Raw genomic sequence first — 70858 nt, forward strand, 5'->3', positions numbered from 1 at the left:
GGGGCGGGGGGGGGGGGGGACACACCGCCTTCCAGCTGTCTGTGGGGACGGCCACCACACGCTCCCGGGCTCCCAGCCACGGCAGCTGCTAGTTCAGGCGACTGCTTTTCTGTGTGTGACTGTTACAGTCTTCCTCGTTTTGAGGTTAAAGTCAGTCCTTTCTTTCTCTGGTGTGAAAGTCAACCATGAGGCAGTCACAGCAAAGACCATATTTCCACCCAAAACCACGGTGAGCGCTCGAGACATTCTCCTTAGCTTCCTCTGGGTTCTTCGGCTCGACCTAAAGGAAATTCTTAGCTGGAAAATCTGAACAACATCGGAGGCACATCGTGTAGGTTGTGTGGGAGGGAAGGAATTATTTTCTAAACGAGGCTTAGAATTTCTGTTTCGTTTCAGACACAAGCATTTCAAACAGGCCAAGGAGGTTTTATAAAAAGCCCGTGTTCGCCATAGACACTCGACGTGACCGTTGCCAGCTAGGTGCCCGACTTACACCCCGGCACGTCGGTTGTAGCTGTTTGAGGGGTATTGGATGAAGGGACCACCAAAGGAGTGGCTGCATGACTGGGTCAGCAATTTGAAAGCAGCCGGAATGTTCTAGAACTTACCCTCATGCTGTCCCTCTAATGCGGATCCTGTGTTCTCACTCTGAACCGCTGTGCCCATCAGAGGAGATTCTTCTCGCGGCTGGAACACCTGCTGAATGGGGACCAAGACCAAGGGCCAGGCCGGGGCGAACTTTCTCGAGCCTGGAGGAAACAGCAAGATTTCGGCTCATGGGCTGTGCTGATGATGGCGAAGGCTCTGAGGGGGACGTGGTGTGTAGGGGAGGAACTCTATGTCCTGTGGACGAGAGGGTGTCATCTGGTTAGCAAGGGGACTCACATTTGTGGAGGACCACTCGTCTCCCCGCCCCTCCCAAGCATCTTAGCAAACCTTATTCCTATTGCTCAAAGAAACCAAGACTCCGTGATGTAAGCAGATCACCCAGGTCTGGGGGACAGACCAGAATTGGCCTGGAAGTTGGCCAGCGACAGGGGCAGTCTTGTTTGACAGTGGACATCCGTCTCCCTACCTCTGTCTTGCTCGCAGAGCCCTGATTCTGTTCTAGCATCTACTCCTTCCCCGTGTGACTCAAGGCGAGGGTCCCCTTTCTCAGACCCAGCTGTAATTCCTGACCACTCCTACGACAGCGATGTCACCCCCTGGACCTGACAGTGATGTCCGTGCCGGGCAGACACCATCCGCAGGGGAGCTTCTGGGAAAAGTCTCCTCGCTCCTTCTCGGCTGGAGCCGGGGAGGTGACCGAAACGGGCCTCCCTCTTGCTGCCAGTCTGTGGGTGATGCTGACGGCAGGTGGCAGGGGAGTGCCGGCCCCCCGCCAGCTCTAGGATTCCTGGTTTCTAGGGCAAACACCCCCTTGAGTCCGGCGTTTGCTCCTCGCAGCCCCCAGCGTCCCGATGCACAGACCTGGTCCCCTCTCCCCTCTCCCCCCCACACAAGCTAGAGAAGCCCCAGGCCTCTGCAGCCTCAGCCCTGCCACTTGCAGAAATGGCCTCCCCCTGCTCTCCGGCACTGCCCAGCTCCCGGTGTGGCCGGGGAGGAGTCATGTACTGCGTGCAAAGGCATGCACTGTCGGGCTGTCGCCCCGCCTTCCCGTGGTGCTACCTCTGCCCCTCCCGGGGGACAGGCACCCGTCCGCTGGCTTCCCTCATTCTTCCTCGACAGGTCTGGGCACTTTACACGCTGATGAGTTACAGTCGGTGGTGGTGACGCCAGGCCTTTCCAATCTGCCTGGGAGAGGGTGGCCGGGCCTCTGAGGATGGTGGTGCGGCCCCAATGGCTCCTGGCCCCGAGCTGGTGGAGGGCTGGGCCCCTTGGTGTGTCCTCGTGAGACACACAGTGCAGCCCTTGCTCATGGGACCGAGGCCGCAGTGTGAGCTGTGGACGAAGGCGCCCCTGCGCTTGAGCTAAGCCAGAGAGGAGCTTGCTGACAGGAAGCTGGGGGCTGGAGGAGGGGGCCAGAGGCCAGGAAGCCGCCCCTCGCTTCTTGGGGGCTTGTGTGGTTTCGAGGCCCACCCAGCTGCAAGGTCTGGAAAGCGAACATCCAGCATTTTCAGCTTCTGGCTCCGGGATGGGAGCGTCCCTCAGCAGCAGAGGGGCCTTGAAGGCAGGGTGGCCCAAACCAGGGATGGACACTCTCCAACGTCGCCAGCAGGTGTCCCATCCACACTGCCCAGGTAAGTAAGAGCAAACCATCCTCTACCTCCAAGACAGCTTTGTTGCAGGGTCTTGACCGGCAGTGTGGGGTCAGCAAGGACTTGAACCAGGGGTTTGCCGTGTTTTTCTCTGGGTGCCCTGCCTTTGAACCCTGGAATTTGTGACCCATCCCTGCCGATTAAAAGCCTCCTGATAACCGCGAATACACTGGTCAAGAGAGTGACCACTGCAGTGCAACCGTCCCCCCGAGCCCAGAAACGTCTCGAGCGCTCCTGCTGCCCCCAGTCCCGTCATGGTCGAGGGGAACGATGCCCTGGCCTTCCTGCCCTGTTGCCTGCGGCCGCCGTGGCAAGATTACGGCAAACGGAGCAGCTCAGGGCAACACAACGTATTCTCCTACAGTCTGGGGCCCAAGTCAGGATCCTCTCCCTATTTTAAGGTCAGCTGATTAGTAACCTTAATTCCGCCTGCAACCTTATTTGCCCTTTGCCACATAGGACAGCACACCCACAGGCTCTGGGGAGGGGGGCCGGCCTCATGATCCCGCCTACCACACCGGACAAGGCAACTCTCTCCCAAGTTCCAAGAAACGCACCTCCTTTCCTTCCCTCGCCTGTCCCGTAGCTAATGACACCACGCTCCTCTCCACAACACTCAACATTTTCTCTCGCAGATATTTGGTTATTTAACGATCCCACGGATGCTCACTGACCAGCCACGTGCCACGCCTGGGTCTACACCCACGAGTAAAACAGGCTTTGGTCCCGTGCAGCTCTTGGTCTCATGGACAGTTCGCATCTCTGGAGCGCTTCCTGAATCGCCTCCTCCGGCTGCACAACCACCTGGGGGATGATTGTCATTGTCATTCCTCTCTTACAGATGGGAAAACCGAGGCACAGCCGGCTCAAGGTCACACGGCCTGCTAATCAATGGCGCAGCTGCGGGAATGCAGGGGTGCCGCACTTAACCTTTAGTCTCCTTTGGTGCCCACTACGGAATGTACTGTGAGAGCAAAACATTACGTTCCGCACTGGAGAAACGTGGCGGCTGCCCGTGGGGGGCATACGGCTCAGCAGCCCAGGCCAGCCCCCACTCTCATGCGGATGTGGAGACTGGAGCTCAGGCGCCATTCTTCCCGAGCTAGAATCCGGTCTCCTGAACCTGGTGGCCTTGTCCTTCTGAGGCGTGGCATCCTACGGTTGGTAGGGACCTCAGAGCACCCAGCCCCACCTCCGTCCCCAGCGCAGGGCTCCGGACCGCAGCACCCTGACCGCTGATCCCTCCCAGTCTCCATGGGTCCATCCTACGTCAGGATGGACTGAGTGCCGAGTGGCTGTGCTGTCCCCTACGGCCGGCCCCCCGATGGCCGTCGGGAGGAGCAGGGCCGCGTACCCCCAGCCAAAGATCAATTCTGTGCCCCGTCCGGGCCAGAATCTGCTCTCAAGATGGGGCATGGGCATCTGAATAAAAACACCACCACCACCACTTTATTTTTAAGAGCCATCTTAGATTTACAGAGAAATTACAAAGATAGGGTAGGGGGTTCCCATTCACCCCCAGACCCCCCCTTTTACTAGCACCTGCCCTTAGTATGGGGATCTGGCACAATGAACAGACCAGAGTTGATCCATTACTATTAGCTAAGTCCGTGCCTCATTCGGATTTCCTTGGCTTTACCTGACGTCCTTTCTCCATCCCAGGATCCCATGCTGGGTTCGGCCGTCCGGTGTCCTGAGGCACCTCTGGGCTGTGACGGTTTCTCAGACTTGCCTCGACAGCTTTGGGGAGCACTGGCCAGGCATTTCATAGACTGCCCCTCAGTTTGGGTTTGTCTCGGTGAGACTGGAGTTACAGGTGGCAGGAAGACCCCAGAGCTGAAGGGCCCTTCTCAACCCATCCTGTCACCGGACTCCTCGCTGCAGATGCTGCCCTGGGTCACCTGGCTGAAGGAGCACCTGGCAGGCTTCCCTGATGGACGGTTTTCTGAACCCCTTTCCATGTTCTGGCAGAAACAAAAGGATGGGTTTCACCAGCAGAGCTCACTCTGGCCGGACGTTCCCCCCCCGACCCCTACCCTCGGAGGGCAGGGAAGAGCATATTTCAGTTGGGAGGAGATGAAATTTTTGAGTCAGCAAATTTGGGATTTGCCATCGTAGATCTGTCCGAGACTTATCAGTCTGGGTTTTCTCAAACCAGAGAGCGTGAAACTCAGGGCCTGACCCTGCCGCAGGTGTACCACAGGGCCTGTCCCCCAGCTGGTGTACTGTCCTCCAGGGCTGCCGAACAAATTGTCCCCGGGCTCAGTGGTGCACAACACCCACCACTTTATTTGACTGTAACTTTGCGGGTCAGGAGCTCCGGCAGGGCTCAGCCGGTTGGTTCTTGCGTTGGGGGCCCAGGTGGCTGATGAGCCGCTCCGGAGGGACCACAGCAGCTTCTCAGACGTGGGTGTGGGAGAGTGGGGCCCGCTGTCCCTGTGTGGCCCTGGGGCCTCTCCAGGAGGGCAGATGGACTTCCTGCTTGGTGGCTCAGGAACATCAGGGCGGGTGTCCTGGGGGACAGGAAGAGGGAGCTAGCTGCCACGCCCCCGCAGCTGAGGCCTGGACGGGGCCACAGGGTCATCTCTGCCTTTCCTACTGCTCGAGGCAGGCACAGGGCCCACTGGACTGAAGCAGAGGACCCAGGCCCCGACCCGCGTGGGAGGAAGGTCACTGTGTTCTGCCACCGTTGGCAATTCCTGGCTTGAATACTTGAAGCAGCGGGGAGCTCACTTCTTCATGCAGAACAGGTGGTTCCGTGGCAGGGGGACTCTGGAGCGAAGTTTGCCTTTTCTGTTGAGAGGATCCCCGCCTCCCTGCTGTTCCACACGTCTGTCTGGGCTTGTCCTCCTGAGCCCCACGGAAGCTGCTGCCCCTTCCCCGGCCAGCTCTTCAGAATCCCGCCTCACTGAGAACCACACTCTCTTCTCACACAGGGCCCTGCCCTCTCAGCATGGGCCTGCTCAGCTTGGTGGGAGCCCCCTGGATCAGCACTTCCATCCCTCAGTGATGGCGGGAGGTGGGGTGGGGACTCACCTCTAGGTGTGGGTCCACGTGAGTCCCAGATCTGAAGAGACGAGCATCTGGCTACATTTCCACTCAGGTCGGTTCTGTTGGTGGTCAAGTGAGGGACTTTTTATAATGACTGTCTGTTCAGTCACTCCTTCACCTGCCACCCAGCTACCCGTCCACCTGTCCACCATGCACCAATCCCCCATCCACCTGCCCTCCATCCATCCGTCCGTCCAACCATCCATCATCCACTCAACCACCCACCCATCCTCTATGCACTTAACCACCCACCTCACCTCCACCCACCACCTCTCCATCTTCAATCCATCACCCCTCCATCCATCACCCCTCCATCCATCCATCCACCCATCCTCTATGCACTTAACCACCCACCTCACCTCCATCCACCACCCCTCCATCTGTCCATCCTCAACCCACACCCACCCCATCAAGGTGGTGCTGGGCTCAGCCCACATGATCAAAGGAGTTGCCCTTGCCCTACTGGAGTCCACAGTGATTTAGTGACAGCACACAGTTCTAGGGGGCTCCCTTTCAGAGCTTCTGAGACTTTGGGACTTGGCTAGCTCTCTCCTGAGTCTCTCTGGCTGCCTGGGACTGGGTAAAGATGGTTCAAGGTTGGACCAGCATATTTGCATTTTTTGCCCTTTTGGTCTCAGTTTTGCAGAGGAAACTTTTCTGGAAGTCTTAAAAAAACTGAAGAAAAAACACGCACACAGGAAACTGTGTCTTGTGTTCTTTGTAGCGAGTCTTGTGCTAATTTTGAACCAGTTTTATTTTTCTTTATTTTTAAACCCTGAGTCTAAAGTGTGAAGAGAGAAGCTTCCTCTAGTAAGCAGCAACCTCTGGAGCCGCAGGGGGCGGTGGGGATGAGCGACCCCTTGGGGCGAAACGCTCACATGGAGGCTGGGGAGGGTCCGGCAGGGACCTGGCAGAGTCACCGTCCTGAGGCCGGCCCGACGCTGGGGTCACGGTCAGGGTGCGGCTGTGGGGCGCGAACATGCCGCAAGCCTGGCTCTGCCCCCACCAGGTGCGTGGCTGTGGGCAAGCGGCCCTGTCCGTGCTCCAGCTTCCTCGCCTGTGAACTGGGGGCGATAGAGGGGGCACCCCTCGCTCCTGGTTATCGTGGGGGTGACAGGCGTGAAGACACACGCACGTGCTGCTCCCAGGGGTGGGAGGTGCCTGGCCTTGCTGGCTGGGGCAGTGGAATGGAGGCAGGGGGCCGGAGAGAGCCACCAGGCGAGGAGATGCAGGGCGCTGTGGGGACTGCTCGGTGGGGGTCGGGGACAGTACCCCAGTTTAACACAAACTCCCTTGTCAGTGCTCAAAACTGGTCGGTTGTGCTGCTGGGTCAGCAGGTGCGAAGGTGTGACTTCGTTGGCCACCTGGGAAGGCCATGCTTTCCCAGGACTGCCTCTGCCACCGTGAAAAAGCAACCACCACAGGCCAGTGACTTCTAACCCCTGTCTCCAGGCTGGCTTGATAGATTCTGGAACAGTCTCAGGACTGCTCTATTTGACTTCTCCGCCAAGATGGGCCACAGGCAACCTCAGACTCAACATGTCTCGGTCCAGACTCCAGATCTCAACGGCGGCCCCTGCGCCCCCGAGGCTGGGCCCCTCCCTGCTCCTGGGGCTCAGTCGAGGACCGCCCAGAGACCAGGCGTCGAGTTGCCCTGGCCGCCTGGCTCCCTCCTGGCCAGCAAACCACTTTTGCCTGGACGCCGTGTGGCAGCTAACTTCTCCCTGCAAACACTGGCCACTCTCCCCATCTGCTGTCTCCATAGCAATAGAGCCATCACGTAGCCACACAAACTGGATGTCGCGACTCCCACGCCAGAAGCCAAAGTGGGGGCTTAGAGCCGCGCTGACGTGGTGGCTACTAGCCCCATGTGGCTATTGAAATTCAAAGTCACTAAGCCACCACAGCCTCCTGGCTGGTGTCCAGGGTGCCTGCTCTGCCCCATCACCCACAGAAGAGCCACGGAGAATGTTCTAGAACCTGACTTTTGGGGTCAGTACCCACCTACCCAACTCTGCCGCTCACACACCCGTCCAGCCTCCTCTCCCCTCCCTCCCAGGTCCCTGACGCTCAGCCCCGTGTTCCCGTCCCCACACGCCCCTGGGGCCGTCCCTCCCAATAATCTCCCTTCCCTTACTCCTCCCATGAGGCCCCAGGCTGACAGAGCACTTTGTCCTTGAGGGTGCTTGCATGTGGCCGAGGTCAAGGCCCAGGAGCTGGGATACCAGCATGGGGAGCCTGGTTCAGCAGCACCTGCACCACAGGGCTCTGTGCTCCTTTCCTGGCTGGGTCCTTTACTGCCTGGGGGTCCACTCTGGGCTCTTTATCTTGAAGAGGGACCCTAAGTCAGCAGCAACAGCCCCAAGCCTGGATCCACTGTGGACAGCCTCCTTGCCTGGATGACCTCAGCTTCCCCATCTTTAAAATAGGAATGATACCCACCCCCACGGGATCATGTACAGAAATGGGGTAGAGTGCCCAGGGTACGACAGGGGTGGAATATCTATGTGTGGGGTCATATTGTTTGATTGATGAACAGGAACTTAATAAGTCATAGTCATTATTAGAATGAAGAGTCCCAATGTATGGGCGAATGCACTTCCTTCTCTCTGACCTGGTGGGGTGGGTGTTCCTGTTGCCCCATTTTACAGACGGGAAAACTGAGGCTTAGGGAGGCCAAGTGATTTTGCATCAGGCAGCGGCCTGCTGGTGGAGCCGGGCCCGTGGGGCTCGGAAGTGGGGTCTGTTTCTGGGATTGTGCCGTTCCCCCGTGTGGACGCCGAGAGTGGGCTCTGCTAAAAGACAGCCCGGCTGGGGCGGGGGGGGGGGGGGGGACGGCAGTGGCTCCCGGAGCTGTGGGACCGGCTCCCGTACTGACTCTTCTCCTTTCTATTTCAGCTCTTCTCATTCTGAATTTCGTTTCGCCTCACGCTCCTACCTTGACACACACGCGGGAGCGGGCGAGGTTTCGGGGACCCTCAACACCAGGGTGGTTCCACGCCGACGAGGGGCCCAGCTCACGGGATTAGTCATGCACCTTTCTGATAAGAAAAGTGAAAACGTGAAGTTGAGGACGGAAGGCGCCCAGCTCCGCACGTCCTGCCCGAAGGAACGAGCGACTCCCAAAGAGGAATCGTTAGTGGAAGGCCCACGTTTCGCTGGTGGCTGAAGGGGAACTGGCGCGGGGGTCTGGTTTCAGGACCTCACCTCGCCCCCCTCCCCGCGGGAGGGTCTGGCGTCCACACCAGGCGGCCGGGCCCCGTCGGGGCACCTGGGCCAGCGCCCGAGGCCGGGTCTTCCTGAGCAGCTACCGGCCAGGCGTGTGGCGGGGCCGCACGGTTGCGACACGGCCCCTGAGGTTTCTGCGGAGCCTCCCGTCAGAAGGCAGGTGCTGTGGGCAACGCGTGTGGCGGAGACCGCATTAGAACCCTCAGAACAGACACCACCCCACCTGCCTCGAGGCAGGGCCCGGCTCGGGACCCGCACCCCAACGCCGACGCCTCGGCCGAGTTGGGCGCTCGGGTCCGGGCCACTGACGCTCTCGGTCGGAACCCCTGGGTCCGGGGCCGGCCGCCAGCAGCTACTCTTGGGAGGCCCCCTTCCCATCTGCATGATGGGCGCTGTGCGCCCGTGAACAGAAGCCCCTCCCAGGGAGGCTGCGAGGCCTGAGCGACCGGACGCACGGGGAGCGCTCACCTTGGCCGCGGGCACGGCGAGCACACACGCAAAGTCAATGTTCACGGAGCGAGGACGGGAGGGGGAGTTCTTGAACCTTGCTCATCCGGGACAGGGATCTGATCCAGCCACTTAAATGTGTTGGGAAATCATCGTTAGTGTATAGAGAACCTGGAAGAACAGCGCAAACGACACGCTCCTGCTTCTTCCCGGGACTCACGGATGCTTGCTGACGGCTTTAGCAGGGAGCACCTTAGCTCGCGAGGCTGAGGGGCACAACTTGGTGGCCTTCTGTATCGTCAGAGTCACGCAGCGTCTCCAGTTCTGGGATGCACCCATTATGCCCTCTGCCCCCAAATCCCGCGCCCCTTGGGGGTCACCCCCCACCGCTCACGTATACTTTACTTTCTACCGTGAATGCTTCCATGCATCCTTTGGACTGTGATTTCCAAAGTCTTGGGGACCCGCCTAAGTATCACGATACTCTGCAGGGGCCTCACCGTCCGGTCCTCGCGCCGCCCGCAGGTACTGAGCAGGCACCGTGGGCCGAGCCCAGCACTAGGAGGCCCTGCGGCAACAGGACTGCAAAACAGACACAGCCCTTTTCCGGGGCTGGAGACGGAGCTAATCGGGACCTGAGGAGTCTGTGTCCCTCACAGCATGGAAGGTGCTGGAAAACCAGCAAAAAGCCACTAGAGATGCTGCAGGGACCTTACCTCTCCTGGAGTGAGGGCAGGCTTCCCGGACGAGGGGGTGTCTGTGGGTCGAGTGGAGGGAAGGGGCACCGTGTTTGCAGCCGGAGGGCAGCGGAGGCGGTGAGGCGAAGAAGCCGGGGCCTCTGCGGCCTGTGGGCTGAGATCAGACCACGCAGGGCTCGTGGGGGCCACGCCTCGCGAGCGTCCATGATTATCAGGAGGTTCAGCTGTGCTGAACCCTCTGCCCTGCTTTAGCCAGCACGTGCCCTTAATTAGTCACGGCAGTTCTCGGCCTCGGATCAGTAGGCACACACACGTGTGCCAGAGCATCTGCAACGGGAGCTGCTGTGAGGGCTCCTGGCTCCCACGGAGTCCATGTCCCACCCGCTGGACACCATCGTGTCAGCTTCTCTTATTTCTGCTGTTAATAAACGCTCTCCCACAAGACACTGGCCACCTCCCAAAGCAAACAAAGAAACCCCAGACCTCTTGTTTGTAGTCAAAGTTTCAAAGTACCCTAGGTCTCGCCCTACATTTCAGATGCCCCAGAACATATTAAAGGCTCTGAGAAGTCCTGCAGCAGAAGCCCAGTGCTTCCCATACTCAACAGTGAAGGGTACCCTTATCTTCCATGACCCCCAGGAAACTCATGCAACTAATGTTACATAAAAAATCCTTTAGAAAACAAGGCTTATTTCTGCGAATGAACCAACTGAGGTGTGGGACCCAGAAGCGTCCACCACACCCAGCACAGAGGGGAAGGCCAGCATGAAGAGCAGGGATGGCAGTGGCTTTGGAAGGGTTCACTCAATCACTCTGGAGGAAGCAGAGGGGCCCTGACACCTGGGCACAGCCCTGGCTCCTGGCTGGGCCGTGCTGTCCTCCTGCTGGACACAAACCCCTTCACAGGACACCAGCCTCGGACAAGGTTGCCCCGAGACCATGGTGCAATGGGACGAAACAGGTCACTTGTCCCCCATGAGATAGCAAACACTCTCCCCTCTCGGCTCAAATGACGGATCACTGCCTCTTCACCCCACAGCTTCATCCTGGCGCTGCTCTCCTGCCCCGCAGGTGAAGGAGCGAGACCCCCAATCAGAAGATTGCCCCCATTTCCGAGCACCATTCGGGAGGGAACCCAGCCCTCAGGCCCTCCCCAAACCGCCTCCCACAGCGGACTCTGGCCCCCTCTCGCCCCGAGGTTCCCGAGGGAGGGTCAGCCCTCCTGTGGGGAGCAATAAACGGGATTATTCCAGCGCCGGGCAGGCAGGCTCCTGGGAGGCTTGGCGGGGGGGGCGCCGTCACCCTCGGAAACATACAGGTCTCTGAACATATCCCCGTTGCTTGATGAGCGAAGCATCTTTCTGAGAAGACGCGGAGTGTATTTTACCAAGATACTTGCCATGATAAGGCTTGACTCGGGGGGCCTGTGTTTTCAAAGTGAGCTGTAGACCAAGAAGTCCTACATAAGGAGTGATGCAAAGATGGGTGTTGCTGCCCTGTCCCGGGTCCAAACCTATGCCCAGTCTCCCCAAACCAGAGCAGAGCCTCTCCTGTCCCAGCCCGTGCCTGCCAGCGGGGCGCCATGCAAACTGGACCGGGTGGGCTCCGCGTGGAGCGGGGTGAGGACTTCCACGTGCCCGCTCAAGGGGAAGGACTTGGGTGGGGGTGCTGGGAGGTCACATGCAGCCCCATCCCTCAGTAACGGAGTGACCTTGGCCAAGTTTCTCCGTTCCCAGCCCCCCCATGCTGCGTGTGTACCCGATCCCTTGACATCCACCACCCCGCGAAGCGAGTGAAGGGCTTTCAGGGGCTGCTGTCATGCCAGCAGGAGCCGGGCGGCTTAGACCCGCGCAGATGGGCCCTCTCTCAGTTCCGGCGGTGGGAAGTCTGGCACAGGCCTCTCGGGGCTCAAGGAAGGTGTGGACGGAGCTGCGTTCCTTCCGGAGGCTCCGGGGGAGAACCCCCTTCCTCGGTTTCCAGCTCCTGGAGACACCGCCTTGCCTGCCTGTGGCTCCTCCCTCACCCTCCAAACCCACGTGGCAGGTGGTGCCCCTCTGCCCCTCCCCCCCACCTGCACCACCGCCTCCTGCTTCTGCTTTGGGACCCTATTGGTGATAGTGGACCCACCTGGCTGACCCACACTGCTCTCCCCATCTTGGAGTCAGCTGATGAGCGAGCTGAATTCCATCTGCAGCAGCAATCCCCTTGGCCGTGTAACCTGACCCACCCACAGCCACGGGGGGGTTAGGGCGTGGGCGTCTCTGGGGGGAGCACTGCCCACCACTCCACGGTCTCCTCCTCGACTCATTGTTCCCGTTATACAGACAGAGAAACTGAGGCTCTTATCGACGGAGCGGCTTGCCTAGGATTGCACAGCGGGTGAGGGCTCTGGCGAGACTCCTGGCCCCTTCATGTGGGCCCCCCCCCCCCCGCTACCTGCAGCCCCCGCAGGCCTGACGCAGGCCGTGCACTTCTGCATTTTCTGCTCTCCATGACCCCAGGGCTCGTTCCGTTCCCGCAACCAGAGCAGGTGCGGAAACCACACGCCCTCCGCCGCATTCCCAGCCCCCGCCGCGCAGATGGTCTTCCACCAAATACCCGCCACTCCCTTCCCAAGCCAGTTTCTGTTCATTTAATCAGACCCCTCGCGTGTTGAGTTGAGGCCAGCTGGGAACATGGAGGGAGGTAAAAATAAGAAACCCGTAGGACTCCGGGCCCCACACGAATGGTTCTCGAAGGCTTTTATTTTCCACTTTGGAGGCTCACTGATTAGAAGCCCTTGCCTCTTTGATGACTGCTGTTCTGCCCGTGGGCCCGATGGGCGTGGGCTTAGGAGTGAAAGCTGCGGGGTCAAGATTCCCTCAGCATTCTGGGGGAGGTGCAGGGTCTGGAGGGAGCAAGCTGAAACCCTAGAACAAAATTCTCAGCAAGGTGCTGCTCCCACCAGAGATGATGTGCATCTGTGCCACCCCAGCCTTGAAGGAATCAGAATCTTGGGGCTGGAAGGGCCTTTGGGCACAGACCCTGGAGCTCACACCCCTCCGTGTGGAGGGTGGACTCGGAGCCCCGAGGGGGCCGTGCACAGATGGTGGCGCACGGAGCCCCGGACCCAGGCCTCTGTGCCACCGGCCGGGGCCCTGGACAGACGTGGGATGCATCAGGGGAGACTCGCCCTCTCCCATCCCTCTTTTCCTGTTTCTCGTGGGCTCCTTCCCGAAGCCGTGTTCCCCCTGAAGGTTCCAGCAGGGGTAAGAAAGCAAGCACGTGAGGGTGGAAGCTCCGGGGTCCTTGGACGCTGCTCCATCCTCTCCAGAGCCTTTGGGGGTCTCCCTGGGGACCGACCCTGGCAGCCGATTCCAACAGCTCCACCCAACCCCCATAGCACCCCCCGTCTGGGCTTCACCCCTTGTCGTGCGGCGCCTGGACACCCGCACCGGGAGAAGCCCCTGCGGGGATTTGCACGTGTGGCATGGCCACGAACCCCCATTGAAAGTTCTCTTTAAAATTTGCAGACCCATCTGAGGGTGGGTCTGGAAATGAGTCCAGTTGTGGGTTTGGTCTCTATTTTTTCTCTATGTTCTGAATTTATTTTTGCCATGAGGTTTTTACAAAAATAATAACAGGACGCAGTGTATTTTTTATTCTCATTTGGGAGAAAAAAGGCCAAGACCCTCGCCCCGTGGAAGCCTGTGTGTGGAGGCTGGTTGAGGAATCCCAGTCTTCTGTGGCTCCGCACGCGGCCCCGTTCAGGTCCTGGGGGGCCCGGGCACCAGCGCAGGACCAGATACTGCCCCTCCTGGGGCTCCCTCGGCAAATGCCCGGTCCTTTCCCTGATGGCGAGCATCACATCCCGTGACGTGGAAGGCGAAGGGGCTCCTGGTAGCTGGGGGCTGAGGCAGGGCTTGCCTGGTCCCTCCCCACCAAGCCTGGGCTGGCCGCCGCACCCTAGCCCATGACACCTGCTTCCTCAGGGCCCCCCGGGCACCCCTGTCTGTTTCGGGCACCTCATCTGTCCCAGGCTCCGTGAGCCCTTCTTGCTCCCACTCGTCTGTGCTCCCGTTTCTCCAGTGCGTGTCCAACCTGGGCTCATTTACACATCATGGCTTCTGGGCTGGCACCCTCAGGGGTGTGTGTCGGGGTGGGGCACGGTGGGAGAGGCAGGGAGAGCGGCTCTCCCCACCTGGCTTGTCAGGATGGGTGCTGGGGTGGGCAGGAGGAGCTTGGATGGGCTCCTGATCCACACTGAGACGTGGTGAGGTCAGGGAGGGCTGCTCGGGAGAGGGGACGTCTGAGCTGGGTGTCAAGGGCTCGGCCAAGTGCAGAGCTAGGCAGGTAGGCTGCCCTCAGTCCAGAGAGCTTCAGTGTCCTTCAGGAAACGGCAGGCAGCCCGGCTGGAGGGGGTGGTGCCTGGGGAAGGAGAGAAGTTTAGGAGAGGAGAGAAGGAAACAGGATCTGGAGGCTCGTGCCCTGCGCGGAGGGCATTTGCACCTCTGATTTGCCTGTGAGCCTGGGGACAGCCCGCGGAGTGCCTAGGGGGCTGTTTGACTCCTCCGGGTCAGAGGCAGTGAGCCCGGGCCCCGGGCTGGCCTTACCCTGGCTACGGGCGTGAGGCACAGGTGGGCCGTCTCCACGGGGGTCCGGAGCAAACCCCTGGTGGCTCACATGAGTCTCATACAGACACTGGGGAGATATTTGGGGACACGGTTGTTCCAGCTGTCCTGGGAGGTCATGTGCCCTCCCCACTCTTGGCCCTGTTCTGGAAAGCTAGTCATGCTCAGGGTCAGGACTCCCCCATCCCGAGGAATCCCGGTGGCCCTTGGGGGGCTGAGCGTGGCGTTCCCTGCACTGGCTGCACCCCAGAAGGTGGTGGTGGTGAGAACACCTGAAACGTTGGTATGTGCGGGGGGGGGTTGGTATCATGAGGAAGGGAAACCAACATTTCTCGCTGCCCCCCCTCGTTCTGCCATTGGTTTGGTTTGAACACATTTTTCCCCTTAATTTTTTTTAAATTGTAAAAATAATACAGCAACCGCATTATATAAAATTTGAAAAAGGAAAAAAAGAACTGCCTCCCCCATTCCCCCCCCCGCCCCAACCACACCAACAGCTCTCGGTCTTCATGCCGGCTGGAGGCCAGATTCTGAGCTGTGATTAAAAGCCTTTTTTTTTTTTTAAACATTATATCATGCACACTTTCCTCATTGCTACAAAACCTGCACGACCGTCTTTGGAGCTGATGTGACATCCTCTCTTCATCTGTCCCTGTGTGGGTGGCCATTTAGGTGGTTGGGAAATTTCTGATCCTCAGGACGATGCTACAAACGCCTGTGTATATTTGCTTCTCTTTCCTTACTCTCTTGGGATGATGTCCAGGAGTGGCATTCCTGGGGGGCCACCTCTCCATTCACCCTCCCCCCACCCCTCACTCCACGGCAGCCTCGTGGGGCTCCTTGCTGCCTGCAGATGTGTTGAGCATGTCCCTACCTCAGGGCCTTTGCACTGCCGCTCCTCCTGGGACATTCCTCCCAGTTGTTCATGTGGCTTTTCCTTTACTTCATTGGGATCTGCTCGGGTGTGACTCCCTCAGAGAGCTGTCCTCACCATTTCTGCTCTACACACCGATGCCGTTGGTGGCTCCCTGCTAGACAGTAAGCACCATGAGGGCAGGGACTGAGTCTTGTGCGTTGGTGCGTCTTCAGTCTGGCGCACGTGTCTGGCCCACAGGAGGAGGTCAGCGTTGCTGGCTGAACATTCGAACACAGGGAGGGTGACGGACATTTCCAGGCGTCCTGACAGGGTGCCCACATTGTTCATGGAAGGTGTGGCCGCGTCCCGGCGCTTGTCAATGGCTGGCTCCCATGAAGGTGCTTGGGATCCAGGGGCAATTTCAGTTGGGGATTTTCTTTGGCTCATTCATGCCTCCAAACCCACGGATAAGAACATAGGGTGCTAATTTGGTAGGCACCAAATCAATGGGGGTCAATCCCAGATGGAGGAATAGGTCTCTGCTCCTAGCAGTGACATCTTGGGCACCGTGTGACCACCTCTGTCCTGGAGATGGTAGGCTGCATCTGCGGACAGGGCCAAAGCAAACCGCGTGAGGGTCCCTCAGTCCCCACGGCTGCTGACCCTACTTTGGAAGCCAGAGGGCGAGCAATCCAGGTGAAGCTGACCTGCCATCATCCCGGGCGGCCTGAGCCCAAGTGAGCTGCGGGCCCTTGATCCTGAATCTGATGGAGACGACAAGGTCATGAGCCAGCTCGTGCTGTCTGGGTGAGAACAGCTTCTCTGGGGCAGGACGCCCCTCCCCGGTTGGGCTTTGCTCCTGATGCTGGAGTCTGGCTGATGGATCCTGCCGGAGCGAGCAGAGGCGACAAGCTGTGGGACCTTGGGTGTGTCCCTCACTGTCCCCGAGTCTCCGTGGCCTCCTGTGTCGACGTTCCAGGCAACGGAAGGCGTGCTCAGAGCTTGGGGTGGTGCAGGGGGAGCTCGGCACACGGAAGTCTTCATTCCTGGGCACCACCCCTCCAGTAACCTGCACAAAACCCTTTGCGCACAGTGGGTTCTCAGTCTTGGTGACCCTAGTTCTCTGGTAGATTCCTGGATGTAGTAGTCGCTTGGGGTTCATTCTAACAAGTCTGTGTACTCAGCCCCCCAGCGCCTGGAGGCAAACCACCCACAGGGTAATGGTTAAGGGTTTGACCTGGCTTCCAGTCTGGGTGGCCTCGGGCCTGTGGCCCGCACACTCTGAGATGAGTGTCCTCCCCTCCACAAGGGCACGCTGAGAGTTCCTGTCTCCCAGGGCCATTGTGCTTAAGGGGAAGGTGAGTGGGCAAGCCTGGGCTTGGGGCCTGGTGCACGGGAAGGCCCTCAGTAGAAGCAACCGCTGGTGATCAGTGAGTGATGTGAATGCTGGAAAGGTCCATTCAAGAGGAGAGGCGAAGGTGCCTCTCAGGCATTTTAGCTTCCTGGGAAGCGGCTGGGTGTGGGGCCCAGCCCGTGGGGCCTGGGTCAGCCTCGGCCACCCATAAAGGGAGCGGACTGTATCCCTGCCGGCAGCTGGACCTGTCTCTTCGAGAATCCCGGCCCCAGGTGCCCCTCTGTCGACAGAGATAAAATGCCCGCCCTGGCTCGTGGTTCGGGCTGGCAAGAGACTCAGAGGGGGCGCCGCCCCACAAGAACGGGGTGAGGGTGCTCCCAGCAGGCCCACCTGCTGAGGGCACAGGGCGTCTGGGTTAATTCTCCCGCTACCCCGGGGCTGACCCCTTTCCCCGCTCCACAGCTGAGGAGACCCAGGCTCAGAGAAGGGGACGTGCCTGCCTCACACTCTGCTGCTCCCGGCCCAGCCCCGTCCTCCAGCTGCACTGCCCAGGGTGGGGTTCTGTGGCCTGCAGGCCCACACCTCCATACGGGGCTACTCCTGGGTGTGACCAGCCCGGGGATCTGCACTTCCACGAACTCCGCTGCCATCCTGATGCGGGCGGCTAAAGATTGGCGGAGAGTCGGGCCTCCCCTGGGCTCATCTCCGACCCCGACTCCGACCGTCCCGGGGCCTCTGACACCGAGACGGGCTGCGCCTGTGCGAGCCGCACCTTCCCCCACACCTGCTGCTCATTAAAGAAAGGACCCAAAACCCTATGGGCGCTTAGGTCCGGAAGGACACCCAGAAATCAGGCGGTGCTGGGTTTTTGTTTTTTTAAATCTTAAATTTTAAAAACACTGACTTTATTTTTAGAGCAATTTTAGGTTCACAACAGGATGGAGTGGAAAGTAAAGTCCCATGTAGCCCTGCCCCCAGCCTCCCCAGTCCCCCCAGCGAGCAACACACCCCACGGGAGGGAACCTTTGTGACAACTGATGAACTGGCATCGACATGGCCTGGTCGCCCAAAGTCAGGCACAGCATGAGCACGGAAGGCTTCGGGGAGCACTCATCTTACTAAAGATTAGGGAAGAGTGGACAAAGTAATAGAGCCGGGCATTAAAAATGTCTTAGTCACATAAACAATTATGTTTTCTGCGGTAATTGCGAAATGCACAGGGATTTTAAAGATAACAGCAGATACTTCAAAGAAACTGGGGCCTTTTAAAGTTGTATGCTGGTTCAACTGTGATCTATCGTAAAAAAAAAAAAAAAAGTTGTATGCTGGTAGAAACGCTAACACCTCGTTTTCCAGAAAAAGAAAAAGCACGTACCAGTTTCCACGGCGTCCCTACTCCCCGCGGCGCTGGACGAGGTGATGTCAGCTCCTAACTGCCCCCCCGTGGGCTGGCGCAGGCACCATCCAGCACGTCGCTGGCCTCGTAAGCCTGTGGGGAGGGGGTGGGGAGGGAAGGGGGTGAGCCTCTGGGGAGGGGGTGAGTTCTCCGTGGACTACAAAAGGACTGGATCCAGTGAGGCCGGAGAGAAGATTGATTTTAAGTCTCAAGGAATTCGTAGCCAAGCCAACGCTAGAAGCCAGCTCCCCGCCAGCGTGCGTGAATTTGCTGACATGCGGGGTCCTACGTTCCAAGTAGTGACGGAAAAACGGAGGGGGCCTATGTAAGTAGAAGTTGTCAGTAAAGTCACACCGCGGACTCTGTCACCGCACGGATCACGGAGCACACAGCGGGCATGTACATTGGGCATCCAATGTCTCCCCCTGCTAGGGTTTGCTGTGAGGATTAGAATAATGTATTCCAAGTGGCTAGCCGACGTCCAGCACAAAGGGGGCACGGGGTGAGGGTCACAAATGTCATCGAGGCAAAAGACCTCCACGCCAGCAGCAAATCTCAGCATGCTGGATTGAGGGAAAGGTACTCTGGAGATGATGTGGCTTTCGACTTTTAGAGACAGTGGGGACAGAAAGGGGCAGCAATGAGTTAACATCAAGCCCGGCGCTCAGCCCGCGGCCAGCTCGCAGGCTCTCGGGGGCTGTGGGGGGGCACGACAGCTGGACAGGCAGCAGGTAGGTGGGGGCGGGGGGTGCGCAGCAGGGGAACGGGGCCAGGAATTAGCTGGGTTCCTGCTTCAGGACGCGTGTAACCCGCCTGTTAAGCAGCAGTTACTCAGGTGGTAAGATAACAGCCAAACTGTCAAGTGCTGTGAATTCTTACCCGTGACTGGACGAGTTTACTGATGCTTAGGCCCTGCCGGGGAGTGCACTGAGGGCTGTGTGTGTGTGAAGTCTTGCCGAAAGCCCGAGCGGGAGCGACTGGTCTCAGTCCCCTCTTTCCTAGACAGTGACCAGAACCAGAGAGGTGAAGCCACACAGCCGGGAGCAGGCAGTGCTGATACCTGAACTTGGATCCCACGGACTCAAAACTCCAGTCTTTGCCCAGCAGCCTGAAGCTTGCTGTCCTGGCCCCCGGAGCGGGAGAAGGCCAGCACGTGTGCACATCTGGGCCTTGCGGAAGGCGGAGCGGGGCCCGCAGGGTGCAGCCTACTCCAGCAATGAAATCTAGCCCGTGTCACAAGAGGAAGCTGATGCTGTCTCCTTCTAGAATGAGAAACAGAAGCTGAGGGCCTGGCCACCTCTTGCACAGAGCCCCAGGGGTCAAGACCAAAATACTCTCCTGGCCCTTGAACTCCATCCTGCCTCATATCCCCTGGGCCCCACCAACGCCCCTTCACTTCCCAGGTCAATGAGCCCGAGCCCGGCGGGAGGCCAGCAGGCAGAGGCTTGGATCCACTTTGGAAACATCTGGCTCCTGAGGATGTTTCGTGGGAAACTTGCATCCACCCACCTTTGAGCCCCAGCCAAGCCAAGAGCAGGCGGGGTCTCTCAGAAACCGAGCCAGCCACCCTGACATTCCCCCAGCACTGCCGGGTTGGGTGGAGGGCGCGTGGAAGGCGGAGCACCGTCAGAGGGGATCACGCCACAGCCGCATCCCCAGGATTTCCATCAGGGGTGCTCAGGGGTCACTCTGGTTGGAAAGCAAGTGGGGGTGGGGGCTCAAAGAGCACTTTGAATAAGAATCTAGGAAATGTGAATTGTTCCCAACAAAGTAGCCGCGAACTGGGCGCCTGGGTGGCTCAGTCGGTTGGGCGACTGCCTGGGGCTCAGGTCGTGATCCCGGAATCCCGGGATCGAGTCCCGCATCGGGCTCCCTGCTCGGCGGGGAGTCTGCTTCTCCCTCTGACCCTCCCCCCCTTTCATGTGCTCTCTCTCTCATTCTCTCTCTCAAATAAATAAATAAAATCTTAAAAAAAAAACAACACAAAGTAGCCACGCAGGGCTGACTGAGAGGGAGGGTGGGGGCTGCCCCTGCCCTGTGGCACCACCCTGAACTTCTCCAATGCCAGAATCATCCAGAAATGGAGGCAGTCAGCTCTCTGTGCTTTTGCAGATGTATCAGCCTGGCAGGTGGGAAGCGGGGGTTTTGCCAGATGTCCTCTATGACCACCGTGTGGGTTGTTCATGGGTGGGGGTTCCTGGAATCGGGGGCAAGTCCGCATTGAAAGCCAGCTGCATCCTGCTCCCCAAGCCGGGTGTCTTCCTGGAGGAAGAGATACCTTTCCTAACTCAAGCAGAGGCCCCGAGTGGGTTGGCACGGGTACTGCTTCTTGCTCTTGTATCAGAAATACGAGAAATGGAATCCAACAGACTTACAGAGTATGGACATCCCTATTCTCCCTAGGTGGAAGTTATGGGCGGCCTTCAGGGCTGGCTGCTCCCATGGCTCACAGATGTCCTCAAGGACCCGGGCCCTTTCCATCTCCTTGTTCTGCCAACTTTGATACCAGCTTTGTCTTTGGGCTGGGCACAAGATGGCAGCAGCGGCTCCAGACATCACATCTGGGCGACAGGGGCCAGACCAAGAAGAGACCTCTTCCAGGGTGCTCTCCTGGACGTGAGGAGACTCTTCCCGGAAGCCCCCTGGCTGACGTCTTACAGTTCATTGGCCAGAGCTGGGTCCCCTGCCCACTGCCAAGTCAATCACTCAAGAGGGACGACCGGCTTAGACTAACTATAGCAGGTGGAAGGGAAGCCAAGGACAGTGTTCATTACAGCCCCAAAGACCGCAAAGCTGTGAGCCATTTTGGGGTTCTTTCCTTTGGAATTCCGGGTCCCCTCATTCTTCTGTGTTAAAACGTGCAGGCAGAGTAGACTTCCCCGATAGGGCAGACTCAGAGCAGCTCCAAGTCTCCGAAGCCCGCTCCCACCCCCACCCCTCTACTGACCACCCCTTTCGCATAGCCCTTGGCTGACACCTGATCCACTGAGCTGCGTCCAGAGGTTCAGCAGCACCTGCCCAGGACCCCACTGCCCCTCTGTGTTTGGACCGTGAGGGACTTCGGATGGTCCTTCTGCCCATCAAGTGGTGTCTTGGAAAAACAATCAGAAGAACTCTGCTTCCTTGGTTCATCTTTCTTCGCTCTCCACCCGTGCAAACTTTTATTATGGAAACTTTTCAAACACACAGAGAAGTTAAGAGTGAAGGACACTAATATTTACCCATTCTCCTCATTCAACAGCTGTCACCAATTTCCCCGTATTCGTCTTCTATATCTGTGTTTATGTATTTGTTGATCTGTTTGGAAGTAAGCTGCAGACGTGCTGACAGAACACACACAAGTATGTTCGCGTGTCTACGAAGAGCGAGCTCTGTCCTTCACAATCCTGATGCAATTATCCCACGAAAGAAATTTAATATAAATGGGAATACCAGCCCCTGCTAAAATTCCCCGGTCAGGCATCATCCATCAGTGGGATTCATTTGAATCTGAGAGTGAATTTCTTCCAGCCTCTGGGGGGTTAACGGGGTTGCTCTAAAATGACCAAAAATACATCGAAAAACACAGGGAATTTTCCCAGCCCAGAAGTCTTCCTCATCATTCTCTCTGCCCCTGCTTCCATCTCTCAGTTTTGGGGTGTGTGTGTGTGTGTGTGTTTAGGTCATACGCAGGGCAGAAACCAGATGGGTATTCTAATCTGCAGCTTGAGTGCCTCGTCCTGGGAAGGCTCCCGGGTCTCCCGGGTCTTGGTGCAGATGATGTATTTCTGGCGTCCACCAGCTCGTTTGGAAGTGGGTTCTTCCCACTTAGCATTTGCTGCTTCACATTCTCCTGTCAATGATCCCGCAGTGACTGGTAGCTTTCGGCTTGGTCTGCGCTCCCGCACAGAGGTAACAGTTCCTCCAAATGAAGTTTCTCAGCAAGTTGTGTGGACCAACCCTTTTCAGGGAAGTGGCGCCAGGGTCTGTGGCCTCAGCCAGCAAAACAGCAGATGTGTCTGTTTTCCAAACAGACGAGGGAGAGCCTGGTGCTTCCATCTTCTGGCTCACACGCTCGCATCAGCTCTGGGTCAGGGCTGGATCTGTGGTCGTATGGAGACAGCTCGCGTTTACAGGATGGTGGCTGAGTACCAGGTGTGACTCATGCAGCCCGAGGGCATGGCGTGGTCAGTGGGGATAATGGCCCTCGACAAACAGCCGTGTTCTAATCCTTGGAACCTGTGAATATTTGCCTTCTGTGGCCCAAGGAGGACCGCGCAGATGTGATCGAATTATAATTCTGGGGGTGCAGAGCGTGAGTTGGGTGATCTGGGTGGGCCCTGAGCGCAATCACAGGTGTTCTCCGAGGGAGGGGGAGGGGGATTTCACGCAGAGATGGGGCAGAAGCCACGTGGTCCCAGAGGCAGAGACTGAGCAGTGCGGCCAGGAGTCGAGAAAAGGCAGCAGGACCGGAGGAAGTGGATTCTGCGCTGGAGCCACCAGAGGAAGCCAAACCTGCTGACACCTTGATTTTGGCTCAGCAAAACAGATTTCAGACTTCTGGCTTCTCCAACTGTGAGAGAATAAGTTTCTGTTGCTGTAAGCCACCCAGTTAGTGGTAATTTGTGATAGCAGCCCTAGGCAGCTGAGGCAGGGAGGGCCATGCCCATCAGGTAAGGAAGCCATCCTCGAGTGACCTTGACCTGCAAGGGGAGCACGGGGTATGACCAGGGGTCTGCTCAGTTTGGCTGTGGTCTGTCCACTTTGCTCCCACGGAAGATCGGGGCCCAAGTGCTCTAGATTCAAGCGCCTCGAGGACGGAGGCCGTCTTGTGCCCTTCTCTGTAGACCCCGGTTGCAGACGCGCCGGCCAGCTTTCTAGGTGTCCCTTTGAATTGATCCAGTAATGTCTGCTACAGGATCGTCCGGCTGACTTGCCTCTTTCTTCCTATCTACCCAGCTCTCCATCCACCATTTATCCATCTGCTTTGTCATCCGTCAACAAATATTGGTTCCGCTTAAGTACCGGGTATATTTAAGCCTGGGATACTTAGGGGTGCAGGGAGTGGAACGCAGGCACAGCTGCAATGCGGGGCACGGGGGGGGGGACCCAGGCCAGGAGGCCAGTCTACACAGAGAAGGTCATCCCAGGCCAAAGTGCAGCCTGTCAAGAGGAACTCGAGAGGGTCTGGATAGAGCAAAGCTGAAAGGGTTTTGGGAACAGGGGCAGCTGTGCAAGCAGCTCTGGTCCGTAGGAAACTCTGGTAGCAGGAGGGAGGGTTCTAGAACGTCAGGGAAGCTGCACTAAAGTGTGAGTGGGGGGCGATGGAGTAACTAGAAGAAGAAATCAGGGCCCCAGAGAAAGGGATTAGGTGTGACAAGCAAGCTAGAAACTCCGATCGCCATTAGTTGGAGCACAAGCTGGGGAGAAAAGGCTCAGAAACGAGGTAGGAGGAAACCCAGGTGCCCAAGGTCGACCTGATGACCGCGGTCACAGCTGGTGCCCAGGGTCCACCCGATGAGCACCCAGGCAGCAGGGCTGAGACCCAGAGGCCTAGGCTGGAGTGTCTGCCCTGAGTGAGGCAGGCAGGCATGGCCCTGCTGGGGGGGGAGGGGGGTCCCGTGGTGCCAGATGGACAAGAACAGCGACAAGAGCAGAGGGAGGGCCAGGCTGGGCGTGAGGAGACTGGGCAAGGTTGCGAAGAAGCACGCGTCGGTACCCCGTGCTTGTAATTCCAGGTGGCTGTTTAACTCCTTTACGGGCGTACTTAGTAAGACTGCCTTACCCGCTGGGGACTTAAGACGTGCCGGCCTCCGGGAGCTTAGGACGAGCCGTCTGGTGGGGGAGGCAGATCACTAGAAAATCATGCTACGCGGCTAGGAGCGGGGTGCTGCCGGACAGCAGTGGGGGCGGCCGCCCTGGGGGGGTCTGGGTGGGATGTGGGATCCAGAGCAGGAGCCCCCCGGGAGCGGTGCTCGCAGGCTGTGTGCAGACGCTCTCAGTCCTGGCCACACGGGAGACCCGTCTGGGAGCCGCGAAGAATGCGGAGCCTGGGACCCCGGCCCCGGAAACCCTCATTCTGCAGACCCGGGCAGAGGCCTGGGCGTCCGTATTTCAAACAACCCTCTCAGGTGATGCCACGGTGCAGTCAGGCTGGAACCACCATGCCACGGGGGAAATGCTTCCGGAGTGGGGGGTGCAAATCCTGTCTTGGTGGGCACCAAAGGCTTCCTGGAAGACGCCATGTGGCTTCCCACAAGGTATCTGTTTTCCCTTCGACCCAAACCAGAGGCAGTAGCAATGCTCTGCCCTTCCCTGGGGGGGCCGGCACCTGAGAGCAGGCACGGGATCTTGTGCAGGAAAGAGGCAGCCACTTTGAGTCACGAGGGTTTGGAGGGGTTAGCTGCGGAGGCCGGTCCTCACCCTATAGGGGCGGGTCCTGAGTCGGCGCGTTTCTCACCTGCCCCCCGCCCCCCAGGAGACCCCATCGTGCTGCTTGTAGACCCCACTTGGAAGTGCAGGGCTGCAAGATGGTCTCGATACTGCTTGGTGGGGAATTGTGTTGAAAATTTTGAGTGAGCTTTAAAAAAATAAAAAATGGTGAGTGAGGTTGGCCAGTCGCAGGATGCACAGAAGATTGAGGGCAAATACTTAAGTGGAGCAAGGAGACACTGGGGGGACAGGCGAGTGGGCAAGAGATTCATCACCACCTTAATCTGACCTTCTGCTCACGCTGCCCCGCGCACACGGGCCCCATGCCGCCTCCAATGCCCGCTCTCAGAACGCCAGAACAAGCTCAACTGCACACGGGCCTTTCCCTCTCACATTTGTAAATATATACGTATGTCTCCTTGCATGTGGCTGACACACGATGTGACATATTTCAGGTGTAGAGCATACTGGTGGGACAAGTCTACACGTTATGCTGTGCTCCCCCTCCCGTTCTTTCTCTGAGCTCCCCCCACGGGACCCACGGAGCTCTACCAGTGACGCCACGGGATCAGAGGAATAGACAGAGGCGTTTTCCCAGAATGAGTGAGTTTCACAGAAGGGACCCCTGAAAGGAGCTGTTGGTTTCACGTGGGTCACGATGATTATTTAGGGGGGCGGAGAGGAGGGGGGACAGGGCGGGGGGCAGGAAGGGAACATGCCAAGGTGACAGGAGAGACCACACTTCTGGTCGAGGGGATGGCCCATCATGAGTTTGGCTCTTTTGAGAAATTACCTAAAGTATGAAAGTTTCTGCTGCCCAAAGTCCCCCCTTGGCTGGCTAGATCATTTCATGACTTCTGGTTTTTCATTTGCCTTTGTGGTTGGAATCTGGTGCCCCCAGCATGCTGAAAATAGCCCTCGAACTGACTTTTTTCAGGGTAATATCAACCCCAGTTCACCTCCTTCTGAGAGACGTTGCCCTGGGCTGTTTGCCGTGAATCCAGGTGGCGAATCCTCTGCTGGGGGGGCTCCAGTCGTCCTGAGTCGTTCTGCCCTTTGGGTCCAGCGATTGGTGCTAAGTGACTCTGGCCCCAGCGATTGTGGTCCTTCTGCTGTGGGGCTCACTTGTCACTGTGCCAACACTGTCTGTCTGGAAGTCAGGTGTCTAAGAAGTTCCAACCCTCCCGAAAGTAACTGTGAAAACCAACGAGAGGGCAGGAAAGCCTCAGCTCCACACGTGTGGCCTGAAGACCAGGTGCTGGAGCCCTTGCGCGGGCTCAGGACGAAGGGCTTCCCGCGGCTGCCGCTGAGCCCCCTGGGCGTGGGCGACGTGAGGGCCACCCGGCGGGGCCTGAGTGCTCCCGGGCTCCAGCAGTAGGTGCTGCCACGGGAGCCCGGCCCGTGGGGTGCGCTCTCGGGGGACTCCTCGCTCCGTCCTGGCCTCCCCGGGGGCCGAGCACGGGCTCCCCAGGGCTGGGACTCGGGGCCTGGCCTGACACCTGGCCGGCGGTCCTCCAACGGGGCTGGCCACCTGGTCAAGACCTCTTATGTCCTGGCTTCACACCCTGCCTCTGACGCTTGTGGGGTGACTTTGGGGGAGTTACTCCATGTGTCTGCGCCTCAGTTTCTTTATCTGTATCGTGGGGACACGGCCAGTACCTTGGCGTGAGGTTTACGTGAACTAATATCCCAATACACCCGGCACAGCCCCCAGCAGGTGCCATGCTCCTCCTCCCCATGATTGCTACTTCTCCGGGGATTGCTACTCCCGTCCCTGCCGCTGTCCCCGTTACTACACGACACACCGCCGAGGGCCACTGTCACCGCTTCCACGGCTTATGCTCACCACCACCCCTGTCGCCGCTGTTACTACACTGGCCACTGTTACTCCCGGCGCTGTCACTACACCGTGCCGCTGTTACTCCTGCCACTGTTAGTGCCGCTCCTGTTACTACACTGCGCCACTGTTACTCCTGCCACTGTTGTTGCTGCTGTTACTCCCGCTCCAGTTACTACACCGTGCTGCTGTTACTCCCGCTGCTACTACACCACGCTACTGTTACTACATTGGCCGCTGTTACTCCTGCCGCTGTTACTACACCACGCTGCTGTTACTACACTGGCCGCTGTTACTCCTGCCGCTGTTACTGCTGCTGCTGTTACTACACCGTGCCACTGTTACTCCTGCTGCTGTTACTACACTGGCTGCTGTTACTCCCGCCCCTGTTACTACACCACGCTGCTGTTACTGCTGCCGCTGTTACTCCCGCTCCTGTTACTACACTGCACTGTTACTGTTGCCCCTACTATTTCCGCCACTGTTACTACACCATGCCGCTGTTACCTCTGCTCCTGTTACTACACTGCGCCGCTGTTACTACCCCATGCCGCTGTTACTGGCGCCGCTGTTACTCCCATTGCTGTTACTACACCGTGCCACTGTTATTGCCGCCGCTGTTACTACACCACGCCACTGTGACTGCCACTGCTGTTACTACACTGCGCCGCTGTTACTCTGACTCCTGTTACTGCACCACACCCGTTACTACACCGCACCACTGTTACTGCTGCTCCTGTTACCACACCTGCTGCTGTTACTACACCGCACCAATGTTACTGTTACCCCTGCTACTCCTGCCGCTGTTACTACCCCATGCCGCTGTTACTCCCGCCGCTGTTACTACAGCGTGCCGCTGTGACTGCCGTCGCTGTTACTACAGCGCGCCGCTGTTCTGCTGCTCCTGTTACTACACCTGCTGCTGTTACTACACCGCACTGCTGTTACTGTTACCCCTGCTACTCCCGCCGCTGTTACTACACCATGCTGCTGTTACTCCCATTGCTGTTACTACACCATGCCACTGTTACTGCCGCCGTTACTCCCGCCGCTGTTACTACACCGTGCTACTTTGACTGCCACTGCCGTTACTACACCACGCCGCTGTGACTCCCGCTCCTGTTACTACACCACGCCACTGTGACTGCCACTGCTGTTACTACACTGCGCCGCTGTTACCGCTGCCGCTGTTACTCCGGCTAGTCCTGTGACTGCATATTGCATTGCTCTCTTACTGCCCCCACTGCCTCTATGTGCTACGTGATTATATTACTGGTACGATTATTGCTGCTAACTGAACGATTCCTTCCGTGGTTGCCAGTATCACGACCGTGAGCGTGACTATGCGGTGACTGCCACGGGAACCGCTGCCGTGGCTGCTGCTCGTGCCGTTACCTGCATGTGGGGGAGTGAAGCCCCCACCCTGCTTCCTTCTGGGCGGCACCCTCCGCACCATCTCACCCTGAGTCTCTCTGAGCCTGCATCGACAGTTCTGTGATTCTGGGCGGTGTCCTTTAGGGACGGCCCGGGGTCTTCAGCCTGGCATGCCCATTGCTCATCATGCAGAGGGGATTTAAGTGGGACGCAGCGGTGGTTTTATGACACACCAGCTCAGACTTGCTGCACCTGTTTCCTTCCTCCACTGGAAGGAAAGGGGACCCTCCTTCTCTGCGGACTCACTTTGACCTTTGGCCGCACACCCAAGCTAACTGCCAACTCCTTGATCATAAAAACTCCCTGTGTTGTTTCTTTTCAGTGTTTGGAGTTATTCAAACCAACAGAGTTCGTTATGTAGTATAAGGTTTGAAACCTCTTTATTCCTCTTAATATCCAATATTTGGACAACATGTTACAGGTAAAATATTACTTCGAAGGGATGTCTTCCGAGTCAGTGAGTCTAGGCGTTGGAGCCAGAGGGTCCTGGCTGTGTGAGCTCAGCTAAGTGGCCTCCCCTCTCTGAGCCTCTGAAATGGGGCTACAATCAGCACCTGCCTCCAGGGATTCACATGAAGGTCCATGAGATCAGGCAGCTGAAAGTCCCGTGCACTGCCTGACACAGAACGGCCCATAAGTATCCATTGTTTTTGTTCTGCCTGAGAGATGAACGCTCCTTGAGAACAGGGACAAAGCCTTGGCTCGGGGACTGGCACGCCAGAGGCTGATGCACTGAACGGACGAAGACAGCAGAGCTGAGCTCACAAGGCTGGTGCGGCAGACGGTGCTGCCCTCCCCCCACTCTGCTCTCCGCCCTCCTCCCTGTACGATGCCCTCCGTCCTTGGCCAACACTGCCTCGGCGTCTCCCCTCCCTGTCGTGCCTGGATCCCAGGGGCTCTAACGTCAGCCATGTACACCTCTTCGTGACTTAAATCAGCACACCTCTGTCCTGAGAGCAATTACGGGGCCTTTCCTTTATTCCAGGACTAAACCAGTTCTGGGTGAAGGGGTTTCGGGAAAGCAGGTGTGACGGCTGTTGAATTAAAATCTTGCCAGGTGGGGGCTGGTGGCCTGGCTGGTGCGGGATCCGTCTTAGCTGCCGTGGCCCTGGGACACACGCAAGACTGCAGGTGCACTCTGCAGGGAATGTTAGATTGGAGCTGCCTGCAACCCTCGTCAATGTGTAACAATGGGCTCACCGCCAACCTCAAAGTGGAGGGCTCAGGAAAGTTTCATGCTCACTGAAAATGGAACTCCCAAGAGCCTCATTTCTTTATCAGACCACACCTTGGGCTTCTTCTCCTCCTTTGACCTTCACATGGAGGCTGGCCTTGCCGCTTGCTCTATTCCCTCGCTCCACTGGCCATCCTAGTCCAGAGCCAGCACCAGCTAGCCTATATGGCACCATGTGAACTGAAAAAAGTCGCCCCTCCAGGGAAGATGGGTTAAAAAAGCTGCCCCCCTCCAGGTGAACACAGACCTGTGGGCCCAGGGCTTGGCAAGCTGATGGCCATGCCTTTTGTGTAAGGAAAAAGGAGCTCCCCCTTGCTTCAGAGAAGGCAGCATACAGCTTGTGTTTTTAGCTTCACTTGAAAGCCAGGTATTTGTGCAGTGCACAAACTGCACCACTGTGTGTGGCAGCCCTGCTTCAAATGCCCTATCCATTGGCCTCGAAGAGCCTGTGGTGTAATCTCTCACCAGCCATGCCGTTATGTTCCTCAAAAATACCCGGATTGCTAAACAGCAGTTGGAATGACAAAGTCACAAACAAAACCAACAACGGGGCATTAAATACTGTCAAACCAAATTTCTAGATAGTGTCGGTGTCCCAAACCAAATCTGTAAATGCTCAAAGCCTACTCCTGTAAGTAAAGCTCCCAATCCACTTGCTCTGAAGGGTTTTTGGGAACATGGCTTCTGTGCTTGGAGCCCATGAGTTTTATGTCATGCAAACTGTACTCTAAGACATTCTTCCAAGCACTTACTGCCAAAGACCAGATGTCCTGGGGATGCCATCCCTAGAGTTGCAAAGGCTTGATGAACGCTTTCCTGAGCCTTCTCTGTTTGAGGTCCCCATGTTGACAGGGTGAAGTGTAAACAGATGTACAATGACAGTGGTCAAAAGAAAATCAGAGTATATCATAAAAAAGGGAGAATCTCAAAAGCGTAGCGGCAGAGGGGTGCCTCTGGGTAAACATGGGAACTTACCCCTTGCACCAAAAATGGACAGTGTAGGAGCACCCACTTCACAGAACTGTTTAAGGATCAAATGAGATCACGGATGCGAAGTTACAAACTTGCTGAGCACACAGTCGAAGCTCAATTAAACAGTAATTACTTTTTCTGCCACTTTGCACTTCTGTAGGACATTCAGCATCCAACTAGGTGCGTCGAGTGTCCTAGGTATACAATGATATTTCCCTTTATTGCTTTTTAAGGAAAAAGTACATAAAAATGTAAGAAGCACACATGAGATATTAGGGTTTGGCCAAAGAATTTAAATAATGAGTATATATTTAAATAAATATCCTTCCCAGGTGCGAGCGTGTTTTGTTTTTATAAAAATACCAAACGCACTGCCCTGCACCTTTGTGGTGTCTGAAATCTGGAGGAATGTTTGGTGTCCAAGGGGCTACTTTTCGCACTGATGTGGATTGCAAGTGGTCTGCTCTGGACCAGCCCAGTGTCTGGGATTCCTGCCATAGGATAGCAGACGGATGCCTTATGGTCTTGTTTGCTTTCACATAGTGGTGCCTTTTCCCATCACAGAGGAGAAAGTGAGGGTGGCGTGTCCTACATTTCCCTGCAGGGGGTGCTTGGCATGAAGACTGCAAGGCAGAGGTCCCCACAACAAGATGCCTGGGTTAGACACTGAGGACCTCTGATCTTGTTTCGGCTTTCTCTTTTCGTGCCATGTTGCAGAGCAATTCTGGCCAAGGATAGTTCTGACAGAAAGAGCTTCTGAATCGGTATAAGAACAGTTATTTTGCAAAAGGGCAAACCTGAAAAAAAGTTGTCTTAAAGAGCATTACAGTTATAGAAATGTGTCGCCTAAAATACCTTGTGACGGTTTGTGGGAATGTTCTGAGCCACATTATGAAAGAAGGACGCTGAGCCAGAGTTTTCAAGGGTGATCTGAAAAACCAACCCTGAACCCTAAGAGCCTGACCCACCCTGAGGATGTCACAAGGCACAGCTTCCAGCGCCACCCGATGCTGGACCCCCGGGTGCACTCCTGCAGAGGTTGGAATTTAAAGGAGAGTTTTTGCACTTTGATTAAGAAGGGACACAACCCACCCACCACTTCCTCCATTGTCATGGCTCCTCACTGAAGGTCAGGTAGAAACAGACACGGTCATGACTGGTTACTGAGCAAGGGACACGAGGGCCATGCTCAGGTGCGTTTAGGTTTGTCTTCCTGGTGTCTTAGGCTTGTCCTGGCGATCACAGCCCCTCCCCAATCTCCCTGCTCCCCAGCCGGGTCCCTGCTCAGCTGCCCTGGAATTCTCTCCCATGGTCTCTCCGTCCACCACCGTCTGCCTTTTCTGTCCTGCTTGGACAGGTCGACACTGAGCATGGACTCTTAATTTCAGTGGGGTATGTCAGTGGGGGGCACAGGGCATTTTGGTACCCTTGCACAGGATCTCTTATGGGGGCTTCTAACACATGTTCCTCCCTGACCTTGTAGAAACACTGCCGATGGCTCTGTTTAATGTGGCGTCCAAGTGGGATGGATGCCTTCTCTGCCTCACTGTGATGGGGTCCCCCCACCCCAAGATTGGAGAGGTGCCGAGAGGCTGGCGGGAGACCAGGGAGCTGGGCTGCATGCTGGCTATGTGACCTGGGCAGTCTGAGCAACCTCTCTGGGCTTTAGTTTCTGCATCTTTAGAATGGGACAGGCATCCTGGCCCTCCCTAGCTCACAGGGTTGACGTGAGGCTGTAACGGGATGGCAGGGGGTTGCACCCTGTGTCAGCGGTGATGCAAATGCCAAGCGCTCCTGGCATATCCTAAAGATCTGCTCATCGCTCTCTCTGCACTGTTTCACCTTGATGTGTGCAGTCTCTGGCATGATGCCTGGCCCATGGGAGGGCTCAGTAAGTGTTTGCTAGCTGAAGACCGACAGCTGGAGGCCTGGATTTTAATACTCTTTTGCCACCAAGCACCAAGAGAGCTTACTAGCTGTGAGCATGGTCCTGGGTACTGGGTGGACAAAGAGATATGCATGGCCAACATTCTGGACAGAGAGATGGACAGCCAGTGACCAAAACAGATAAATATAGAAGGACAAAGTGGCTCGTGAAGAATCAACATGTTCTAGATCAAGTCGGTTACCTAGAAGGCATACAGCTAAAGATACATGTGGAAACTTCCCTGTTGTATATTTGACAAACACACACAGAGCACTTACCCTGTGCTCAGTGTGACTGTATGAGCTGTAAATATGAACCAACTAAATCCTTCCAATAGCCCTTTGGGAGTAGGTACCATCACTGCCATCATCACCACCATCACCATCATCCCCATCATCACCACCACCACCACCATCACCAACCCCATCATTCCCATCACCATCATCATCACAATCACCACCACCACCACCATCACCACCACCATCATTCCCATCACCATCATCCCCATCATCACCACCACCACCACCATCACCAACCCCATCATTCCCATCACCATCATCCCCATCATCACCACCACCACCACCATCACCAACCCCATCATTCCCACCACCACCACCAGCATTACCATCACCATCACCACCATCACCATCACCATCACCACCATCACCAACCCCATCATTCCCACCACCACCACCAGCATTACCATCACCATCATCCCCATCATCACCACCACCACCACCATCACCAACCCCACCATTCCCATCACCACCACCACCACCAGCATTCCCATCACCATCACCACCATCACCATCACCACCACCATCATCATCATCATCACCATTTCACAGATGACGGAAGAGATGCTCAATGAGTCGTCCAAGGTTAGTGTGTTGGCAGAGCAATGACTCCTTCCCCTAAATAACCTGGGGTATGTGACCTTCATGGCAAAGGGACTTGGCAGATGTGATGATGTTAAGGATCTTGAGGTGAGAAGATTACTCTGATGACCTAGGTGGGCTCAATGGAACCACAAGAGTCTCTGGAAGAGGGAGGCGGGAGGGTCAGAGTCCGAGAGAGATGTGAGGACAGAGCAGTGGCAGAGAGACTGGGAACTGCCGCGCTGCGGAGGGGCGGCCATGGGGCCCGGGATCCAGGTGCCACCAGAAGCTGGCAAAGCCACAGGAACGGGTTCTTCCCTGGAGCCTCCGGAAGGCACATGGCCCTGTAGACACCCTGATTTTAGCCCAGTGAGACTGTGTCGGACTTGCAGGCCCCAGAACGATGACATGACACGTTTGTGTTGTTTCAGCCTGCTGAATGCGTGCTCAGGCGTTATGGCGGCAACGAGTCCTGAAGAACGGGTATGAGAATGATTTTCCACCCTAAATCTGCTTTGTAACCCGGTGCCCTTCTTAGAGCAGGGGCAGGCCCCTGTGAGGCCACTGTCACCCAGTGTCCAAACGTTCCAGGGGCCGAGCCCCAGAATGTGGGACCTGCCCCCGGCCGCTTCTGGTCCCGCGTCTGTGCGTCTCTCGGCCGCTGGGCTGATCATGGCCCCGAGAGGCTGTGTTCCGGCCACACACTGCGCTGCACACGGCCCTGCTCAGCCAGTCGGGGGGCTGATTTTTGGATTATGACTTTTGCCCACGTCTGTCTGAGCAAACACCAGAACAAAGGACAACTGCCCCAGGGGGCTTCGGCTGGAGTCCACCCACCGTGGCCTCCAGAAGGAGACACCCTTTTGCTCACTGAAGGGTAAAATGGATGTGCCCCTTGGCTCACTAGCTGGTTGGAGCCAGATCTTTCACACACAAAAAAGGCAGGGGGTACAAAACCAGAAAACAAGAAGCTGAGGGTAGGGGGTGGAGAGAAAATGCAGTGCCTCCCAGAGTGCCTGGTCTGAGTTTGCGGGAGGGGGGGTGGGGTGCTGGGTGGCTTGGTCACCCGGCTGGCCAGGCACCCCCCACGTGGGGGCTGGAGGCTGACTCAGCAGCGGCGGTGGCCCCGGTGATCCCTCAGAGCCCCCAGAGCAGCCAACAGGCCTTAGCAGGGCAGGAGCCCACCGGCCCAGGAAGAATCTAAAGCGGAGGAACTTGGCAGAAACCCAACTTCTCTAAAAATATTAAAAGCCCGTGGCCCACAGAGGCCTGATTGCAAGGCCCCGCGGGCGCTGACAGCGGGTCCCTGACCGTTGAGACCCAGCGCGGTCCTGGCATTGAGCAATAGGGCTCTGCCCTGGGGCTGTACCCACCCTGCCCTGCCCCACTCAGGCTGAGACGAGAGGCGAGGCGGCTGCCGGTTTGCCGGTGTGCACGCGTGTGCATGTGATCGCACAGGGATGCGTGTTCCTGTGTGTACACGTGTGGCCTCATGTCAGCGTGTAGGCCAGTGAGTGGCTCCCACAGTCCTCCAGGCTTCGGGTATCCCGGGCTGTCTTGGGGGTGGCCCCTTCTTGGAGGACAGCCAGAGAGGCCCCGGGCAGGGCCCCAGCGAGGACTTGGGCTGCAGCTGTCTGGGAGGGATGGGCAGTAGTAACAGAATAACTGATTTACTGAGCTCTTACTGTGTGGCAGGCCCTTGTTCTAAGCCCTCCGTGGCACCCATCTGTGTAACCCACGAGCCTATGAGGTAAGAACGACTTCTGGCCCCACTGTATGGGGCAGGAAGTCCAGAGAGGGGAAATTGTTTTCCCAAGGCCACTCAGCACTGAGGCAGAGCTAACGAGCCTGGATGCAGGGCTAAGGCCTGAATATTCCGCTCTCCTGCCTCACAGGAGAGTAACCGCCTGCCCCACCCAGGCCGGCGTGGCCTCAGCAGGGTGGCCACTCCCTCTCTCCCATGTGTGTCCTGCAAGTTGGCCCCCTGGGAGCTTCTAAGCCCTTTGCTGACTTGGCAGCAGGGCCTCGTCCTGGGCCTGAGAGGGTGTTGGCCCCTCATGCTTTGGGATGGCAAGCCACGGGAGTGTGCGCGCGAGGCTCCGCCGCCCTCCCCGAGAATCTCTCCGGTGGGCTAGAAACATCTGTCCATCCATGTCTGGGGTCTTGTCCCTTCTGCTGGCTCCAGTGCATTCCTGAGCCCTTCAACTCTGGGAGAGGCTTACATGCGTCAGTGGGACGCCCTGGGATTTAGAGGTGACTGTCCCTCCAGCCTCCTGACCTGCTGGAAGGGCAGCAGAGCGAGCCGTTTTCCTTCCTCTGTCCAGCATGCAGCTGCCCAGAGTTTACTTTCTGCAGCCCAGCACTCAGTCACCCCTCAGGGTCACTGCCGCCCTGGGCCTGGAGAGAGAGAGTCCCCGCCTTCCTGACCCCTGGCCCTGGCTGTCCTGGGGCTGCCCGGCAGCGGTTGCACACAGGACAGCTGGATGACACACGCGGACCCAGCTCCTGGCGTACCACACGGGTATTGGGTGCCTGGCTTCAAGAGGGCCGTGGTGTGGCGGTCCTGAGCGTGGGGCCTAGAGCCCCACTGTGGGGCTCACCTTCCAGACCCCCGACTTTCTAGCCATGGGATGTACCAAGCCTCTGGGTGCCTTGGTTTCCCCGTGAGGGACATGGGGACAGTTCCAGCCTCCCCTGCCTCAGGCAGTTGTGAGGATGGATGCGGGGCTTGCGTGGTATTCTTGGCGCCGAGCCCTTTGGAAAGGAAGGGCTCCCCACAGGAAGCTGTGGTTGTGGGCTTCTCGAGGGAGGGGTGGAGGTGTTCTGAGCTCTGCCTTGGCCAGGAGCTGATATCTGTCAGAGGGGAAACCCGAGCCTTCCATGTTCAGACCGGAGGACGGGCAGGCTCCGGGCTTCTCTTCTAAGCTCTCTCTCTCCTACCCTCCTGAGACAGGATGGGAAGCCAGTTTGCAGACAAGCATGTGCAGACCCTCAGCACACACAGCGTTACGCTCTGCCCTGGTCAGGGAGGTGGTGAGCTGGACCCGTTTATGACGGGAGCAGGACGTGGGGCCAGCGGGGCTGCTAAAAGCTTCTGGAAGCAGACGGCACAGAGAGTGTGTCCCGGGGTCACCAGGTCACCATGTCCCTCTGGCAGGTAGTGCACTCTGCCTCCAGGGGCTTCTCGGTCCAGGGCTCCATCGAGGATGCAAGGAACTGGCATGGGGACGGGTCTCCCATCAGGCAGACGACCAGCCCCGAACGAATGTGAGTCACTGTTCTGTCTGGATTGCCCGGCTGCTTTTGTGGATGGGGACCCAGACCTGGGGAGGGGAAGTGGCTCTCATGAGCGCCATCTGTGCCTGGTGGCGGCGTGACTGACAGAGCTGGGACCAAACCTCTCTCCTTCACACCATGGGGGTTTTGCTCAGGGTTCATGGCGTTCATGCCCTCAGGGAGCACTGGGGTGGGCCAGGAGCCTGGCTCCTGGGGTTGGGGCGGGCCGCCGCGTCCTCCCCACCGCCTCCGGCAGCTGCGGGGTCTGCGGTGGCCAGGCCCGGGTGACAGTGAGCCGCAGCTGCAGGGCCTGGGAAGTAGTACCCTAACCACTCTGCATCTCCATTTCCTCGCTCATCTGGAAAGCCACCAGCAGGGGCTCCCATCAGCCCCCACCCCCCTGCTGGCACTCGGACGCACTCCTACTTTCACGCTGAAATGGAGGCTTGGTTTCAAAGAATTTTCTTTGAGGTCACGTCTGCCTGGAAGCTATGCTCAGACGCAGCTTGAGCCACGCTGACCGTGTGCCTGAGTTACCCCGGCAATTCCTTTCTTCCTCGGCCCGCGGTGAGGGGCCGTACACACTTACTGAGGGGCACGAAGCTATGTGGCCTTAATTCTACGTGTAACAGGCCGACGGCAGGAAGCCTGGAAAGCACAGGGAAACACAGGGTCGGGGAGGAAAAGAAGAAACACACAGACAAAACACAGCATGGGAAATTAACAACAACAACAACAACAAAAAACCCCGAAAAGAAAGAAAGTGAAAAAGAAAGCCAGATGAGTGTCTCTAACTGGACACGGAGTTGTAGTAAGCTTTCCTGGGACTGCTGCCTGCTCCCAGTGTTGAAGAGTCTTAAAAATCTCGGGGTGTGGCCCCTCGAAGCCGTTGGAGCCCGCTGGAGGAAATTCTTCACTTTCTGGAAACTTGTCCTGCACCCCAAATGCCTACTGACCCATGAGGCTGCCCTGCCCGGGCCCTCCAGCAGGCTCCATGTCCAGCAGTGAAGCACGGGGGTTTCGGGGTGTTCTAGACCCAGACTGCCTGCGCTGGCCCCCCTTTTCCTGCCCCAATTTTCTGGGGCACCTTGAGTTGGTTGTGGACTTCACTGTGCCTCACCTTGCTCATCTGTGGAATGGGATCCTAGTAAGCTGATGAACGAGAAGGTGCCCTGGACGGAGGGGTGGTGCTGGGGGGTCGCTGCTGTGACTCTAGACACCCCCGGGCGCTCACTGACTAAGGAACAGTCACTTGAAGAGGGCGCGTGGGAGGGAAGCAGCCCAGGGGGGAATGGAGCAGCCGCTCTGGATGGAGGAGTGCCAGTTTGGTTGATACTGTTGCTTTATCTTTCAAAAATGCAGAGAGGCCAAAACCAAGTTGTAGAATCAGCAGCATAGTGCTCTGGGCTGGTGTCTTCCTTTAACACCTGTGTAGGGCGAGGGCACGGCCGGCCCTGACCCGTCGGTGCACTGCCCCGGCACGGACTCTGCTCCCAGTATTTGCTCCACTTTCTTTCATTTTTACTTTCCTTCTTATCCTTGCAGTTCAAAGTGCAGAGGCTGGGCAGGGCCACGGAGGTGGGACAAGCTTTGGCAGGATGCTGGGGGCTGCTGGCCGGCAGCCTGGCTCCAGGGGGGACCCCTGACCTCTCAGGCTGGGATGGGCCCCGAGGACGTCTCCTTGCTTCCTCCCCTCCGCTCCCCACGGCCAAGTGACGCACAGGAGGACGTCTGGGCAGGACCCCTTCCTGCCAGGCACACACTTGCAAGCCCTCACTCATGCCCCCTTGCCAACAGCCGACCCCCGGGGCTCAGGCCAGCTCCAGACCGGGTCTGGGGTCGCCGGGAAGGCACAGGGGCAGCGGGAACAGCCGCATCGCCGCCAGAGGGGCTCTGCAACCTCCTGAGACCCCTGGGGCCTCGAGGATCCCCAAGGAGGCAGCACCCCCTGCTGGCGGGTCACAGCACCCCTTTCTCTAAATCCCGTTGCCCTGAAACTAGGGGATATTTGCTCACCACTGAGTCCATTTGCTGCCTCTGGGGCCACAGGATGTCTGTGGGGTGGACGTGTTTGCAGATGTAGCCTCCCAAGGAGATGCCAATAACTCCCGAATTCCACTCGTGGACATACATCCCCAAGAAACTCCTACTGGGGGTCCGTCGGGGGGCCGGGATGGGGATGTTCAGTGTTCTGCATGCGGAGGGTGCAGCCCCCGGACTGGGTGTATAGGGCAGCGGCACAGACCAATTTAAAAACGTGATGCTGACTTAAAAACAAAAAACAAAAAAAACAAACGCAACAAACCGGAAAGAGAGTATGACACGATCCCCTATGTTCACCAGACAGAAAACGCCTGGATAGCTACACGGTGGAATCACACGAAATTACCATTGTTTTACTGGTTTTTCTTTTAAGCTACAGGAATGGGAATGTCCCATCGGGCAACCCTGCACGCTCTGGTGTGTCTACAGAGTCACCCCCACCGCGTCTACAGCACGAGGGCAATGACCGCGAACCCCCCCAGTCACCCCGAACAACGCGGATGATTCCCGTAGTATGTGGTCAAGCAAACCAGAGGCCAACTGTCCACACCACGACTTCATCTACCCAGGTTCCAATCAGGCGGATCGGATCTAAGGTCCTGAAAGCGAGGCCAGGGTTAGCCTGCGGGGGTGGGTGGTGACCGCGAGGGGGCACGGGGGCTCCTGGGGGTGATAACGGGCCGCGTGTCAAACCCGCGAGGCCTGTGTGCGTGATCTGCGCACTCTCCGAACCCGCCTGCGCTGCCCTGAGAGACATGTTCAGGGATGCGTGCCCCCAAAGCGACCAGCGGTGTTTATGAGGACACCCAGGAGCGGAACGTGTGTGTGCGGGAATAGGGGCCCGGAACTTTCCTCCTGCCTCCCTGGCAGCCCAGGGGACATCCAGCCAAGTCCCCCAGTCCCTCCGCAAGCTGTCCCCGGCAGCGCTGCACTGCTGGGGGCCCAGCCCTGGCTGGCAGGAAAGGAGGAAAGTCCCCACTGGTTTCTTTTTCTTGCCACCGAAGGGGCTGCAGGTATTTGTTCCTGAAATTCACGGCTGAGCTAATTTTACACCACAAGCGAGACACAGGGTGGGGTGGGGGTGGGGGAATGAAACGATGCTCTCGGGGGTCTGATCTGAGGATGGGAACCCTGGCTGGAGGGCGGGGGTGGCGCTGGCCGACGGGGTTGGGGCGCAAGGGCTGGTGGACACGGGGGCTTGGAGTCCCCCCAGCATCCATTCATAACCTCAGACAGGGCACTAAGAACTGTGGGCTCACTTTCTGGCTCTGTCACTTGGCCTCAGTTTCCCCATTTCCAAGGGGCAGGGTGGATACAGCGATGCCCGAGGCCCCCTGCGTGCCCATGGTGGTGCCCCATCTTCACTTTGGTTTCCTCTCTCATGTTAGGGGACCATCCTGCCTCCAGAGCAGAGAAAGTCCCATCATGTTTGCGTTTTCAGGAAAACTGAAATAAGCCAACACTAAAAGCCCATCGTGACCCGGCAAGAACACCCATGGTAGACCAGGTCAGCGGGATGCCTGTCATCACGTGAGCACGCGTGGAGGCAGTCCCGGCTTGAGCACACGACATGCCGAGGGAAGGATGTACATCAAACAACACCGTCTAAAAATAACTCATTTCACTGCAACTATTTGGGACATATGCTCACCCAAAATGCTTCCAGAGCTCTCCAAACACCCAGAAGACAGAAAAGGTGTTAAAGATATCTGTACGTGAGGTCGTCAGTCACACTATTCACACCAGGGGGTCTCTACTTTCTCCCGGCGGCACGAGCCCGTGGGATGGCGGAAGGGAAATCAGAATGCATTTTCTCTGAAATGCTTCCCTGGATCCTTTAGCCCTGCTGGCTAGCGCTCAGAAGGTGCCTACCATTCTTAAAAGAGCAAGTGTTATTTCTGACCTTATTTTTCCAGAAGAAAGCGGAACTTCATGTCCTTTCCCCCCCCACCCCCAGACACAGACAGGAGTTAAAGTAGGAAAAATACTCCGGGTGGCAAGAGCACATCGGCTGTGCCGAGCAAAGAGAATCATGCCCAGCATTCTTGGAATGTTGGGGAGTCCAGAGCCTCGTCAGGATTGTGGCCCAAGTTATACATTGTGGAGCCTCAGCTGGACATGAAAGGGGCCACGGCAGGAAGGGAGAGAAATGAAGGCCCTGGTGAGGCTGAGAGGCAGGGGTGAGCCTCCAAACTTCCACGCAAAAAGAACCTGCGCCCTGGCGTCAGAGGCCATCGAGCTGGGGACTCCATAACTTGTGGGTTATGGAAGCAGGAGGAGAAGAACACCAGGGAGAAGCAGAAAGTAAGATGCGGAGCACAAAACTCCACCCTGAGCTCCCTGGCAGCCACAGCAAAAAGGGAGCATGATGAACTCTTATCTAGAAAAAGCAGACAGGCCACCCCTGTGGGTAGGTATGGAATTGCGAGCCGGGCATCCAAATGCTCGCTGAATGAGAAGGGTATCTGGAAGGTCAGTGGCTTGCATAACCCTGAGCCTCATGTGTGGGAAGCCTCACACAAAATCTGTTTGTGGCCATCACTGCAGACCTGGTGGATCATGGTGGGCCTGCCAACCCTGCTGTTTATCTGTCATACAAGGATTAGATGTTGCCATTAGGTTAAATCACTAAAAAGCCACACACATGAACAGTTACTTTACTGCCCTCTTAAAAAGCTCTGCCCCCCTCACTGAACACAGGGCGGATGGAAGAAGTGGCCACTGGCGGCCACGGCCCTCATCTGCATGGGGCAGTCCCGGTTTATGCCCGTTTCGCTCGCATTGCTAGTGACGCCTCTTTCACACTCAGAAACGTCCCGGTCCCAGGCTCAGCTACATAGCCATGCTGAATGTGCGCCACTGACCGCCTCCTCCAGCCTGCCGGCGCTTCTGTTCTCCCTGGCCGACGCACTCTCCAAGGCGCCACCTTTATGCTTTCCAATGTCACTTCTATGAACGCCTCATAGGTTTTTTCCTGGAGTCACGTCCGAGGGAGGAACGAGGCCCCAGCTGGGTTACGGTGCCTCTTTTACCAGCTGAGAGCGTGTCCCCTTCCCTTCTCGCTGGGGCTGTCAGGGAGCTCAGAAATAAGGCTGGGCTATGTGCCATTCCTCCAACAGCTCTTGGCCTTTGGTGGTGGTTTTGGGGGGTTTACCCATTTCAGCGGCTCTTTCTTGAGAAGCTGACTTCTAGACCTTCCTGCGTGTGGGTGGCTCGGGAATGCACAGTGAAGGCAGTGTTGGATGGGGGGGACTGGGTCACGCCTCCAGGCTTGAGCACACCTGCCTGGGAGCAGGTTCTAAGACGAACACACGGAAGGGTGAAGGTGGGGTCCCGGCACCAGGCACTGTGCTAACATTCCCTGCTTATCTCCTTCTGTTTCCCCAAATCCTACGTGATAGGTGCTTTATTATCCCCATTTTGTGGAGATGAAAGCAAAGGTGTAGTCTGAGAGGAATACCCACCATGCTTCCCACTCAGCGAGCAAGCAGAAGAACCAAGCTTTGCCCCTGAGACTGCTGGTGGCAGAGGTCACGTTCCTGGTGTGGCACCCGGCGTGGCACTCTGCACATGGACACTATGAACTTGGAGAGACGCACCTGTCTGAGGTCCTGTGGGCAAGAAGTGGCAAAGCCAGGCCCTGGACTGGACTTGGAGAGGCCACGATGTGGGCTCACAAACACTCAGAAGGCGGGGGCGGGGCTGGGGCCCGGGCCAGATCCTTGCGGGCCTAGCACCGTGAGTTCATGGTGATAGACCCGTCATGAGCTCCCTGGGGGGACATTCCAGGCACATTCCTAACCTTTTGAAATTGATGTCATGGAATGAAAACACCATCCTCGGTTGTTGTTGTCAGAGGCCGTAAACGCCTCTGGCATCAAAGGTCGAGCTGGGCAGGTGCTTTCTTGCGCTCTGCGGTATGTGCGAGTTGGTAGGGTGCTCATGGATGTTCCTCCCAGGTGGGGGGCTGCCATGCTCTGCTGACCCGGACAGGTGAGGACACAGACGTGACCAGCTGTGCGTGTGGACAGCAGGACCACTTGCGATCACAGGCGCCACGCCTGTGGGGGTCGTGCTGGTCCCGTGTGAGACCTGCCCCCTGGCCTCTCCCACCTCTGTCCTCACGCATCTTCCCGGGGCTGACGCTGGACTTACCTGGGGTCCCGGCCCATGGCGATCCTCTCTCCATGGGGTCTCCCCTGGATGGAGTCTGATGGTTGCCCTACATGAAGCAGAAAGTACACGTGGTCTGTGTTGGACACACAGCAACCACTCGGAGCAGGCAGAGTCTCTCTGAAATATTGACTCCAGCTGGAAAATACTCTGATGTTCCAGTTTTGTTCTGGGTCATTCGTTTGAGAAGCCTGGAGGGGGAGTTCCAGTTTGCATTGGGGGACTTAATGTTTACCACATTTTTCTACTCGTGGCTTAGTGAAACACACACACACACACACACACTCAGATTTGGGGTTTATTCTTTTGGGATTTCCTCAGTGGAAGCCGTGGACCTCTGGTCTGTTTATTCACTCAACAAACATCTAAGGGGACCGACTATGTGCTGGATAAATATCTGGGCGAGTGGGCGTGTTTCCACCAAGGGGCTGGGCAAACACGGAAGCCAGCACTCTTTCTTGGGGGGCTGCCTGTGGGACAGTAGCACCAACGGTGTTGGGGTTATAACCTCTTCGGCTCCTCCAGCTACACCTCTCCTTTGGCTGCCTTCTGCCTGCCCAGAAAGGTCTACCTGCATGATCTTCTGTCCGCACGTCCCCCAACTAAAGCCAGCATCCCCCTCCTCACCCCGTGGCTCCTCCTTGTTACCCAGACTCCACACCTTAGCAGGGTGGCCAGCTCCTCGCTCTGCCTCCTTCCCCAAACTGGTGCAATGTGACAAATTCCCACCTTTCACCTCCATGTGAGCTCTTGCTTCCAACCCTTTCTCTCCCGACCAGGGTCTCTGTTCGGACCCGCCACTTCCCTGGCTCTGTCTTCTGCTGCCCGTGATCTCCGATGCACAGCTTTGGGCACATGAGAGGATGTGCTGACTTCCCTTCTGATTCCACTGGGTTTCTTCATGTATTTTGAAGCTGTTACTAGGTGTTGATATAGGCTTGTTCTATGCTCTTAATGAATCGACCCTCTGTCACTAGGAAATGGCCACCTGGCACTGGTGGTGTTGTTGTCATAAACTCTCCTTTGTCTGGGGCGCCTGGGTGGCTCAGTCTAAGTGTCTGCCTTTGGCTCAGGTCATGATCCCAGGTCCTGGGATCGAGCCCCGTGTTGGGCTCCCTGCTTGGCAGAGAGCCCGCTTCTCCCTCTCCCTCTCCCTCTGCTGCTCCCCCTACTTGTGCTCTGTCTCTCTCAAATAAATAAAGTCTTAAAAAAAAAAAACCTTTGTCTGATATTTATGTGGCCACCCCTACCTTTGCTCTTCGTGCATTGACAGCAGGTCTCCAGCAGACATCGGATGGACGTGGCTGCTTGTGGACATTCTTGAGCTTTGTTCTGAGGATCGGGAAAGTTTCCCGGAGACCAGACGGTTGTTACTGTGACAAAGCACAGATACCCCATGCTCACTCCATTCTGTGGGGCTGGGAGGGGTCCTCAGGTCCACCAGACACTCCTGAAAAGTTTGAGATGGACTGCCAGAGTTAAAACCCAGCAAAGGGAGAGCTTTGCACTGGGCATGGGGTGTGACGGACCGCTTGGCAGGTCCCCAGCAGGTTGTCCCCCGGGGGGTGGTCCAGGGAGGGGGTGGGAAGCTCTCTTGTTTGCAGCTGGTGCAGAGGAAAGACACCGCTTGCTCGAAAGTAAGCTTCCCACCCCCCGCCCCTACGGTCTGTGTGTATTTAGTACGTTATCCGGGTGCCTCAGCTTCTTCGTCTGAAAACGGGGAAAGGACTAGCGCCTACCTTACTGACTTGGGGGGATGGAACGAGCTCTCCTGCGTAAGCCACTTCCCACGACGTCCGGCACAGCGTGAGGGCTCAGTAAAGCGGTCCTTGTTAATTACCATTATCATTTATTTTCTCACCTTCCAACAGCTCGAGGAGGCAGGAATTCTCATCCCCGTTTTACGAAAGCAGGCGGCGAGGACGCTGTATCCCTTGATGGCAGTCCAGGAGAGGGGCTCTGGCGAAGGGCTCGCCTCTCTCCTGCAGACCTGGTTCATGGTCGCGCCATGGGGCGCCCCACGTGAGCTAGGCCCGGAGGCCAGAGGCACACCAGCCGGGCCAGCCGGACATGACTGCAGGGCGATTTTGCAGGCAGCCAGGTTCTGCGTCTCCAACAGCAGGTGCAACCGGAATGGGAGGGTCACGACCTCACACACCCGCGGGGGGCGTTTTGGAGCCCTTCTAGCTCCTTTGCTTCATTTTACATACAATTAACCACAGCTGGTGATTATTAGGTGCTGAGGCAGATAGCGCTCCTGAGGAGGCTGATTCCACAAATGGGGAAACAGGCACAGAAGGGCTCGGTAACCGGTCAAGGTCAGTTGGTGAGAAGCATCAGGGCCCAGATTTGGGTCTGGTTGTGGAGTCCCTAGAACCCCACTTCACGGATGAGGACACTGGCAGGGCAGCCCCTGTCCGAGGCCACGGAGTAGGGTCCCTTTGGAGCCGGTGCTGTGGCTGGAGCAGCGTCTGGCCCTGCCTGGGGGCGATCCGTGGGAACTGAGCTGGGTTTGGGGGCTGTCTTCTCACCCGTCAGTGACTCTTTGAGGACAGAAGTCAGGCATCGTTCTCATTTTGGAAGTTGAGCGTCTGGCGTGGTGTCCAGCACCTGGGAGGCTCCCATGGGGCAGCCCGTAGGGCCTTGGGCTGGGATCCTGACCTCCCCTTTTCCTGGGGCAAGGTCAGCTCCCTGAGTGTCAGTAGGCCCATCTGTAAAATGGGCACATCATGCCATGTCCTTTAGGATGGAACGTGGTCTCACGAAGGTGAAGCACACGGCTCAGAGTTAAGGGCCGCGAGGAAGAGAGTTAACAGAAACGATCACAGCAACGCAGCAAAGCTTCTGGCTTCCCTGAACTCCATGGGAGTCTGCATTCACACCCCTGAGTTTGGGCTCCTGTTCCCCTTTCCTCGTGATCAGTGCTCCCTTCACAGAGCACACAGGCTCGGCGCTGCCCCGGTAGGGAGCGGCTTCCATTTTATTACAAAAGATTAAGTGAAATAAAACAAAACAGACACTGAGGTCTCCTGACCATTTCCCCTTTCAAAGGTGGAGAACAGCACATCAAAACCAGAAGATGAACCAAAAGGTTGCTGGTGGGTTCTAGAAAACTCCGACCGCAAGGATGAGGAAGAATGTGCTGAGTTATATAAGAAGTTGGTTTGAACGTGCTTCTGGGGAGGGGTGTGTGCTGAGGTGAGTCACTGCCAAACGTCCTTCTCCCTGGAGCACCTGGGGCGGCTCCCGTCATGCTCTGGGGCCACAGGTTAGCCCAGGGTTCTCCCAACACCACCACCGCCGAGCACGCATTCTCTGAACGTGCTTCTGAAGTTTCAGATGGGATGACAAAACTTCCAAGAGCTTCCTTGAGAAAGTGCTGGAGCCTTGGCTCCTGCCCACATGGAGATGGGCTGCCGAGGTGCTGGGAAGAGGAACCCACGCACCACGGAAGCTCCCTGGGTTGTCCCGGCTGTGTGGTGCGCATCAGGCCCTCCCAGAGGCAAACCCCAGGCAGGACGCGCCAAGCAAGAGATGATGGGGGCATACGCCCATAATACACCCAAGTGCAAGCTGCTACACAGAGAAGGAATCATGCTTTCCCTCCACTTGGGAGCTGCCTCCGGTGGGAAACGAGGTCCCATTTCCTGAATGCTTCATTACTGTACCGAATGTGTCCTCGCCCCAGACCCCCGGGGTGCTCTAGGCTGGTGGCCGTGGCACGTCTTACGACCTCTGAGCAGATGGAAACCAGCCCCCGAATCTGATGGCGGAAACGACGTGGTGGCTTTCTCTCCCTTAAACCTGCGGCCGGAGTTACTCCCCTTCCCAGTTCCCTGAAGCTGGGAACTCAGGGATGGATTCATTTGCTGAGTGTCTGTGAACAGCTGGGGGTCAGGCCCTCTTGGGTGCGGGGATGCAGCGGGACATCAGCCCTCTAGCTGGAGTTTCCCTTTAGTGGGGAAAGACTCTCGTGTGTACACAAGCCATACCCCCAACGGTAGAAAAAGCAGTAAGGGGGGTGGCCAGGTGGGCTACCGAGAGGCCCCAAGAACCTGGAAAGCGTTCTTTGGAGGAAAGCCAGCAGGAGGGGCCGTATAGGCTGTGGAAACACAGTGGCCTCTGCCCAGTGGACCTCTGCTGGGACCCCTGAAAATTTCAGTCCCACACACTGGCTGCAGCTAGAGGTTTCTGGAGACACCCCCTGGCTTCTGTGGTCTCACCTGTGCCCTGTTGTTTCCCAGGCACCGTGCTGGGCGAGGTGTGGCTGGAGAGGTGACTGTGGACCATTGAGAAATCGTCCTGGTGAGGGGCATGGCCCTCGGAGACCCCGCCTGGGGGATGGCTCTGTCTCCAGAGTGTGGGAACCAGGGGGCTGGCTCTCCCACGTGCTGGGGCAGTCCCCAGACAGGACATGGAGCCAGGAACCACCTGGGGCTGGGTATGGGAGGAGAGGGGATGCCAGGCTGCTCCAGGACACCTGGGTTTGAATCTCCTTTGTTGCCTACCCGCGGTGGGGCCTGGGCTAATCCCTCATCTGTAGAGTGGGGACTGCCCATCCTGCCAGGTGAGTGGGTGTGATGGTATCCACTAGTCACCTGAAATGTGTGAGCCTGAACTGAGATGTGCCCCAAACCACACAGCTGATTTCAAATACTTCGTAGAAAAAATGAATGTAAAATATCTTACTAATACTTTTTCAATATTAGATTACTTGTTAAAAGGACAACATTTTAGATACATTGAGTGAAATAAAATATATTATGAAAATGAATTTGTTTTGTCTCTTTTTGTTCTTGTCACTGTGCTCACCTCACATTCCTGCTGGGCAGGGCTGGCCTAGAACACGGGCTGCATATCGGAACCAGCTGGAACATTTATAAACCATTGACCCCTCCCTGCAGGCTCTGCTTCAGCTTTCCTGGGACATGGCCCAGGTGTTTGGAGTTTTCAGAGCTCCACAGGTGACTCTTATGTTGGCAAAGTTCGAAGAGGCCTGCTGTAGAGTGATTTGCAAGTTTCTAGAGCAGGTGTCCTTACGATCCCAGTGACAACAGGATGATTGCCCATGGTTCTGCCAGCAGCAGGACCAGGGGAAGAGAAACTCCAGGGCACCTGTCAGGTGCACCTGCCTCAGCACTTATGTCCATCACCCATGTCATGGTTCCACTAACCCCATAAGCCAGGGCCTGTGTAACCCCACTTCACCGATGAGGAAACAGACAGGAAGTCAGTTCCTGGAGTCACATGCCTAGGAAGCAGCAAGACTAAGATTTGAATTCATGGTTTCTCCATTGCACACCTCTGTGGGGGACACTGTGAGACTAGCTCATGGAGGCAACCATGGCTTAGGAGGACATGCTCCTCAGAGCCTGGGGATGGAGGCCTCGGGGAGGGTGAGAAAAGTAATGAGATGGCAGTAGCACATGGTTCAAGGCTGGTATAAGTACAAGTAAGGACAACGATCATGACTTATGTCATCAGTCTGTCACCATCACCACCACCACCACCATCACCATCATCATCACCATCATCACCTCCATCATCACCATCATCATCACCATCATCATCACCATCACCACCACCATCATCACCATCATCATCACCATCATCATCATCATCGCCATCATCACCACCACCATCATCACCATCATCATCACCATCACCACCACCACCACCACCACCTCCATCATCACCATCACCACCACCATCACCACCATCATCACCATCATCACCACCATCACCACCACCATCATCACCATCACCACCACCACCACCACCACCACCTCCATCATCACCATCACCACCACCACCACCACCATCATCATCACCATCATCATCACCATCATCATCACCATCATCATCACCACCATCACCACCACCATCATCACCATCATCATCACCATCATCACCACCATCACCACCTCCATCATCACCATCACCACCACCACCACCACCACCACCATCATCATCATCATCACCACCATCACCACCACCATCACCACCACCATCATCACCATCATCATCACCATCATCATCACCATCACCACCACCATCACCATCACCACCACCACCACCACCATCATCATCACCATCATCATCACCATCATCATCACCACCATCACCACCACCATCATCACCATCATCATCACCATCATCACCACCACCACCACCTCCATCATCACCATCACCACCACCACCACCACCATCATCATCACCATCATCATCACCATCATCATCACCACCATCACCACCACCATCATCACCATCATCATCACCATCATCACCACCATCACCACCACCATCATCACCATCACCACCACCACCACCACCACCACCACCATCATCACCATCATCATCACCACCATCACCACCACCATCACCACCACCATCATCACCATCACCATCACCATCATCATCACCACCATCACCACCACCATCATCACCATCACCACCACCACCACCACCACCTCCATCATCACCATCACCACCACCACCACCACCACCATCACCATCATCATCACCACCATCACCACCACCACCATCATCCCATTATCATTATATCACCACCATCACCATCATCATCATCACCATCACCACCACCATCACCACCATCACCACCACCACCACCATCATCATCATCCCATTATCATTATCATATCACCACCATCACTATATAGACAGACCCTTGGTCAGTGTCTCTCACTCTGTGCCTTTCTAAATCAGCTGTGCACAATCTAAAGAGTTCACTGGGCCCAGTGGGGTGGGGTTGGTACAGCAGGAGTAGTAATCAGGTTCTTAGGAGCTATGCTCTTTGGAGGGTGGATTGAGGTAATCTTTTGGATTCTGATCCCTACCCTGATTAAAACTGGATCAGTAGGTAGCAATACAGGGCCTCTGCCCATATTCATGATTGCCCTTCAATTCTGCTCAGGGAGAATAAGGCTGTTATTTCAGGGGAAATCTGATTCTAGTTTTGTAACAAGATAAGTGCCCTTCTGAGGAAGCCTTGGTCTGGCATCTTCAGAAATAGCTCCAGAGCCATGGAATGACTGGGTGCTGTCTTCACAAATCAGCAGAGTGATCCCCTGAATCCTAACCCTCTCTCTACTCCCTCCCTGGGAAGCCCAGAGAATGCTCCAAGGAGTGCAGACTCGTTGACTTGATGAGGAAACTGTCACCATGACTGGCTGAACTTGGAGGAGAGGCAGGATCTGCCTTACTGCTCTGACAGCCCGTCCTCGGGCGAGGGAGCCCTGGGAGCCTCAGTCTCCTCATTAAAAATGAGATTTAGAATATACAGATCCAAATTTGACAGGGGCTCTTGTAAGGGCTCACAGGGATGGGTACAACCTCTGAACTCAAAGCCCTCGCGTCAGTTATCCCCACGGAAAGATATTATCTATATAAATAAATATGAGAAGTGAAAGAGTAAGAAAATACATAATCAGAAGAGCTTCAGGGACCTGGCAGGGACGAGGTGTTCTGTGCCTGCCCTGCAGCTCACCACCACTGCAGGCTCTGGTGGGCAGCCATCCGTGTACAGAACTCTGGTGGCTCCATGTGGGAGCTTCACGGCCAGAGGGAGGGGTGGAGTCACTCCCAGAAGGAGTGGGAGTGTCACTCCGTGACAGATGGCCTGTGCGGTTTAAGGGGTCTTCTTTGATTTACTGACCAAGTGGTAGCAAGCTAATGCTATGCAGAAGGGTCTCCCACGTGACGACGCGGAAACGCACCTCCTTGTGCCCCACACTTGGAGCTGCTGTGGACTCTGGGACCCTGGAGGACTCAGAGCCCCACCACCAACTCCCTTCTTGTGGCCCCTTGGCTGGCTTCCCAAACCCCTGTGTCTTGGCTCTCCGACCTTGTCTTCCAAGGACTCCTGGTACCAGCCACCGTGCCCAGTCTCTTGCTATGCTCATAGCAGCTGTTGGCATGAGAAAGTTCCTTGTCTTAGCCACCAGTGGACGATTAGCTAACGTGGCAGGACAAGCAAGCCAGACAGAATGCCTTCAGCTGCAAGCCGCAGAAGACCCAGCCCTAGCTGGAGTAAGCTACCCGGGGATTTATTAACTTACCTCACCAGAAGTTCTGAGGTAGGGAAGCTCCAGGCTAATTCATGAGTTCAGTGACTTCGTGAAGGACTCGAGTTTGCTTCATTGTCAGCGCTGCCATCCTCAGCATGTTTTCCTCAGGTAACTCCCCTCAGGGGCCCAAGATGGCTGCCATGGTTCCAGACCTCATATGTAGGCGCAAAAGCCTCCAGTCACATTTTCTGGCAAAAGAGCATGTGATTCCTGAAGATTTGCCATAAAACACAGGGAAGCACAGCAGAACCATCCCCAAAGAGCTTACGAACATCTGTGTGACAACATTGCCCTCTGTTCCCTAACATTTTACAGACATTAATGGATGTCTTGTAAAATACCAAGGCGGGGGGTGAGGACTCAGGGGCCATCAGGGTGCAGCAGCCCTGCTTTGCCGATGAGGCATCTGGAGCTCTGAGGAGTGAAGGGCGCTCCTGAGGCCGCAGGAACTCTGTAGCAGGTGCGATGCTTAGGGCTGAGGAGGGGGCCGTGGTATTAGGACTCAGCTCTCCTGCCTCCCGTGTTCACAAAAGTACTCTCTTCCCTGGACACCACTGACTGGGGTTGTCTGAGGATCCCCCTGGAACAGCGGCCGGCCGTGCTGTCAGTCACCAGGTGAAAATCGCTGGCACACCAGCCCCGCCGTTTGGGCTCTCGGGAGAGCTCGAGATTGTGTCTCTGGGGTGCTGGCTCCCTCTTGTGAATAAAACGAAGAATTGCATGGTGTTCTTTCAGGGTCCACAGGGCTTCCCTGAGCCCAGGAAACACCTGAACGGCTTGCTAAAACGCAGATGCCAGGGCCTCTTTCTCAGGGATTGGGATTCGACAGGTCTGAGGCGGCGCCTGGAAATATGCATTTTAACAAGTGTCCAGAGTGACGCTCATGCCGCTGGTCCACTGAACACACTTTGAGATCCGCAGCTCCCCAGCAGTCTGGGGTCAGAGAAAGCCCACTGATCACATATGGAGTCTGAAGACCTGGCTGCTAGTCTTGCTGTGTGACCTCAGGCAAGGCATATTCCCTCTCTGAGCCTCTGAGCTCTCATCCTTAAGACCAGTGGACTAGAAACGGGGCAGCAAGATTTGGAGCATGAGCATGTGTGGCTTCACCACCATCACGTTGAGAACGCAGTCAAGACTCCAGGGAACACACGCCGTGTGACGCGGTTTATGTCAAGTTCAGTAACAGGCAGAAGAAAGTTCCGCGTTGGCAGTCAAGAGAGTGGTTGCCTTTCTGGGGGTCGGAGGGGGGACGGGGTGCCCATGAAGGGATGCAGAGGGTGTTTTCAGGGGCTGAGGAAGCTCCGCTCTGTTCTCTGGGCGCTGGGTCCATGGGGTGTCCCGCGTGTGGAGCCCGCTGAGCACCGCATGAAGGACTTGCGCACTTTGTACCTGATAGGCTTGCGGAAAAGGTTTACATTGGAAGCACAGGGAAGGCTTGGGATGGTGCAGGGTCTCCGGGCTGCGCCGGCTCTGGGTCCCAGCCTGGCTCCCTCTTTCTGCTGTGCTCAGCCCCTGGGGCGAGGTCCTAGCAGGGGATGGGAGCTCCCTGCTTGGGGGTTTGGCAGAGTTTTCTGAGGTCAAGCCACGAGTTGGTGGAGGATGAAGAGATGAGTTAAGGGCCGAATTTCCCTGCAAGGAAGACTCTGGTCTGACTCGGCTCCTTGCTGGTTGCCTTGACAACCAGCTGTTGTCCGAAAAACAGAACAATGTGAGAACGCGACGGGGTCAGGCAAGGAAAGACCCTCCGGAGAACTCACGCACACAGAAGAATAAGAGGAAGTGGTCAGCACTGGTGCTGGGCAAGCTTCCCCAAAGTGCGAGTGGCCTCCCTGGCTGCCCTGGAAGCTTTGCATCCATCAGAAGTTTGCCAATCAAATATCCCCTCTCATTGACAGATACTCTGATTCCAGGGCTGTGATTCCGACAAGAATTGCGGGGGCTGTGAGATAGAACCGGTCTGTTCAGCTTTCCCGAAGCTGGAGGTCGAATATGGTCAAGCTGCATTTTATAATCACTTGTGTTCACTGGCCCTTCTCTGCCCGGGGTCTCATAGACCTTGGAGTCTTGGAGACCCCCAGCCTCTTTGCTGTCCAAGAGCTCCGTGAATGTTCTCAGTGCGCGGTGGTGGTCGGCTGCAGGTGAAGGGAGAAGCTAACAAGTCTGACCCCCAACCCCGCTGGAGCCACTGTTCCGGTGGTGGCCACATGGGGCCGCTGTGGGCCACGGAGCCGGCACAGCCCCAGGGACCCTTGTCTTCTGTGGAGGCGGGACCCTGGGAGGTCCGCAGGTTGGTTCACATTCACAGGCTCCACCTTGTTCCCCCAAGTGCATCGCGGCAGCAGGGTGCCAGGGTCCCGAGGTGCGTCTAGTCTCCCCAGACAGGGGACACAACCTCCCCAAGGACAGCTGCTGAGAGGACCAGGCCCCCGAAACACACACATACACACTGCGCATCGTGGGTAATCTGGAACTGTGAAGCAGATTATTCTAAGGTGTTTCAGGGATGGCGTTGCTCCAGCTAAGGATTCCCACAAAGGCCCCCTTCAGAAAGGGTGTGGGGTCTATACCAGGTAGCAGAGAACCTAGGCTTCCAAGTGAGGCAGTTTTCTGCCAAATAGTCCCTGTGGACTCTGGGCAAGGGGTTCCCCTCAGGCCTGGCCAAGTGGACATCGGAAGAGCTCCCACCCGGTGGGCCGTTGTGAGGAGCAAGGAGGTAGTGCACACAGAGCAGCCAGAATGCTTGTGGTGGTCCTGCACCTGACGCCCTCTAGCTGGCCTCCCCCTAAGGACTAGTTCTGGGTGCATGTCGACCCTCCCTGCCCAGCCTGCAACCGGCCATTTCTGCAAGGCGCTGGGGTTCAGGAATTCATACTGTTGCGGATCTCCCCAGGGGACTGTAACGTGCGTGCCGCTGGCTAGACGGGCGATGGGCTCGGCGCTCCTGCCGGTCTCTCTGTGAACATTTACTCTTGTGCTAGTGGTGTTCACACACCCTCTCGTTCGACCCTCACAAGCAGCACACGAGGGATGACTGTGAACTACTTTTGCACATGGAAACCAGGGGCTCCCAGAACGAGGCATCTGGTGCAGGGGCCACATGGTGAGTGGGGGACAGAGGCAGGGCTGGAGCCCAGGCCTCCCCGTGTCCAGAGTCCCTCTGCACCCTAAGAGCGCTGAAAATCGGTCTCCCCTCGATGCCCGGGCTTGTCCTCCTCGTCCCTTCGCCCAGTGAGGTTTCTCCAGAGGCTTTCCTGTTGGCGTTTCCATTCATTCGCTCATGCACAGTTACACCCGCGGAAGACAGAGCCAGAGCGCGGGGTGCGTGTGGGGCAGGCGGACGCGGAGCCGGCAGCTGGAGGCAGGGCTGCGGCTCTGAGCCGAGGAGCCCAGCCTTGGGGCGCGGGGGCCAGAGGCCACAGGCACCGTGTGGGGAAGCTGCTCGTACAAAGCCACAATCATCTCCGGTAACTGTGCGCCATGGCAGGAGTCTATACCGGCCGTCAGTACCCGGAGGAGGCTGCACTGGGGGCCGCGGGGCCCTGCGGGACTCGGGGTTTGTCTGAGACCAGAGCAGGGGACCAGCCACCTTGCCCCAGGCCTGGCCGCCCAGTGCATCTCTTACCGCCCTTCTTAGGTTTAGACTCATTTAAAACAAGGAATACAGGTGCACTGAAAAGGCTTTGGAAAATACAGAAATACAACCGTCAAGTCTCGGTTGCAGACTCGAGTGTTATCTGACTGGCAGTCAGGTGCCTTTCCTTCCAGACTGTGGCCCCGGCACTGTCAACAGACTTTCCATTTCACGTTCTTTCAACTATGTCTGGAAAATAATGCAACCCCGGGCGTGCATCGGGCACAGCATAGTGACCCTCTGCGGGATGCACATCCTACTTTACCGATGCAGTCCCGCCGCCAGACTCAGGATTCGAACCCCGGATGGCAGAACGGCATGGACCCCACCCAGAGTTCTCCGGGCGTCTCCAACAATAGCAGCTGGGTTCCTTTAATCTCCAGGTTCTGACTGAGCTTCCAGGATCCTGACATGGTCAAAATGACACCCCTGACAACTCTGTGAGCTTTTACTTAGCTTCCAGACTGGCCAAGCCCTTCTGGAATCTTCTGACCCTGGCTATGAGGTCAGGGTGGCATTGCCTCGTGTCTCTCCCCTCTAGAACCTCCTGGAATAAAGTGCTCTGGGCTGGTAGATCTGTCGGCTGCTGCCAGAAATGTGGGCTCAGGGCCATTTGGGGCTCCAGCCACCGGCACTGAGCAGAGGAGCTGGTGAAGTGGGACACTGGGCCGGCGGCCTGGTCTTCCCTCTCGGCATGGCCTCGCCATCCCCCTGCTGACACCTCTGTCTGGCCCTCCCTGCAGAGAGAGATAAGCATCTTTCCTGGGGACGCAACAAGTCACCTTCTGGCCCAAATCAAACCATGCCGAGCCTCCTGGCAAGGTGGCTGGAGTGCTCGGAGCCCCATATAACAGCGAGGGGCTGGCCGCCTGGGTCCTGGAGCCTCATCCATCAGCTGGGCGGCTTTGATTCTGATAACGGTTTGATCTCCGGTGACAAGAAGGCCGAGGGAGGTTTATGGCCCCACTTCCCCCAGGCCTTGAGTCGAGCTCAGTGGCTCCAGAGGACCTTGTCCAGCCGGCGGGTGGCCTGCATTTGGCCCAGGAGCCTGCGGGCCTGGAGGCCCATGTCTGAAATGAAGCGAAGGGGTGGGGGACAGGAACCCTGGCCTTGGAGAAAGGACAGTAACATAGTTCCTAAGAACAGCCTCGTGGGGAGCTACCTTTCGGTTGCCTTTTGAATGCTTGTCTCATGTAAGTACAATGGAAGGCCACTTTCTAGACGAGGAAGCAGACCTGGAGACAGAGCAGCCGCAAGGCTGCCCAGCTGGAGCCCGGAGCTGCGGTTCCCACAGGAACGCTACCACTCAGGGCCTTCTTAGCACCAGAAGGTTTCCCAAACGGAGAGGGAGGTGGGGCTGGGCCCTAAAGACACGCACTCACTCAGGGGACAGAGGCTTTTCAGCTGCTGCTGGTGGGGAAGAAAGTCTGGGGCGTTGGTGGTTGGCGGCTGACAGGTCATTAACGCTCTGTAACGTCTGCTCATCCCTCTCGGGGCTCTACTGCACTGGTGTTGGTTTCGGGTACAAATCTATTATTTTTTAACTTGTCATACATGTTTAAAAAATGTGAAATAATCTCAAGCGTACAGAAGAGCTTCCAGCGTGGAGCAGTGGGAGCTCTGAGTGTCAGCCGCTCCCGCACGCCCGTCTGCCAGTATTTCCGCGCAAGCCCCGCACATGCACGCTTCCTGCAGAGCCAGCAAGGCCAGAACGGATGCGCCCTCCCTGCCCTCAGTCCCCAGTCCCCAGCCACCAGCTGGCCCAGCCATTCTTGCATAACAAAGGCTCCCCCTCACCACTGCTTCTCAGGACCACGTGGCTCACACCTTCCACCACCCCGGGCACATCTGCAGACTGCAGGCCGTTATCTGGTAGAATGGCCCTCACTTGGGTTTGTCTGATGCTTCTTGGTGCTTGGGACTTGAGTTACGAGTCTCCGGCAGGTGGGCCGCCGTGCTCAGCGCGTCCTGGCTGGTGGTCTACCATGCGAGCTCTTAGCTGCTTTCCACGTTAATTATTCATATAATTCTCACGACGACCCCAGGATGCAGATGATTATCCCTGTTTTCTAGATAAGGAAACAAAGGCACACGGAGGTTGAATCCCCTACCCCAGGTCACACAGCCAGGAAGTGGCAGACAGAAGGTGGGAACCCGGAGTCGTGCTGGTGACCGCCAGGCTGTACTTCCCCCAAGGCAGATGTGGTGACAAAAACCACAACAAGGGGACTCTACCGTCTGAGGCCTGGGGGACCCTCTGCTGGGCCATGCTGTCTCCAGGCCCGGTGCCCTGAGAACTCCATCTCCTGCTGAGGAAGAGGCAGCTCTGTCAGCTGTTCTGAAAATATTCTGGAAGCTGCGGTCCCACAACTGGCTTGGAGCACCCCTGTGTTCATGAGGCCATGGAGCATGGGGCTGGGGGCGCTCTGTTGCCACTGTCTTCCCGTGCCACGTGGTGGACAGCATCTTCCCTACTTCCTCCAGGCTGCACCTCCTGGAGGCCTCCGCATTTCTGCTTCTCTGTGGCTCCCCATCCCCTCTGCCCCACTCCCGGCTCCGCAGAGCCAGGCCTTCGCTGCCTGCTCAGAGCAGCCCCGGGATCCAGGGCTGAGGGCTCTGCAGACCCCACTTCCGAGCAAGCCCCAGGAGGTCCAGGATTCTGGAAGTGGACAAAGCATGTTCTGGAAGAAAGGAGAAACAGGCGTGGGGGCCGTCTAAGTTTTGAAAGCTCAGACCCATCCCGGGCATGTTAGTCTCTCCTGGAGAGCTGAGCAGGTCCCTCCACAGGGTCCAGGGAGGCTCAGGAATGCTGCTCCCTGGAGCCCCGGGGGGGGGGGGGGAAGGCTGGTGGGGGGGCGGCCGCCGACAAGGTGAGAACCCCTCCACACGGCCTCACGCGGACTCGGCACCAGGGAAGGGCCCGCCTGCTCTCCGTTGCTGCCTGCCTCCCTGCTGGAGGCCCCCACGCCCTCCAGAACCACACCTGCCCCCTGGGTCTCAGGGCCGGGACTCTGAGCAGGGCTGCAGGCCCACGAGAAGCCAAGTCCCAAAGTGGATCAGCTGTGGGCTTTGGTAGAGGATTCTCCCAGAAATGTCCATGGGGGGAGGCCCCTGGCGTGGGGAGGGAGGAGGTGCGGGAGACAGAGTGAGCCACAGAGAGATATAGGGAGAGAGCAGAAGGGGTGGGAAAGAGGACTCAAGAGGAAGAAGGTGGGGGAGCAGAGGTGACCAGAAGCAGGTGGAGGGAAAGACAGGGGGGCAGGGAAGCCAGCCCGGCAGATGGTGTCAGAGCGCACGTGGAGACCGTGGAGACCGAGAGAAGGAGGGGCAGACGGGTACAGAGAGGCTGCGGCAGCCAGCGCTCCACCCAGGGGCACCAGGGGGGCACCCTGATGCTGCAGGGGGCTCCTGGTGGGGGGGGTGAGGCCGCCTGCCGACCATCCCGAGACCCTCCTCCTGCGCTGCCCGGGCACCCAGTGGGGACCTGAGCTGTGGGTGTGGAGCGCGTGGGAGCGTGTGTGCTGTCCTCCCCCCGGGGTGCCCCGCCAGCCCTGGTGGAGCCTCGCCACCGGGGGTCCCGCCTGGGCAGGCGGCTGGACGGGCAGCCGGGCTCACGGACAGAGGCTAGGAGATGGTGGCCCTGAGGGGCCTGCCTGGCCCCACCTCCCCACGGGGGTGCCGGGGCTCGGGTCTGTGACAATAGCCTTCGGAGCGGGCCTCTGGTGACAGGGCAGGCAGCCGGCTGCTTCCCACACCCACGCACATCCTCCTGCCCCCCCACCAGCCCCGCCCTCCCGCAGGAGCCCCCTCCCTGCTCACCTTGACCCAGCCCCAGCCTGGAAGTTACTAGGGTCTCTGATCCCAGCCCCCGTGGCTCCTGTCCCAGCGGAGAGGGGGTGGCGTCCTCGGGAAAGTCTCTGGTCTCTCTGGGCCTTGGTTCCCTCATCCGTGAGGGATGCAGGGACTCTTCATCTGCCACTTTTACCGTCTTGCTTTCGAACCATGCTATCTATGAAAACAAAACAAACAGAGAAGCACACGAAAATCCCAGGCATGGCCCCTGGGATGAAACGGATGTGTCCCAACCCGGCCCCATCGCTAGCCAGGTTCTTCACTGTCTCGAGCCCCGTTCAGCTCATTTGTAAACTGGGGCCGCAAAGTCTGCACCCGAGGGGTTCTGGGGACGGCGGAGACTGGGCCCGTGGGCGCTCGGCCCACCTGGAGCACGCCTGGCCGTCACTCCGGGCCGGCGTGCCCACGCTCAGGACGCAGGCGGCCCCTGCTGCCTGGTGGTTGTGACTGGGGGTGGGGGGTGGGGTGGGGCGAGGTCCCTGGGCCACACTGGCCGAGCTGACATTTCAGGGGAGGCCTGGAGAAGTTCCCAGGCCCTGGGGAGGCCGGCCCGTGGCACGTGGTCTTCTCCCCCTCTAATCCTCTCGCCTTCCAGAGCCCCGGACACTTTGTTCTGCATGTGGTTTCTGGGGAGCTTTGGCGCAGTGGACAAAACAAGGAAATACCAGCCCAGTTCCCAGAAGCGTCTGGCTCCACGCTGCCCTGGTTCCATCAGCTGAGGGCCGAGACCAAAGCTGCCTAGCGCTTCTGGCGTCTGACAGCGGGGCGCGTCGGCAGCAGCCGGGGCCAGGCCCGCTTTCCTGCTGTCCTCGCCCCCTGGGAGCTCAGCTGGCTCTGGGCTCCCTTTGAAGCCACTGGGAACTCAGTGCCCAGGGCGGCTCTCAGGGATCCCAGACAGGATGAGGCCCTGGGTCCCGAGAGCATTGCTCCAGGGGTAACAGGAACTTCCCGAGTCCAGTCCTGGCCGGGAGCTCAGGGATCACGTCAGGGCCATCCGACAGGTCCGGCTCACCACCGGTCATTCGTCCATCCTTGAATGTAGCGTTTCCTCTAGTTCTCAGAGATGGCTTTGCCATCTATTTGTACCATGGGATAACAATGCTACCTATTTTGTGGGGTTGCCGTGAAGACCAAGTGAGGTATTCCAGGTAAAACGTCTTGACGTGGCACAGATATGCATTATCCTCAGGACGTGATAGGGTGGCTCAGTGTTCCGACTTCTGAGTCACAGGTCTCCTGAGTTCAAACCCAGGCTCCACCACCCACTGGCTCTGTGACCGCAGGCCAGTTGCTTAGCCTCTCTGGGCCTTGGTTCCCTCACCTGTAAAGGGTTACAGCCACAGCTCCCACTTCATAGGGTTGTTGATGAGACTCAAGTTAGTATTTGCAAAGCATGTAGAACAAGCCAGGCATCTGTTAAGCGCCGTGTCGGTGTGTGTTGAAAAAGCGTACATATCTGTTGCAGAAAGAGCCAGCGACATCAGCCTCCATTGCTTGAGTGTCTGGGTGCTGTCCATCCCTCTTGTGACTGTCAGCTGTGGCTGGGTGGAGTGGAGCGCGGGGAGGCAGCGGGAAAGGGGAAGTCATGCTCAACACCTGATTTGGAGCAATCTTCAGTATTAACCACATTTTACATCTGAAGAACCCGAGGGTCAGGGTGGTGATGTGACGTGCCCAAGTCCCCATAGTGAGGAAGTGCTGGAGCTGGGGTCGGAGCCTAGGCTGTCTGTTTCTGAGGCCTGCGGACCCTAGGACCACAGGGCAAATTGAGGGGCTGGGTCAGAGAGGTGAGAACCAGGGACTGAACCCAACGGTATTGGCAGACACAATAAAAGGTTTGATTTGTCGATTCATGATGGAATATTTCAGAGATGGGGTGGGTGTCAGCACTGGTTTGGTTTGGCACCCGATGGTGTCACTTAAGCACCCAGTTTCTTTCCTTCTGCCGTTTTAGCTCATTCTCAGGCTGGCTTTCCTCTGTCTCGATCACAAAAGGGCTGCAGGAGTTCCAGACATCACCTCCACACACCTCTCCATTCACAAGGAGAAAGAGCTGGTTCTTAAGAGTGGACTCTTCCTTCCCAGACACCTCCAGTGAGTTCCACATCACATCTTGTTGGCCCCACATGGATCACGTGTCCATTCCCAGACCAATCCCTCTGGCCAGCAGAATAACATGCTCTGTCTAGTTTAGGTCTGACTTCCCTGGGCTGATCTCTCTGACAAGGACTCACACCTGAGCCTCGGGGGAGGATCAGCCCCTCCCGACACCTGTGTCTATGTCACAGTGAGGCAGGATGGAAAGGATCTGAGGACACCTCTGCAAAGCTCACCGTGAGCTCCTACTGTATGCCAGGCTTTATGCCAGGCCCTGGGGGCCATGGTGAACAGGACAACAACCTGCGCTCTGACGAAGCTCACACCTGCTGGGAGAGACAGGAAGGAAGCAGATACAGACACAGGGGGAGCACGGGCAGGGGACAGCAGGTGATGGCCACGGACAGTCGTTTGGAGGAGAATTTAAACTGAGACCTGGCCAGGGGAACGGGGAAGGAGGGAGCTCCAGGCAGAGAGAACATCATGTTGGGGGGGGGGTGTGTGATCAGAGGGAGCCTCCTGTGTTCTGTGATTGATTAGCAATGTCTGCCATGGGTACAGCTGGAGGCAGATAAGCCACGTACTGAAAAAGTGAGTCGGCTTCAAGTGGACTGACATTTCAGAGTAAATCAGGCCTTTATCCTAAAAAAAATACCCAAAATTATGAAAATAAGCTCATTTAAAAAATACACTGTTCAATAAAATTTGATGTATAATTGCATCTATAAGCTCATTCTTAGACCAATGCGTACGGTTGTTTTGCGTAATTTTATACCATTTTGCCCTAGCACGAGGCAGCTCATATCCAGGGAATATCAACCTGGGGGTTTAGAGGCTTGGAGCTCTTGCTCCCCCAAGGGACAGCTCTGAGGGGTGACCTGATCTGCCATGCTCTCTGTGGGGACAACCGACGCCTCTCTGGGAATGGCTTCCCAACCCAGCGTCTCCCACTGCCCTTCCCTGCCTTCCCTTTGCCGGGGAGCGCTCCCCAAACCTCCTGCCAACGAGGGGTAGGCCTCCCGGGGCCCCCCCCAGCTCTAACGTTTCTGGAGTCGCTTGCTGGAAGGTGTGCCTTTCTCTTCCCTGGGAGGTGGGGGGAGGGAGGCGAAGGTCCCTGAACAGCGAGCTAATGGACCCCACCATTTCCCAAACCCAGACTGGGTGACCTCTGACCCAGTCCTGCGGGGCTGCAACCCTCGTAGTTCAGAGAGACCCAGCACTCTGTGAAAGGCGCTCTCTCCCTCTCTCTCTCCATTATATTTCGCCATATTTCCTACCAAACCCAAATTCTTTCCGCCTCCACCCTGACCTGGCCAGGCCCGTGTTTCCTTAATGCTCAATTTCACCTGCCAATTTGCGAGACAAGAGCCCCCCTATCCTGTGGGAGGAAAACAGGGGGCCCGCGGAGGCCCCTGGGGGCCCCGCCTTCTCCCGGAGCGCCCCGAGCTCCACACAGGCTCCTCTCAGGGGCCGTCTGGAGAAGGCGCCCGGGATTTCCGAGGCCTGCTCCCGGGCAGGCAGGAAGAGCCTTCCTTTGCCCACACTCCGGCGTTTTCTAAGAGGCTTTTCTTATGGGAGTAATTGGAGCAGGCCTCCTCATTTCCCCAGGAACGAGCGGAGCAATTCAGAAAGGCTTTATTAGGTCAAACGGAGAATGCCAGTCTTGTCTGCTGTGCTGGCGGCGCAGAGCTCCCGTAATGAGATGCAGGAAAATGGTTGGGCTCCAGCCGGCAGGCGCAGCGCTGTGATCAAAGCCCCCACCTCCCCAGACGCAGGCTGCCGCTGCATTTGGAGGAACCTTGCCCCCACTGTAACCTGGGGAGAGCCTTCGGCTCTGGGCCACCAACCTCTCCAGGGAGCTCTCCCCCCCCGCCCCGCCTTTGCCCGGACCTGGCAGCAGAGCCCCCCCCACCCCCACTTCCCCCACGCCACCCCCGTTGGCATCAACACTCTTCCCCAGAGCCCATGGCCAGGTTGGAGGAGGGATCTTGCGGACATTTCCAGGGCCCTCCTGCCTTCTCTTCCCTCATTGGTGCAGGGACCATGTGGTTCCCGAGGTGCCTGCCCTGGGCGTGCAGGACAGCTGGGTGTCGTTTTGAGCTCTGGGGGTAGCTCAGCCTCAGCCTTCTCTTCTTTGCGCTCGGCAGAGGGCTGAGTCGCCTGTGGGCCAGGCAGGGGCTCCAGAAAGTGGGGGCGTCCCTCTGCAGGAGTGAGACAGGCTGCCCCCTGGCCTTCCCCTCATTAGCTAATTAGAGGAAAACTCATTTCTACACACTGTGCTGGAGTTTTCCATTTTGTGCTCCAGGTTCGTTGGGGTTGGAAGGAGTAGAGAAATGTCACGTTGCCTTTTCCAGAATCCTGGTCAATTCCATAGGAAAGTGGCAGTAATTGATCAGGATTGTCATTCTGGGTCACTTAACTAGGGAGCCTCCAAACTGAGAGGATCAGCTGGCGGGGGTTTTACAGATCTCTGAGCTGGAAGTGCCCAAGAGCGTCCAGGAAGTGCCTGGGAGCCCCGACTGGGGGAGGCTGGGCTTTGAGTTCGAGATTCCCACCATCCTGGGACTGTTTTCTGTCTGCACAATGGGGACACAAACCTTCTAGGTGGACGGAAATTAATGAACAGATGATTGTAAAGCACTGTTGGGGTTGGGTTCCCCCTAAAGATGTGTGCAAGCCCCCCGCCCCCCCGGTGCCTGTGAATGTGCCCTTTGGGGGAGTTGGGTCTTTGTAGATGTAACAAAGCTCAGAAGGGTTCAGCCTGGATTACAGTGGATCCTAAACCCCATCTGCCTGGTGTCCCCACAAGGGGCAGACACACACAGAGGGACGATGGCCGTGGGGAGACAGGGGCAGACATCGGGGCGGTGCCCCAACAAGCTAAGGAATGCTGAGGATTGCCAGCAGCACCCGAGGCTGGAAGAGGCAGGAAGGACCCTCCTCGAGGGCCTCTGAGAAGAAACCAACCCTGGTGACACTGCGATCTCAGACTTCTGCCCCCAGAACTGTTGTGTGTAGCGCTGGGGCAGTAGCCCTAGGAAACGAGCCGTGGGTGACCTGGCCACCCCCCCCCCGCCCCCGCCCCGAGGAGGGCCCATAATTGCAACCAGACTCTCTGCAGCCACGTGGCCCATGGGCCTTCAGGGTGTCAGGGCGTTGGCTCTGCGCAGAAGCCATGCATCCCACCTCCAGTCCTCGCCATGAGCAGAGAGCCGTGTCCAGGCCTCGTCCAGGGGTTCCCAAGACTCAGGCCGCCCTCCGCCCTGGGAGCCCGAGGCGCTGCACACTGTCGACCACACAAGAAGAATGACCGCTCCCCACGCTCCTGTCACTTCCCCGATGTGACCTGCCTCTTTCTCAGATGGGCCCCAGGAAGAAGTCATCGCCACCGATTTTCCTTAGAATAAAGGGTCCCAGGGGGCATGGTAGGTGCGGCCCGAGTTCCAGAGCTGCACGGACCTGCACGGGCTCCAGGAACCACCTGTGGCCACCGAGCACTTGTAACGTGGCCCGTGGGACCCAGGGACTGAAATGTCAGTTTTATTTCATTTTAAGTAATTTTAACTTGAAAACGGATACCCGATTCAGTTGTTAAGGAAACTCTTATGCAGGTTTGTACCAACTTGGCATGTGAGTCTACCTTCTCAAGTGTAAATTTTATGAGCTCTAAATACAGACTGAGTATTTCCAGGGCAAATTTAGCATCCAAATGAAGATGTGTTAAATGTAAAATACACACCAGATTTTGAAGACTTAGTATGAAATAAAGACTAGAGTATGTTGTTATATTTTTAACTTATGTTACATGTTGATGTTTGGGGTATATTGGCTTAAAGAAAATATATTATTAAAATTAAAATTCACTTTTTTTTTTTTTTTTACTTTTTAAAATATGGCAGCTAGAGAGTTTAAAATTACACATGTGGCTCATATTATTTTTTTCGGGGGGGCAGTGCTGGTCCAGATGGCCAAACTGGGAGTTTGAAACTGATCTGGTGTCTAATTTTGACCAATAACAGGGCTCTGTGACCTTGAAAGAGTCCAGCTCCATTTGAACCTCAGGTTCCCTATACGAAATTGAGGAGGTTGGACTGGACCAGTGGGTTTGGGGAATCGGAGGGAGATGGAGGGAGTCAGGCTTTCAAAACCACCAGATTAGATGACCTCATTTCCTTCCCACTATGATTCTATGGTTGGGCTGAGGACTAGCTCACACCATTCCCACTCCAAGGCTGACCAGAACCTAAGACAGGATTGCTGGACACAGTTGTGCAGGTTGTTGACTGCATAAGAGAGCCTTTCTTGATTTGTCAAGATTTCTCCACAAGCACAGAATGGTATGTGCATAGCATTTATTAAATTTGAAAGCACTTGCCTATAATCTAGATATTAATAGAGTAAGATTAATAGAGTAACCTCATGGTTTCCTGAGGCCTCCTGAGAATCTAGAAGGAAGGTCTATAGGGTGAGGAATAAATTCACAGAAGAGGAGGGAGAGTCACTGTTGGATGTGGTGGGTCAAAGAGTGTTCTCCTTCAGTCTATACTTATAGAGATTTGAGCCTTCTAAACAGCGGCCTCAGGCTCTCAAAATTGGAAACTGCTCCTCCAGAGTCCTTGAAACTGTCATCCAGATGGGCTGATAGCAAGCACTGTTGCTGGTGGGGTACTGCATTCAGCGGACCGTACCTGGTATTTAATGAGTCCTCTAGCACCCATAGGACAGACTCGAGATGTGGTGCTCTCTCCTCCCTGGGCACAGGAGGATGGCTTGCCCCAGCCCCTACCTCTAGGTGGGATAGGGTGCTGTGTTCTTGCCGAAGGAGTGGGAGCTGAAGTGACGTGGGCCATTCCAGGCCTTCTGGTTAAGAACAATGTGCCTTCTCTACCTTCTCCCCGGCCTCTATTTGCTGGCAGGACATGGAGCATCCTGCAGAGGAAGTTGGCCGTCCCCAGGGACACAGAGCCACAGGGGGAAGGAGCCTGGGTCCCTGATGAGCACATGAAGCCATGCTGATGTGCCCTGGATTATGTCCAGAGTGAAAAGTGGACTTTGGTTGTGTGAAGCCACTGAAATCCCAGGGCCTGTTTGTTACAGCAGCTGGTGCACTGACTGATACAGTCCTGGGGGAGGGCCCACCCCTGCCTCGATGGGCTGTACTTGCAGGCACAGGGAATGCAGTTGGGGTGGCTGTGCGAACGTGTCCAGGACTCTCCTGCGGTGCGGTGCCTTCTCGGGGCCTGGGGAGCAGGAGAGCTCCCAGGCTTCCGGTCCCTGCTCCCCATGACACTGCACGCCCTTCTCAGGCTCCGCCCTGCCCTTCTCCACACGTGGGTAATTATAAGCTGCTGGTCAGAGGCTGGCCAGGAGCCAAGGCATTTTCTCTACATGGGAAAAGAAGAAAACAAGGTTATAAGTCCCAAGCCGTGGAAACCACCTAGAACTCCAGAGCTATGTTTGCCGAGCACTGTTCTTACGGAGTCTCAGAGGGACTGCTGGCCTCCAAACACCAGGATGACCATCCTCCCTCGGCCTTGAGGCTTCTCTCTCCCTGTGGACCCTCATTTGGCACAAGAAGGGATGATGGAAGATGCCAGAGGCTTCTGGACTTCCCAGGGTGCAGAATTCTGGAGGGGGGGGTGGGGAAGGAAGGGGGCTGGGCAGGGCCAGGGGAGAGTCCCAAAGGGCCACCACTGCATGGTAGGGGGCTCCGGGGGGTCTCTCCCCGCACCAGCACTGCAGCCTCCGATGGGGGCATCACTGTAGCTGACAGCCACAAGAGAGCGTGGTCGCAGTTACAAAAGAGCAGGCACGTCGGTCGTGGAGCACGAGTCCGGGTTGGGAGGGTCCCTCTATGCGGCCCAGGGACTTGCCTGGGTTAAGTTCTTTGTAGGTGACAGAGCTGGGGTCCTGGACTCTATGGCCCAAGCTACAGAAAATACAGAGGGAGGCACAGATGTCTTCTTTTTTAATTGGAAAGGAAGTGGATGCTTGTACAGAATCAGGCAGCACTAAAGCCTATACAACACGGTGCGTGTAGAACATGACCACCGCCTTCTGGGTCCACTGTCACTGTCGGGAGGGATCTACGCCTCCACCCCCACGACCACCTGACCAGGAGAGTGTGCTCGCAGGAGGCTGGTGACCTCCGAGCTTGGGTCAGAAGAGCAGGCAGCTTCCGCCAGGCTCCGTGGGGACACTGGCTCTGGGGAGACCGCCGTGCGGAGGGGCTGGAGGCCCCTCGGGAGAGGTGCCTGCAAGCCCAGGCCAGGTGACCCCTGAGTCCCCGGTGAGGCTTCCCCAGCCCTCTGCATGTGCAGTGTGTGTGTGTGCATCCACACTTGTGGACTGGCTCTGTGTCTAGTTCTGTCTCTTCAGTGAAACGTGATTTTCATGTAACTGGAATAAATATACCGAATGGCCTCAAGTCAGAGAGATCAGGTTTTGCCATTGCACCAAATTTATGAAAACAAAAGAAAACAGAAACCAAAAACCAGGCGTGTGTTTTTCAGAGCCTCTGGGTTTTGGGGTTGTAGACCAGGGACCGGATTTTCATGCTGCCTTCCATTTCTGGAAGGTGAGACTGGTTCCCCTTTTCTCCTGGCCACAGGCCGCTTCCCTCCTGAATAAGGTTCTAAGTTACAAAAAGTTGAGTAAAAGAAACAAATTAGGTAGACCAAGAAGACAAGTGGGAGGCAGGTACGTTAGCAGCGACATCTTCACTCGAATGACGTAAATTTAGGGAGGGCAGATCTAGCCCGGCCCCACTCTGATGCGGAGGGAGACCCAGAGGAGCCTTTCCCTTCCATTTCATGGGAAACCACAACTCATATGCACACAGGTCTCATGGCGGGCAGGCCCGACCAGGGGCTTTACCTGCGCTAACGTGTCTCATCCCCACAGTCACGGCGAGGGAGGAGCTTTATGATCGTGCCCGTCTTACAGGAGAGGAGCCTGGGGTGTTGCAGGCGGAGGAGCCAGCCTAGGATGCTTGCCTAACAAGTGGGTGGGCTTACCCGTCACACTGGAGCCGGCACCTGTCAGGGGGGCACAGAGGCCTCGTGCTGGGCTCAGTGGGGAAGCAGAAGCGGAAGGAGAGGCCACAGACATGCAGGTGGATGCAGGTATGTACAGTGTGCATACGGATAGCCATCTAGATAGCCAGGTCTAGACATGGATCTACAGATGGGTGGGGGGGCTGCCAGGTAGGTAGGGGGACAGACAAGGCCGTGGTTTACACTGCTATGGGGGCGAAGCATGGCTGATGGCTGCGGGGCGGGCAGTCAGGGGGAGAGGATGACAAGCAGGCTGGCACCCCAGGGGCCTGGGTCAAGCTGGTTTTCCCCAGGGGGCAGACACGAGGGAAGGAGGATCCAGAGCTAAGGGAGAGCAATCGAGAGCCTGTGAATGGAGTCCCTCCGGCGGGGAGGACCTACACCCTTTTATGAAGACCTACCTACTGATTAAGTCAGGCCCACCCAAGATCATCTCCCTCAGACTAACTGAAAATAAACTGGTTAGGGACTTCATTCCCATCTGCAAAACCTCTTTCAGCAGCACCTAGACCAGCATTTGGTGAATAAGTCGGATAAGGTGTGCACACAGCAAGATGGCACGAGGCCCCTTCGGTCCTGGACTCTGCAGGAGGCCCTCTGGGACAGTGGCTTCTGGCCCCAGACCTGAGGGCCTCTGAGGCTTGCAAAAACACTGGCCTCCTGTCTCAGCGCCACAGGGCAGGACGGACAGACAGCCTTGCTTAGAAGCATTCCTGCCTTGTGGCGCCTTCACTGACTGCCTCTGGGCGCGTGGCCCTGGGCTGGCGAGCAGAAGGCCCTGTGGCCACATTCCCGACTGTATCGTCTGCTCTGGGCCTGGACACGTCAGCTCCCAAGGGGTCCTCCGGGAAGATACATGGGGGCGACTTTCCAGCTCTTCATTCAAGGCTTAGGCAGGCCACATTTTTACAATGCACTTTAAACTTACACTACTGTTTTATTGAAGTAGCACGCGCGTACGGAAAACCAGACATCTTGAGGGGAGCACTCAGTGCCTGTCACCTAGGTGTGCACAGCCATGACGCCAACTTCCGGGTGAAGGCACGGACCCTGACCCGACCCCCAAGTCCCGCCGAGTCCCTGCCTCGCCCCGTTCCCACATCTACCCCTCCCACATCTATTTCCGTCACCGTGACTTTGCGGCCACGGAGTCCTATAGCACGGGTGCCCCTCTGCCTGGCTTCTTTGATCACTATTACGTTTGTGGGTCCGTGGCTGTGGACTTTGTGAGTTCGTTGTGAATATGTCCTGGTTCACTTCTCCATTTTGCTGTCGCTGGGCATTTGGCTAGGGCAGCTGTGAACAGGCTGGTGTGTGGCCCTACTGGGTCCCGGGTTGGGGTGCAAGTTCAGCTTTCGTGGATTCTGGGGGCCGTCACCTTTAAGGGCAACTTTGGCAGCCCTGCCTCCTTGTCGCTTTGAAGACCTTGCTGCAAACCGGCAGCCCTAAGAGGATTTTTCCTTTGCAGCTTTTAATAGCCATGAAATTCTTGGCGACATAAAATATGCTCTGGAGGGGGTAAAAAGAGAGCCGTGTGGGTTCTTGTTCAAATAAATAGCCCGTCCTTGGAGCGAGAGGGGAGCCGTTCCTCACACGGCCGGCCTTTGTCCTCCGCTCCGGGTCTCCATCCCTGTTTCTCAGTCCTTGGCTGAAATCGGGACCCTGCCAACCGCATCCTGTTCGCTGCATGTTGCTTCCTCTCGGCTTCCCCGGGCTCCAGAGAAGCTGCCGTGCTCAGCCTGACGCCCACGGGGCGGCCTCTGTAACGTGACCCGCTCTCAAGCCAGGGGACTGAGGGGCATGGGCTGGGCCGCCCACCGGGGGCAAGCCCAGGCTGCTCGCTGCCAAGGCCGCCCTCCCCGCTTAAGGAGAAGCCTGGGACTGAGGTACGCAGCGCACCGGGCGAGTGCGCAGCAGACAGGGGTGCCTCGATGATGCCCCGTAGGCCGGTCAGGACAGCCCCCAGGCCCCTTGCGTCCCCCTCCCCAGGGCAGTCACGCTCTTCACTCCTAACAGCTCCACGAGGCCGGCTGTGTCTGAAATCCATACGTGAGAGTCACGGAGTATTTACTCTTCTGTGTCTGCCTCCTTTCTCCGCGTCACGCCTGGGAGGTACATCCGTGTTGCTGCGTGTTGCGTGTTGGGACAGGATGCTTGTGTCCACCTGCAGTGTTCCATCCTGTGAATACGCCCAACTTATTTTCTGATCCTTGTGGATGGCCATCTGGGTAGTTTCCAGTTTGTGGCTATTGGTGTCCGCACTGCAGTGAACATTCTAGAACGTGCCCTTTGGGGAACACGTGGGCGCACTGCTGGGGGTGGGCCTACAGTGCAGGCACATGTGGGGACAGTACCCATGTTCAGCAACAGGAGCTGTGTCAGACCCAAGTCCTTGTACCGCCCCCACGGCTGCGGATTTCTGGATCGCTGGCCCTGTCCCTTCAGGGTCTTGGACACCTGGGTGAGGGTCTTCCCTTTGAGTTTTCTGAGCCGAGGGCTTCTAATCCAGTGAGGACCCCAGGATGCGAGGGTCTGGCAGAGCCTCCCACATGCTCAAGAAGTGAGGATTTCACGTGACCCTACTGTCCCCCTCCTATGATCTGCTCACTCACCCGCTCACCCCACGGCCCGTTATCTCCACAATCAAATTCCTGCCTCTGAAGTGGGGCTGGGACTTTGATCTTCTCTTCTGGGAAGATGCCCTGGTGTCCAGCCCAGGCTGGGAGATGACTCAGGTCCAGGCAGGCTCCCTGGGGAAGTGGCCAGGGCAGCTGACACAGCCAGCTGGGAGTCCGCGCTGCACACTGGCCCCAGAGCCCAGGAGCTCTGTCAAAGGGCATTCTCCTTACCCAAGGGCCAAGGCAGGAGGCAGTGAGGGGCAGCCCGGGCTTTTGGGGGGCACCTCCTAACCCCTCCAGCCACATGGCTGGGGAGACCCCACGGTTCCCTCATGGTGTGCTGGGCGTTGTGCCAGGGGCTGGTACACTGACAGGACAGACCTCCCCGGCCGTGTGAAGTTTGCAGGGCCGAGATGGAAGGAACAGGGCAGCAGCAAGTGCTGATTTATGGTGCTCCGAGGCCCTGGGAGGGGGCAGAGTTCCAAGACAGGACCCAAACGACGCTGCCGTAACAGACAAAGTCGGTACAAGGGACTCCATCAAAATAAAACACTCCTGTTTACCAAAAGACATCATTAAGAAAGTGAAAAGATGAGCCACAGACCGGGAGAAGATATTCCAAATACACATATCTGATAAAGGACCCATATCTAGGATGTATAAAAAACTCTCACAAATCAGTAAGAAAAAGACAACTGGATTAAACACGGTGCCAAAGCCCAGAAGGGCACTTCCGTAAAGAAGACACGAAATGCCAGGAAGCACACGAAATCCTCCCAAGCATCAGTACTCACCAGAGCAAAGCTAAACGGGGACCCAGCTCCCACCCGCCAGAATATCAAGGGTCGGCGACGGTGCAGGGGGATGGAGCTCTTGGACACTGCCAGTGGGATCTAAATGAATTCAGTCATTCCCCTCCTGGACCTGTGCCCGAGAGACCTGTACAAAAACGTCCACGGTGGCTTTATCGGTAATAGCCCCACTCTGGAAGAAACCCAGTGCCCTGCGCTAGTGGATGGATAAGCCAGCGGTGGTATGTTCAGACAATGGACGACGGCCAGCAACAGAGAAGCCTGGAGACTTGATAGAAGCAAGAGGGTAGACGAATCTCCAGACCTTACGGAGCATGGCAGTGCCCAGTGCGCCCACAGCAGTGACCCTGGGGTGGCACTGCCCCAGGCCTGCCTGGCAGGCGGGTGGCCCCACTGCCCCTGTGAGCTGTGGGACCCACAGTGGCTTGCGCGGCTCTGATGGGAACTCTGCTCTGCCCGGGCCTGGCCTCCGGGGGCATATGTGACCTCGAGCTGAACGTGGGCACCACTGGTTTTGGGAAAGGAAAAGATGGCCCTATGAGGTCGGTGTGTTCTTGTCTCCCCTGTCCTGACAGGGAAGAGGACATTAGGAAGCCTGTCCAGCAGGCTGTGCACAGTGA

The 70858-nt window shown here is 57.0% G+C and overlaps 1 long non-coding RNA gene across 1 annotated transcript; it reads right to left on the minus strand.

Moving 5' to 3' along the window:
* Nucleotides 1-13285: 13285 nt before the first annotated feature.
* LOC114203207 (uncharacterized) lies at nt 13286-42251 on the minus strand. Its single transcript, XR_015769099.1, has 3 exons — nt 42066-42251; nt 17878-17991; nt 13286-14089 (listed from the first exon to the last, which is right to left on the minus strand). It is a non-coding gene; the product is annotated as an uncharacterized LOC114203207 (long non-coding RNA).
* Nucleotides 42252-70858: the final 28607 nt, after the last annotated feature.

This window comes from Eumetopias jubatus, unplaced genomic scaffold, assembly GCF_037043125.1.
Source record: "Eumetopias jubatus isolate StellerSeaLion01/CBP00866 unplaced genomic scaffold, mEumJub1_p1.0 scaffold_10, whole genome shotgun sequence".
NCBI classification, from domain to species: Eukaryota; Metazoa; Chordata; class Mammalia; order Carnivora; family Otariidae; genus Eumetopias; species Eumetopias jubatus.